Source organism: Vombatus ursinus, unplaced genomic scaffold, assembly GCF_900497805.2.
Source record: "Vombatus ursinus unplaced genomic scaffold, bare-nosed wombat genome assembly UNPS02014812.1, whole genome shotgun sequence".
Lineage (NCBI taxonomy): Eukaryota > Metazoa > Chordata > Mammalia > Diprotodontia > Vombatidae > Vombatus > Vombatus ursinus.
Genome location: NW_020954590.1, coordinates 88711407 through 88783495, shown reverse-complemented (window position 1 = coordinate 88783495; position 72089 = coordinate 88711407). Strand labels below are relative to the sequence as shown.

At 37.6% G+C, this 72089-nt stretch overlaps 1 protein-coding gene and 1 long non-coding RNA gene across 3 annotated transcripts; one reads left to right on the top strand and one right to left on the bottom strand.

Annotated features, from left to right (window-relative positions):
* Positions 1–15303: 15303 nt before the first annotated feature.
* On the bottom strand, positions 15304–31763 carry LOC114054321. Its single transcript, XR_003570452.1, has 4 exons — positions 31602–31763; positions 20902–21051; positions 16064–16112; positions 15304–15327 (listed from the first exon to the last, which is right to left on the bottom strand). It is a non-coding gene; the product is annotated as an uncharacterized LOC114054321 (long non-coding RNA).
* Positions 31764–31996: 233 nt separating this feature from the next.
* LOC114054077 (deubiquitinating protein VCIP135) lies at positions 31997–63889 on the top strand. Of its 2 annotated transcripts, XM_027877174.1 has the most exons (3): positions 31997–35026; positions 40502–40588; positions 58675–63889. In XM_027877174.1, exons 1-3 carry the CDS (start codon positions 32320–32322, stop codon positions 59544–59546), a joined length of 3666 nt encoding a protein of 1221 aa, XP_027732975.1. In that variant the 5' UTR covers positions 31997–32319; the 3' UTR covers positions 59547–63889. The 2 variants fall into 2 exon arrangements, with proteins under 2 accessions (XP_027732975.1, XP_027732976.1); XM_027877175.1 differs by lacking the exon at positions 40502–40588.
* The last annotated feature ends 8200 nt before the right edge of the window (positions 63890–72089 follow it).

Here is a 72089-nt window from a genome sequence, read left to right as displayed (position 1 = left end):
AAGGAAAGGTTTCAGGCTAGGACTTTGACACAAGGTAAAAACTGTAGCTGTTGATTTCCAGGACACTGTGTGCTATCTTTCCTTGCTCACTGAACACATATTAATAACAAGTTTGCTTTTTCATTTTGGCACTTGGCTTAGGCTGTAAGAACACACTTAAGGCTCTTCGAAGTCACTCCATAAAATGAAGTGGAGTATTAAACTTTGAAACCTTTTGTTAACTTTTTACTGAACAAATAAAACTACTTCTTGGATATATTGACATTCTGCATGATTTTACTCTAGATTGTTTTTCTTGGCAACAGATCTTTGTTGTCATTCAGTCATTTCCATCATGTCCGACTTTTCATGACCCCATTTGGGATTTTCTTGGCAAAGATACTGGAGTGCTTTACCATTTCCTTCTCCAGCTCATTTTCCAGATGAGCAAACTGAGGCAAACAGGGTTAAGTGACTTGCCCAGGGTCACACAACTAGTAAGTGTCAGGCTGGATTGGAACTCAGGAAGATGAGTCTTCCTGACTCCAGGCCTGGCACTCTATCTACTATGCCACCTAGGTGCCCACAGAAAAGATCTAAAGAAATAACCATAGAGTGTTTCTTTGGTTTTTTTTTTTGCTTGTTGGTGAGGCAGTTGGGGTTAAGTGACTTGTCCAGTGTCACATAGCTAGTAAGTATCACTTGTCTGAGGCCGGATTTGAACTCATGACTCTAAGGCTCCCCGAACTCTATCCGCTGTGCCACCTAGCTGCCCCCAGTCATAGTTTTTGATCTGCATTTCATTTAATCATTAATTCACTGAACTCACAATTACTTAAGTATATTCTAGGTTCGAGCCACTGAAAAAGGCCTGTGGTATAGACAAAGAAAAGTTCCTGCTCTTCTGGAATTTGTCACATGAACAAGCCATTAAAATTCTCTCTCTTTTAAATATGTCTCAGAGACTAGAATTCTCTATCTCTTCCCAGAACAAAGATGCATATACCAGAAAGAGCTGGTACAGCACTCGCCTTTTTTCTAGATGACCCAGGAAATGTCCCCAGATAATGTGAATAATCGAGTTGGGGGAAGAGAGGAAGTTGTAGACAGAAGGATAATTGAGGAAAACAGGTTAATCTCCTAAACTCTGAGGTAGATCAGGAAGGACTGATGTGAGCAGGGAGTATAATGATTAGATTTTAAAAGAGGGGGTAGGCAAACAGTAATGAATCACCATTAGCCTCCATGGGGTTGAAGACAGAAATCTTTTTGCAAGATGCAAGAAAAAGGAGTTAACTTTAGTACTCCAGAGGTTTCTTGTGTGAGATTCCATGCTCTGGGGATCGTGTATAAAATTAAGAATATTGGAAATAGGACTCTTTTGAGCAGAGAAAAAAAAAAACCAAGCACTCAAAGCAGGCTCCACATATGAGGCAGTGTTAGAGAGCCGGTCCCCTGGAAAAGAAGACTTCCATCATCTGTAGGAATTGAAAAGAACCTCCAAACTGCAATGGGCACCCTGAATGGAGAGCCAGGGATCAGGAAGCAGAAGGTGATGACTGCCATCTGGTGGTTGAGAACATAATTGCTAAACTTCTGGTAGGGTTGTGGGACCTGGAAGTCCACCTGGAATTCGGAGCCCAATAGAATAATTGAGTGGGATACAGAAAGGACTGTGATAAGAGGCACTGGAGGCAGGAGGGCCCCTAAGAAGCCCAAGAAGGTTGAATTGAAGCTGTGGAGGACAGAAGCCACAGTGAAAAATGTGGAGAATGAAAACTGCTGAGAATAAACAAAGCAGCCAAAGGATTTGAGGAGGGGAGCAATGACGGATGGGTGGCTAAAGAACGCTGACCATTTCCAGATGGAATCCTGTGTGGGGCAGTACTGTTAGTCATCCTGACTGTGAGGACCTGGGGGGTGTGTGAATAAGGTTCACTCATTTTTTACGGGCTTGGACGATCGTCCTATCTATTTCTATGAGTTTATAAATGATACTTAGCTTTGTTCCCCTGTGTGTTTGTGAGGGGAATTAAAGACCACCCAAATGGATATGTAGTTCTCAGATCCCAGAATCACAGAACCTCAGAGTTGTAAAGGATCTAACAGATCATTTAGTTCAACTATTACCTGAATGAGTAATAAAACATACTTTATTAATGTTTATTCTCTGTCTTAAGACCTCTAGTAAGGATTCTATTACCTGTTGAGGGAGTCTACTTAATTTTTGAATGCCTCTAATTCTAAGGAAATATTGCCTTGCATCAAACCTGAATTTGCAGCTTCCACCTATTACTCCTGGGCAGCTAGGTGATCCAGTGCATAGAGCACTGGGTCTGGAGAAAGGAAGCCTTATCTTCCCGAGTTCAAATCAGGCCTCAGACACTTATGAGTTTTGTGACCCTGGGCAAGTCACCTAACCCCATTTGCCTCAGTTCCTCATCTGTAAAATGAGCTGGAGAAGGAAATAGCAGACCACTTCAGTATTTTTGCTAAAAAAAAAAAAAAAAAAAAAAGTATTTTTTAAAAATTAAAAAAAGACAAAACAACAAATGGGGTCATGAAGAATTGCACACAAATACCTATTCCTCTTAGTTCTTCCTTCTAGCAGAACCAGGGAATCCCTCATCTATGTGACAATGCTTCGGACACTTCAAGACAGCTATTATTTCTCCCCAAGTCAGCTTCACCAGGATAAACATCCCCAACTGCTTTAATGGATCTTCTAATAGCATGGTCCTCGAGGGCCTTTACTATCTTCATTGTCATCTTCAAGACATCTTATCAATATCTTTACTAAAATGTAGCACCCAGAGCCAAGTGTAGTACCCCAGAGGTGGTCTGACCAGGGCAAAGACTACTCCAAGCTTTGTTGAGAGTTATGGTTCAAGTGCTGATGTTCATAGTAGTTACAATATATAATGCATGGAGAAAAGTCATCACTCTTCAAGAGGAAATGAAGAAATTAGAGTTTAGGTTCATGCTGAAACTTTGGAGTTGTTATATGCCAACTGGTAGTCCAAGGACCCAACACAAGTGGTTCCTATAGCTATGGACCTTCTTCTCCCTAACCCCAGCTGGGCTGCTACTGACAGTCATTCAATCAATCAACAAACATGTATTAAGTTCTTACTAGGTGCCAGGTACTATACTAAGCTCTGGGAATACAAGTATAAGAAATAAGAAAGACAGTTCCTGCTCCCAAGGATTTTACATTCTAATGCAGATGGGAAGAAAGGAGAGGAAGGTACCCAGTACCACTGCATGACAGAGGAGTCTTGATTTCAGTCTTTAGAGAAAGGAAGAGATTGCTAAGCTGGGCACCTGCCTTAAATGGAGGTTCTAGGAGAAGACACCAGGGCAGAGAAAAGATGAGTAAGAGGTATGAGATTGGACAGAGTAAATGAGAAATTTTTCTTGTTGTTTGTCCTTTGTTCTTGAAGAGGACCAATGACATAAGGAAGGTGGTGTCTTGACTTGCAAGTGACTTGGATTTAAGTGAGGCAGGGCTGTATAAAGTCATCCACCGCTCTTTCTTCTCCAGGGTCATCTGAGTCCAGTAGTAAGACATAGATCAGGATGACTGGAGATGACCACAGATGCAGTGGGAGATGTTGACCTTTTTAAGCTAAAGTCTTTCTGGGGTTCAGTTTGTCTGAGACAACACCTATTTAGTGATTTAAGGCTAGGTAAGAAATGAGGCAAAAGATGACCTGGTTTGCCTACTTAAAAAAAGAAAAACCAAGCCAGGAGAGGAAGACCTTCACTGTTCCTAGCTGGAACAGAAACAATTGCTCCCTCTGAGCCATCAAAACTCAAGCAATGACCAAGTGAAGCTTGGGGATGGGACAAGGTCTAGTCAAGTAGCTCCATTTGAATCCCAAGGGGCTTTATCAGAAGTATACAGCTGGAGAGAGATGCATCACACAACACAGAGGCTCAGACTTCATTCCTTGGAGAACAATCTAGTGGAGTGGCAGTGGTAGATCAATGGAGTTTCCAAACCAAGACTCTTATACTTAGCAGAGTAACACCTGGGACATACCAAGTTCCTGGACCAAGCAAATGCATGCTTGGACCTAGCAAGACCTAGAGTCAGGGAGCAGAGAAAGAATCATGATGTGGGAGAGCCAACCTAGACTGTGATCTTGATCTTTGTCGGCACTGTGAGTTATTTGGGTTTTGCAGACAGGGGAGAAGGGTCAACTCTCTTGTTATCTTAAGTATCACCATTAAGCATGGGTCCTTGTGTACCAGGGCAGGAAGGAGAGTTGTTTTGGCTATTCATGGGTTTAAGTATGAGTCCTTTATGATTTTTGTTTAGGATAGTCTTTACTATAGTCACAGTTTTGTTAACTTGAGGGTGGTTTCTTTGTTTTTGAAAGCTGAAGATCCTTTTCCCTTTGGTTAGAAGCAAATTCTGATGTTCCCAAGGGAAACACTAGGTGGGGGCAAGAGTTTAAGAGAAACGTATTAAGAAGTCCCCAGTTTTGAGTCTAGTCCACCAAAGCCCATAATCATGGGTTATAAGGCTGGCCCATATTTGGGACCATGGGTTATATCCTCAACTGTCAAATGGAAATAATAACACCTATAGCATTTGCCTCACAGAGTTACTGTGATGATTAGATAATTTAAAAGCACTTTATTAACTTTAAAGTACTTTATAAATGCCAGTAACTATTTAGTTTGGCTTGGCTAGGCAAACACCAAGTCAAGTCAATAAATATTTATAGAGAGTTTATTATATGTCAGGCACAAGTGCTGGGAATATAAATACTAGCAGAGGAAAAAAAAAACATTCCCTATCCTCAAGGAGTTTATATTCTAATGAGGAAAGACAACTCATAAAATGGAGCTGAAAAGCAGTAAGGGGAAAGGGGGAGAGGGAAAAAGATGGAGGTACCTAGTGTAGGGGCCTCATGGGAGAATCAGGAGAGCATCCTGGAGAGGAATGTACAACACTAGCATACAGAAGTCAAACCAACCAATTTGTGTCAATATTCATTATATAGCATGTGAACGTGTGGGAGTGAAGAGACAAGAGCTCCAAGGAACTTTCAGAGACTCTTCTGTGACTTGGTGACTCATGTTTTTCCTTCAGGTTTCCCTCTGTATTGGTCCTGAGTGTCTTGGCTTCCAGAATTCTGTGATAAGCAATGAGAAGTTTATGTGAAATGTCTATATGTGTTGGCTATGTGTGGGTCCAAAGTTGGGTCCTTTGTTGCTTTGGGACCCTGGTGCAAGGGAAATTGTTCCAGACTTGTTTTCAAATCCCTGCTCTGCCACTTACTACATGTGTGACTTTGGGCAAGTCATGCAACGTCTTTGAAACTCAGTTTACAGCTCTAAATCTATCATCCTATATATCAAAAAGTGGAATAATGATATGTGTAACACTTGCATAAAACTTTATTCATTGGTGGAGACTAATTTACTACTTGGGTTGTTGAGAGCTTGAGGGAGAAGAGACATCTTTGTATCTTGACTTCAAGTTTCAGGAGAGAAGACTCAGAGTTCCAGGTTCTCTTCAAGAAGAGGTCCCTGAAGGGAGAGAAAGATTCTAAAAAGAAAGTGACATGTAGAGGAGCTGGCACCTTGATCATGTCCCTAGCCCCAACCTGCTACATTAGAAACTTCAGAGAACTTTCCTTTGGGTAAGATCTGAAACTCTCTTTCAATTGAGCTAAGACATCTCCCTCTCAGGAGGAAAACTCATTCACTATATATATTATCTGATATATACTCATTTGTATACCTTCTCTGATTTCTGTCTGCTACTGGCTTGGATAATAAATGGGTTTATTTGCTAGATGTGTTCATTGTGGAATGGGCATTTTTGGGGAAAGTCAATCCTTGATATGTAGCTTGGAAAACTCCCTTCTCATTAAAGGACTTGCACCTTAAAAGTAACTCCCTTGAAATTAATGAAGAAAAATGTGATGGAAGGTTGCCTAGCTATATCAGATTTCAAACTGTATTATCACAATGTAACCATCAAAACAATCTGGGGGCAGCGAGGTGGTGCAGTGGATAGAGCACTGGTCCTGGAATCAGGAAGACCTAAATTCAAATCCAGCCTCACACACTTGACACTTAATAGCTGTGTGACTCTGGGCAAGTCACTTAACCTCAATTGCCTCGCAAAAAAAGAAAAAGAAAAAAAAAACAACCAACCAAATAAACAAACAAAAAATAATCTGGCACTGGCTAAGAAATAGAGTGGTGGATCAGTGGAATAGATTAGGTATATAATACACAGTAGTAAATGACCATAGTAATCTAGTGTTTGATAAGCCCCAAACTCCCAACTTTTGGGACAAGAACTCACTACTTGACAAAAACTGCTGGAAAAATTGGAAAACAGTTTGGCAGAAACTAGGTATAGAGCAACATCTTACATCATATTTCAAGATAAAGTCAAAATGGCTACATCGTTTAAACATAAAGGATGATACCATAAACAAATTAGGAGAGCAAAGAATAATTTACCTATCAGATCTATGGAGAAGGTAAAAATTTATGACCAAACAAGAGATAGAGAGCATTACGAGATATAAAATGGATAATTTTGATTATATTAAAATGTTTTTGCAGAAACAAAACCAATGCAGCCACGATTAGAAGGAAAGCAGAAAACTGGGGTAAAAATTATAGTAAGTATCTTATAAAGGTCTCATTTCTCAAATATATAGACAATGGAGTCAAATTTATAAGAATATAAGTCATTCCCCAATTGATAAATGGTCAAAGGATATGAACAGGCAGTTTTCAGATGAAGAAATCAAAACTATCTATAGTCATATGAAAAATGCTGTAAATCACTATTGATTAGAGAAATGCAAATTGAAACAACTCTGAGGCACCACCTATCAGACTGACTAATATGACCGAAAAGGAAAATGATAAATGTTGGAGGGGATATGGGAAAATTGGGACACTAATGAACTGTTGGTGGAATTGTGAACTGGAGAGAGATGTGAGTAATTTGGAACCATGGGCTGTAAAATGTGCATACCCTTCGATCTAGCAATACCCCTACTAGGTCTGTATCCCAAAGAGATTTTTTTAAAAGGGAAAAGAATCTAATTGTACAAAAATATTTATAGCAGCTGTTTTTGTGGTGGCAAAGAATTGGAAATTAAGGGGATGTCCATTAATTGGGGAATGGCTGAACTAGTGGTATATGATTGTAATGGAATACTATTGTGCTATAAAAAATGATGAGTAGGATGACTTCAGAAAAACTGAAGAAGACTTACATGAACTGACGCAAAGTGAAGTAAGCAGAACCAGGAGAATATTGTATATAGTAACAGCAATATTGCATGATGATCAACTGTGAATGACTTAGCTATTTTCAGCAATACAGTGATCCAAGACAATTCCAAAGGAGTCATGATGAAAAATGCTATCCACCTCCAGAGAAAGAACTGATGGTGTCTGAATGCAGACTGAAGCATACTATTTTTCACTTGTGTGTGTGTGTGTGTGTGTGTGTGTGTGTGCGCGTGTTGTCTGTTTCTTCTTTCACAACATGACTGATATGGAAATATGTTTTGCATGATTGCACATGCATAACTAACATCAAATTGCTTCCCATCTGAGGTAGGGGGAAGGAGAAAGGGAGAGAATTTGGAGCTCAAAATTTTAATAAATGAAGGTTAAAATTGTTTTTAAATGTAATGGGGGAAAATAAAATATTATTAAAAATGTCTCCCTAAGGCTAACAATATTTAGGGAAGTAGATAGATAGAATCCTAACTTGGTATCCTTTCTCTGAGGAGAGCAGAGTGACTCCCCTCTGGCCCCAACCTCCTACTTCCCCTCCTGGCAGGAACCAGTCTCTCTAGGAGAAAGAAAAGTGGAGAAGACTCTATAGGTGTCTCTAATCATACCTCCCTGAGAGCCACATCTAGACAAATCCACATGGATAGAACCTACATGGGCAAAACATAGAACATCCTCCCTACCTGCACCCACCCACACCCACATATGTATCACAGATTCAGCTTATATGAACCTCAGAGACTGAGCTCAACATCTTTATCCCTAGAAAAGGAGTGACCAGTCACAGGCACTGGGACATGATTTATTACATCAAATCACAAATAGAAAACGGGACAGCCATAGTTAAGTTCCTCCTTGAACTTGAAACACTTCAATTGTGAACTTCCTGTATAGATAAACAGATGGTTTCATACCATTTTGCCCCCATCCACTTAACCTAGTTGCTTTGGGCCAATAGTTCCACTTGGTATCTTCTTTCTTTTTTAATGAATATTTCAAAAGCATTGTTTTGTGATTATTTTAATTATAGCCATAGCGCCTTTCTCACTCTGTCACCATTCCCCCAGCTGTACATGAGGGTGATGGGCAATGAGGCTGGGGATACGCATAGAAATAAAGCAGTAGAGTGGTACCACACTCAGAGTGAAAGGGATATTGCAGGCTCACTACACATATCTGTAAAGGATTTATTTTACTTGCTTTCTCAGTGAGTGGGGAGAGGGGAGGGAATTTGAAACTGAAAATAAAACTGAATTTTTAAAAATGAAGGATACAGACATTGATACTTGCCTGGGCTGAGTGGTGATTCTACTCATTCTGCTCCAGGGTAGATTAACTTTGGCCAGGAAAAGTAGTAGGTCCCAGCAGTTACTAGACAAACTCCTTCTGAATTCTTTTTCATACCAGATCTCACATTCAAACTCCCATGAACTGACCTTGATTCCATTGTTTCTGTACCAGAACCTGCTGGCCAATTCTTTGGGGAATGTGAATCAAATAGTCTTTGACAACTGTGTTATCATAGTCCTTTTGCCTGCTCAAGGGAGACTTGAGTGTACATTGCCTAGAACTTCTGGGTTCAGGTCAAACTTATGTTCATGCAGGGGGAGGCAGGACAGCATCTGAGGTGGTTTGGAGGAGTAATGTTCGTTTTAAGATTTATGTTTTATTACACATTGTCTCCTTGATGTAAGTGTGGTTTATTTGCTTATCCATTTTATGTTAAGGGTAAAAAATGTTGTATACAATATTCCAGTATATGAGTCTATTACCCTAGGGGGAGCAATTCCATTATGCCAATGTAAAGTGACTGGCAATTACTGAAGACAGAGCATAGTCAAAAGGAGATGGGGTTAGTTAGTGTATGGGAGCTCAGTATTCAGTTCTCTTAACTCAGAATGCCTCTCGTTACTCTCCACTTGGAGGCTGGGGAACATGCTTCCAAGAGAGTCATGATGTTGCGTGATGAAAGTGCCACTTGTAGACATTCCGTACCTGATCCCAACCTGCTAACCAAGTGATTAAGATGAGCCCTTTCAACTGGCTGTGTAGACAGAAGTGGAGGTGCCTTCAGAAGGAGCTGACCAGAGCCTCAGTCATTTTCTGCTCAGCCAGTGAGAGTCATTGCTCCAAGGGGAGTGGCCTTCTCCCTTCTCATCCTCAATTATCCTGAGAAAATGGACCTTGGTCTTTTGCCTTGCTGTTTGTTCTTTCTTTTTAGGTGAAGAAGGCTCAGAACTTGTTTCAGAAGATCAAGGGAGAGCAAACCTCTAGGATCTGGGAGCCACTGAGACTGAGATTCTGGGAGGATTCCAGTTCAATGCTGGGTTTTGCCACATGTCCAGCATAGATGCCCTGAGAATCAAAGAGTGACCCTAGGGAATGAGCTTCAGCACCCAGCCCTTCAAGAGTGGAGACTCATCTAGCAGTTATGCCAAATGTGGTCATGAACTTGGTAGGATCAAGCTATGTAGAAATTATTAAACCTGAGTCCATTCTCCCCAGAGACTGAAGTAGCATAGAGGAGATTGTAACCCCCAAGGTATTAGGGAGCGGAATGTTATTGCATACTTTTGTTATTGTATACCTTTGAAATAAACATCTTTGTAAAGCTAGTTGAGGTTAAGTGGATAAATGGAACGGGAACACTATTCACTGCAGCTAACAGTAAAGGGAAACAGAATCAAGGGGCATTTGAGCTGATCACATTAGACACTCCTCCCTGCCCCAGTCCTCAGAGTGCTCCCTAGAATGATGAAACTCCAAAGTTGGAATAAAGCCATTTTTGCTCTGAGAATGAGGTTAGAGAGATACTTACACTCATTAGTTGTTAGACCCACAAATCCACACACTCCTAGACAAGGAGTGATGCTGCCCTATAGAGAGAGGCAAAGCTGAGGGATAGAAGATATATGACTCCCTAGTAACTATAGAGAGCATGGCACTTACTCATCAGAGGAAGGCAGGTACTCTGAAGGAAGTGTCTAATGGGGCCATCTAGTGTTTAAATAGATATCTTTGATATCTATTTAAATAAAGCTGAAACTTTATTTCAGTTTTGTTATGGGTTAAATAGGCTTTACAAACAAATTTTGTTGAGAACAACTCTATTTTCATCATTCTACCTGCTCAAAAATCTTCAGTGGCTTCCTATTGCCTATAATATAAGATGTTTATGTCGGTATTCAAGATCATCTAGGGTGGCAGTGTTGAAAGGAACTTCAGAAATCACCTAGTTTCACCCATTAACCAAAACACAAATCCCATTCATTGACTAGTTCTCATCAAGCCTCCACTTGAAGAGACCTCCAATGCTGGAGGAATGCCCTATTTCCTAGGGCAACCCATTCTATGTATGTCTTCCAGTCCGTTCATTCAATTCAGTTCTCTCTAATTATTTATAGTAATGATTTAATGAGATGGAGGTTTGTTAGTGACAGAGTGGCAGTTTCTCTCTAACTTATTAGATGGTTCCTGAGAGCTGGTGTTAGTTGGAATTTCATTAACCTGTGGCGAACCTGGTAATGCGCCTGACGGTAGGCTGACCTTCAGGGAATATATATATAGAGTCCATCACCAAGAGCATACTCAAAGGGAGGGACAGAGCCACAATAGCAGAGTAAAGGGAGCATTTTTCTGAGTTCTATTAACATTCTTCTCTAAACAACTTTTTAGGGGCAGCTAGGTGGTGCAGTGGATAGAGCACCAGCCCTGAAGTCAGGAGGACCTGAGTTCAAATCCGGCCTCAGATCAAATACTTGACATGCACTAGCTGTGTGACCCTGGGCAAGTCACTTAACCCCAATTGCCTAAAAAAAAAGAAAACAAACCCCCCCCCCCAATTTTTTAATAAGTATCAAAATGAATTCTAAGTGGCACAACCAGCAAAAAGTCAAAGTGAATCGTTTTTTCAACCCAGGACAACTTAAGAGGTCAGAAAGAGAGATATGTGGACACTGGGGTGGGGGCTGGTCAGGAGCACAGTGAGCTGGAAACAATACCAGCTATGGGTCTTAGAGGTAGAGACAAAAGCAGCAGCTCTACTGGGCAGCACCTAGTCATAGTAAGGGATTGAATATCTGGTCACAAAGATAACACAAAGGACCCCTGTGCTGGCACTGAGCCCAGAACTGGATGCCATTTTGCAACTCTATTGCCCATAACCTAGCTCTGGGTCATAGCCCAGGGTGGTGAGGAGCACTTGGAGTCACAAGAAAGTAGGGGTTCTACTTGAGTATGGGTTGCAATATCAGAGCAGGGAGGAGTTGAGAGGGAGCAGGGGCCCTACCTTTGGTATTTTGGGTAAGTACCAAAGCATAGACTAGGAGAGCAGTGACCATACCTCTCCTTGAATACATCACCTTGAAAGCACCAAAAACTAACAGGCCCCCAGAACTAACTGTGAAAACAACAGAGCAAAAAGTCTTAAGCTTGGGACAATCATCAACCCTTAGAGGTAAGCAGAGTCTAACCCTAATATAAAGTCCGAAGTCAAGAAATAGGCTGGGAAAATAGGCAAACAACAACAACAACAACAACAACAAAGAATCTGACCATAAAAAGCTACTATGGTGACATGGAAGCTCAAGACACAAACTCAGAAGAAGATAATGACTTAAAAACATCTACGAGCAAAGCCTCAAAGAAAAATGTAGACTGAACACAAGCCCAACAAAAATTCCTAAAAGAGCTAAAGAAAGAAGTATAAAAAGGGCAAAAAAAAAAAAAAAGATTTTAAAAATCAAGTAAGAATAGTGGTGGGAAAATTGGGAAAATAAATAAGAGCAATACAAGAAAATTATGAAAAGAGAATTAAGAGCTTGGTAAAGAAAAACAAAGAAAAGAACTTCTCAAAAATCATAATTGGCCAAATGGTAAAAGAGGTACACAATTTTGTTGAAGAAAATAACTCCTTAAAAATTAGAATTGGTCAAGTGGAAGCTAATGACTTCATGAAACAATAAAACAAAGTCAAAAAGATGAAAAAAATAGAAGAAAATGTGAAATATCTCATAGGAAAAATAACTGACCTGAAAATAGATCAAGGAGAGATAATTTAAGAATTATCAAACTACCTGAAAGCCATGATCAAAAAAAGAACCAAAACAGTATATTTCAAGAAATTATCAAAGAAAACTGCCCTGATATTCTAGAACCAGAAGTAAAAATAGAAATGAAAGTATCCACTACTCATCTCCTGAAAGAAATCCCAAAATGAAAACTGACAGTTATATTATAGCCAAATTGCAGAGCTCCCAGGTTAAGAAGAAAATATTGAAAGCAGCTATAAACAAATATCATGGAGCCATGATAAGGATTACGCAAGATTTAGCAACTACTACTCAAAGGAAAGGGGGACTTGGAATATAACATTTTGGAAGGCAAAGGAGATAAAATTACAACCAAGAATAACCTACCCAGCAAAACTGAGTGTAATCCTACAGGGGGAAAGTGGACATTTAAGGAAACAGAGGTCTTCCAAGCATTCCTGATTTAAAAGACCAGAGCTATAAAAAAAAATTTGATATTCAAACACAATACCCAAAAGAGGAATAAAAAGGTAAACATGAGGGAGAAATCATAAAGACTTTAATAAAATTAAACTGTTTACATTCTTGAATGGGAAGATGATACATGTGAACCCTAAGAACTTTATCACAATTAAGGCAGTTAGAAGGAGTGTACTTAGACAGAGAGAGTGGGGGTGCCTATTATGTTGAGATGATCTCAAAAGAAAAATAGAAAGGTGAGAAAGAGAGATGCGTCGGGAGATGAGAATTGGGAAAGGAAGAATTATCTCACATAGGTTGGTTGGTTGGCTGTTGTCCTTTGTTCTGGAAGATGACCAAAATGACATCATTATGTTAGGGTCAAGGTACAGTGTGTCTGATTGTGGCTGATCAGACCAATACGAATTCAGAAGGCTCTACCACAGGTCAGGCACTAATAGTCCATATGAATATTTGGAGTGGAGATGTCTTTAAATTTGTGCATCTCATATCTTTTGAGCTACTGCAATTCTGCTTTGTTTAGAGAGCTCAACGCCTTCTTTGATGTAGGCACACCATGCTGGATTGTCCTGTGCCAGTGTCTCTCATGTCTCACAATTGATAACAAAATTCTTCCAAGAGACCTTGAGAGTATCCTTATAGTGCTTCCTCTGACCTCCATGTGAGCGCCTGTCTTGTGTGCATTCTCCATAAAAATATTCCTTTAGGGAAATGTACTTTTGGTATTTGAATAATGTGGCCAGCCCATCTGAGTTGCACTCTCTGTAGTACAGTTTGAATGCTTGGCAGTTCAGCTCAAGAAAAGACTTCAGTGTCCAGTACCTTATCTTGACAGGTGAGCTTCAGATTTTTCCTAAGACAATTCAAGTGGAAGTAATTAAGTTTCCTGGAATGGTACTAGTATACTGTCCAGATTTCACAGGCATACAACAATAAGGTCAGTACAATGGCTCGGTAGATCTTCAGTTTGGTAGACAGTCTAACACCTTTTCTCTCCCACACTTCCTTTCAGTAAATTATTTAACTTGAAAAGGCTACAAGCAAAGACTAAAGTGGAGGGAAAATTGATGTATGACTTTTCGTTTACAGCTGATTGTGCACTCAATGCAGACTCTGAGACTGAGATGCCACAAAGTATGGATCAATTTGCCACTGCCTGTGCCAATTTTGGCCTAACAATTAACACCAAGAAAATAGGGGTTCTCCAATAGCCAGTGTCACACCATCCTTATGTGGAAACATCAGTTACAGCAAATGGAGAAATTCTGACTCCTGTAGATAAAGTTCACTTACTTTGGCGGTATGTTTTCCAAGGACATACACATAGATGATGAGATTGATGCACACATTGCCAGAACTTGCTCAATATGTCACATAAAAGAGGTACACAAAGAAACATTTTTATAATGGAGGGGAAATAGTGGGGGTGGGTAATGTCTGAACCTCATTTTCCCTTGTACTGGTGCAAAGAGAAAAGAAAAAAATACATATACACATACACAGTTGAGTATAGAAATTCATCTTACCCAAAGTAGGAGGGGAAGGGGATAAAAGAAAGGGGAACTGATAAGAGGGAAGGCAGATTAAGGGAAACAGTGGCCAGCAGCAAAACAGTCTTTTGAGGAGGGGTCAGGGTAAAAACAAAGGGAAGGAAGAAAATAGGATGGAGAGAAATACATAGTTAGCAATCATAACTGTGAATACAAATGGGGTGAATTTACCCACAAAATGGAAGTAGATAGCAGGATGGATTAGAAATCAGGTAGAAATATGTTGCTTACAAGAGACACACTTGAAACAGAAAGCCACATGTAGAGTTAAAATAAATGTCTGGAGAAGAATCTATTATGCTTCAGTTTAAGTAAAAAAGGCAGGGGTAGCAATCATGATCTCAAAGAAAAAGCAAAAATAGGCCAAGTTAAAAAAGAAAATTAGGGAAACTACATTTTGCCAAAAGGTACCATAGACTATGAAGTAATATTAAACATACATGAACTAAATGGCATTTCTTGAAGGAAATGTTAAATTAATTATAGAAGGAAACAGATAGTACAACTATACTAGTGGAGGACTTCAATTTACCCCTCTCAGATCTAGATAAATCTAACCATGAAAAAAAATAACAAAGAAGTTAAGGAGTTAAATAGAATTTTAGAAAAGTTAGATATGATAGACCTCTGAAGTTTACTGAATAAGAAAAGAAAGGAATATACCTTCTTCTCAAATATATATGGCACCTTCACAAAAATTAACCATATATTAGGTCATAAAAACCTCACAACCAAATGTAGAAAAGCAGAAATATAAAATGAACTCTTTTCAGACCATAATTCAACAAAAATTACATTCAATGAAGCGGTATGGAAGCATAGATTAAAAAATTAACTGGAAGCTGAATAATCTAATGATAAAGAATGAGCAGGTCAAAAAACAAATCACGGAAATAATCAATAATTTCATTAAAGATAATGACAAAAATGAAACAACATACCAAAATTTGTGGGATGCAGCCAAAGCAGTACTTAGGGGAAGTTTGTATCTCTAAATACTTAAATCAATAAAAGAAAGAAAGCAGATCAATGAATTAGCCATGTAACTAAAAAAACTAATTAAAACAATTAACAACTTTAGCAGACTTGCAGGATATAAAATAAACCCATATAAATCATCAGCATTTCTATATAGCATCAACAAAACCCAGCAGTAAGAGATAGAAAGATATAATGCACTTAAAATAATTGTAGACAGTATAAAATACTTGGGAATCTATCTGCCAAGACATGCAATGGAATTATATGAACACAATTACAAAACATTTTTCACAGAAATACAAATCTGAGCAATTGGAAAAATATAATTGCTAATGGGTAGGCTAAGACAATATAACAAAAATTACAATATTCTCTAAATTAATATACCTATTAGTGCCATAGCAAATAAAATACCATGGGTAATTTTGATCACCTGAAGTTAAAAAATTTTGGCACAAACAAAACTAATGAAGCCAAAATTAGAAAGAAAGCAGGAAACGGGGAAATAAATTTTACAGCCAGTTTCTTTTATAAAAGTCTCATTTGACAAATATATAGGAAACAGGTCTTTTTTTTTAATGAATGGCTAAGTTTCTGTCATCCTGTATTTATACAGCTGATTTTTTAAATCTAAGTGTAGAACTTTATATTTATTCCTATTAAATTTCATCTTTTTCATCCACTAAAATGTGGAGGAAAGTATACCCACATGAAAACATCGATCTTTCAAAGTACTGAAGAAGTAAATTTTACCTTTTCAGAAGTCTCGATTGAAATTACTTAGGGTTCTTGAGTACAGGTACTTAAGGCATTATGTGAAAAAGAAGAGCCAAAATTAATAACACACCCTTCAAAGAAAGGCAAAACACTCAGTGATTTGGTCAAATTGCTTTATTTATTTCAATCAAAATATGCACTATAATCCTGTTATTTTACATAATTTGTTTAATCACCTGATTCCTTTTTTTTTTTTGGTGAGGCAACTGGGGTTAAGTGACTTGCCCAGGGTCACACAGGTAGTAAGTGTCATGTGTCTGAGGGCAGTTTTGAACTCAGGTCCTCCTGACTCCAAGGCTGGACCTCTATTCACTGCACCACCTAGCTGCTCCTTCACTTGATTCCTTAACAGAAAAATGAAAGCCTTACTCTGATTCCCACATCACACAATGGAAATGATCCAAGTTCCTTGAGATATACAATAGGGAATGCCTAGCTCAACATCTTAAACTACTCAGAATAATATTACCATCCTTAGGACAGTATCTCATGATATAGCTTCTTCTCAAGTCTCTGATCGTTACCATTTGAGGCTTTGCTTTTGCTCTGACTCAATCTCTACTAAAGCACTGACCATTCTGTCATGATCAAAATGGCATCTTGAGCTTGGTATGGTCTACTTTCAAGGGGAACTTCACCAATAAACTCTTTGCTGATGTGATAGCGGCCAAATTCATATAAATCTATGAATATACTGAAGTCACACTTTAGTGTTTAAGTTTCAGTATATCTTAGCCTTAGTCACTTTTCCATCCCCCAAACAATCCTCTTCCCCCCTCCCCCCAGCCATCCCTCACCCCATAAGCTCTTGGAGAGAAATTGACCATGTTGGTTTTTATCTTTGTATCTGATGTGAGCAAACTTAGACCTCTGACAATAGGCATACAATCTAGAGGCCTAGCACATAGTAGATATTAAAATAATAAATAACATTAATAAAGCAGTTTAAAGGTTTTCATTGTGTGAGATAACATTGAAAATATTATCATTCCCATATTCAGAAATGAGAAAACTGAAGCCAAGAGGAATTAAGTAACCATCTCAAGGTCACAAAGGTGGAAATGTCCCAACTCCAAGTCCTGTACTTTCCCCTCTTATACCTAAACAAGGGCCAATTATATAAGATCATAAACCTAGATGTAGAAGGAACCTCAGAAGTCATCCGTCCAACCTTCCATTTTATAGATAGGAAATAGAGTCCTATGAGACAAAATTACTTTCCCAAAGTTACACAGATAGGAAGGAGAAGAGCCCAATTGGAGTCTAGGTCCTCTCAGTACTCTTTCCCCATACGAGCAATCATTGGTATCTATTCTTATGGCTGCGCTTACAAAACAGAATTAACCATACACTTTAAAAAATATGAATGTCTTATTTATAATTATGTCAAACACTGACTGAGTTGTTTGGAAACATTAGCATTTCAGATCTCTTCTAGCTATATTTAACGTATTTTCCACCTTATTTTTGAATGAGGAAAGGTTAGATGATAAATTTCCCTTTTTCTGCAGGGATAACATTAACCAATTATTCAGAGCCTGTCACTTTTGTTCCCCTGCCCCATCCTGAACCTATCATTTCATTGGTGGAGGGAATTCCCAATGAGAAACATGCCTCTACCAACTGGTAGTCTTGGAGGGTTGACTTAGGCATTATATGGTAAAATGACATGTAAAGGGTCATATTTGTCAAAATTTTTTATACTAGGGTCTTCCCTGAATCTGAAGCTGGCTCTCTATCTACTATGTCAGGTTGCCTATCCAGTCTGTTTATAACATTAGGGCCTTTTCTTACAGATAAATCCTTTGAGTCACTAATTCTTGAGTAGTTGTGGTCTGCTGACACCTAGTGCCAATGCACCAACATAGCACTGATGAAAAGCGCAGTGACTGTTAACGTAGCCTACAAAATACTGGCTTGCAGAACTTGGTTTCAAAAGGATTATTTTTCATTACTTTTAGATACTCATACACTAACTGAAGGGATGTGGAAAAGTAAGTTTTTCCTTATCATTCTAGGATTAACATATGAAACCTATATGAGCCAAGAAATGATGGTAATTTTTACATATTGCTGGTTTATTTAAATGTATTACTTATGTATTCATTAATAAATTATGAAAATACCTGGTGTTTGCTCATGAATATATTGAGCTTTGGTGCTGAAATGAACGGTATGTTGTTGATTAAAATAAGCTGTGGGAAATATACCCAGAGAAAAAAACATGTTACATGTCATATAAAATTAAACTCCAAGAGTTGGGGTTTTAAGACTTTCCAATAATTGCTAATATGGTGGATAAAACATTGAATTTGAAACCTGGAGACCTCGATTCCCATCCTGGCTCTTCCTACCCATGAGGCCTTGGAAAAGTCACTTAACCTGTTAGATATGGTGAAAGACCTTTGATTTCACTGGTAGAGGGAAGCCCCAAGCAAAGAAACTCCCTCTACAAGTGCAGGTTGGCAAATTCTCTGTAATTTATAGTCTTAGAGCAGTGAGAGGTTAAATGATTGCCAAGGGTCACATAGTCAGCAGGTATCAGAAGCGAGGCTTGAACCTAGGCCTCCCTGGCTTTGAGGATTGCTCATTCACCATGCCTGCCTCCCTCTCATTTCCTTTTTTTTCCCTTTCTAATCATGTCTAAGTATGTGTCACCATGTCATAATGGCAACACCAACAACAAACATCGAGAGGCAGCATGGTGCAATAGAAAAATGCTAGGAGAAATTTAAATTTGTATCCTGGCTCTGACTACTTAATTTACTAAGTTGTGTAATTCTGGCAAATCATTTAACCTGAGTCTTGGTTTTCTCATTTATAAAATGTGGGGAATGCTACTTAAAATTCCCCTCCCACGTACTACATATTCTAAAGTAACATGAGTTATTATTTATGAAGTGTGTGGTAGGGCTCCTTATAGTATGTTGTTTAAGAACCAAAGTCAACATATACAAAGATAAAAATTGTCATAGTCTGTGCCCTCTGAAAACTTGTTTTCTACTGGAGTGCTAGGGCTAAGACATTGAAACTTAAAACATTGGACAACACATGCATACCCTATATAACACTGCCCTGACCAACATGTCTTCACAATAGTTATTAATATATTGTTTGTTGTTATTATTAATAAATTAGAACCAAACCTTACCATAAAGTCACGAAACATAGTTATAACATTGAGGCCATTCCTACTCCTCACTGCAACACTCTTTCATCTAATGTCATATTGTTTCAAGCCTAATCAATGTAATTAGTTGGGGTTACCCTATGTTTCTTTCAACAGTACAATCATTCATTCATCAGAGATTAAATTATGCTTGCAGAAGAACCCAATTAGTGGTTAGTCCCATCTGCATCTTAAACTCAACATGTTCAGAACAGAAATTGCTCTCCCCACCCCACCCCCACCTGCCTCTCCTTCAGACTTCCTGTTTCTTTTGGAGGGATCACTAACCTTACAGTCGCTGAGGTTCACTTTGAAAAGTGTCTTTGATCTTTTCTCTCCTTATTCACTCACCCAATGCCAAGAATGATCAATTCTACTTCCACTCCATTGATCCCATTTGTTCCCTTCTCTCGATTCAGATAGCCACCATCCTAATTTAGACACTCTTACCTCTCACCCAGATTGTTACTTCTTCTTGTTCTGCAGTTGTTGCCTGACTCTTCATGACCCTGTGGACCACAGCATGCCAATGCTGTCCATAGGGTTTTCTTGGCAAAGATACTGGAGTGGTTTGCCATTTCCTTCTCCAGTGGGTTTACAACAGCCTACTACTAGATTTCTAGCTTCTCCTCTTTCCACTCTATCCTCTACACGGCTGTCAAAACCATTTTCCTAAAACACAGCTCTTACTATGTCACCTCCTCACGCTACTCCCCCTACCCCACAGAATGTTCAGTGACTTTCAATTGCCTATAGGATATAACACCACCTCCTCATCTTGATGTTATACTCATTACAATTGAACTCTAACCTTTCCAGACTTATTTCCCATTCATCCCTTTCCCACATTCAAAATACCTTCAAATTGGCCTACTTGGACCACACTCCCCATGCAGCATATCATATCCACTTCTGTGCCTTTGTGTGACAATATACAGTACTTCCTCCTCATCTCTGCCATGGAGAACCTCTAGCTTCCTTCATTACCCAGCACATGTATCCCTTCTTATGAGAAATCTTTCCTGAGATTCCTATGTTAAAGCTCTTTCCTTTCAAAAATGTTCTTGTATTTACTTATCGGTTATTTATTTGTACTGCTTAGAACAGGAGCTCTTAACCTGTGGTCCATGAACTTTGTATGTGTGTATCTGTCACACACACACCATGCTTCTTTTCTATGCATCTTATTTTATGCATTTAAAAATGTTATTCTGAGAAGGGGTACTTTCATTTCACCAGATTAAGGAGTGCATGACATAAAATTGGTAACAATTCCCTGACCTAGAAGGATGTAAGCTCCTTGAAGGAAAGGACATTTTAACTTCTGTCTTTGTATTCCAAGTACCTAACACAGTGATATCCTTATAAATGCATGATTGGGTAGCATTTTTGATATACCACCTGTGATGAGTAAATCCTTCTTGGAGTACAAGCTCTGATGTCTGGAGTAGAGAAAGACAGGTGAGCCCACCTCAGTGCATTCCCTTATATCTACCCCTTCCCCTTGTCCTAGGCTTTGGGCCTCACTCAAATATTAAATACATACACATGCATATGCATACACATATATGAAATCTAGGAGAGTGATTGCTCAGATTAAGATTATAAATATCTCTTTTCCTTTTCATTTCTCTTGTTTAATCACCTTGAGCTGACTTAGAAGGCAGTTGCAGATGGCACCACCTGTTTTGGGGAGAGTTCATTGCTCAGTTGCATCCCACTAAAGGCAGGTGCTTGCCTCCATAATGGGTTCTGGACATTTTTCCAGACTCTGTTGGTTGCCAATTTCCATCACCTACAGAACAATATATAAAGAAATGTCAGTGGTCACTATTATATATTTGCTATAACACTAAAATAAACAATGGCAAAGAAATGGACAGAAATTGCAGTGGGGAAAGGGGAACACTTGTGGATACCTGCTGACTGGATTCAACCAGTTGCCACTTAAACCAGACTTTTTTCTGTGTTAATTCCTTCCACTTGCAGAGAAGTAAAGCACAATTCCAAAGGAGTGATACAATTAAAAGCAACTGCCTTCTCCTGAATGGTGGGAGCAAGACTCTGTCTTTGGTCAGCAAGGATCATCCCACCCAGCCTGATCCACTAGGCTCAGTAGTCTCTGGTCATTCTTTTCTAGCAGCAGCTGAATTGTTAACCTGGGTGGTGGCCCAATGCTTTAGCAATTGCCTCTTCTTTCAGTCTTTGAAGAAAAGATCAGAGAAGCATGAATTTCATGCTGAGTAACTCTACAAATTCCTAATGAATACAAGATGGAGATGACTCAACTTTTTACCCCCTTAGTGTACACTGTCTCCACTTTCTTTCCATGGACTTTCTCTCAGAACTCTATGTACAGTCCTAGAAGCCTACACAAATTTCACTGACCCAGTGGCCTTGAATCCTGAGAAAATGTCTCAGTCTCTCTGGTTACTCTGGTTACTGGCCCTGATGCAGGGCCAGATTCTGATACAGGTTTAAAACTGATTGATTGACAGAATAGTATCTTGTACATAGCACGCACTTAATATTTGCTCAATTTAATTGAATCCATAGAGGCCATGTCCTATCTAAACTTTGTCCTTTGGATATCAGGCACTCAGGAAACGTTTGTTGAATGGAAATGAAATAAGATAATGGCAATGACAAAAATGGCAATTGCCCAAGTTTCAATGTTACTGAAGCTTGATTTTTTTTAATTAAATTTTTTTCAATTAAAAAGTGGTTTTTTTCCCTTTCTGCCTCCACACTACCTTCCCCCCACACATACACTGAAAAAAAAAAAAGGAAAAGAAAACCCTTCTAACAAATAGGCATAGCTAAGCAAAACAAATTCCCACACTGGTTATGTCCAAAAAATCTGTTTCATTCTGTATCACTTCTATAAGAAAGTAGGTAATATATCTTCATCCTGGCTCCTGTGGAATCATGGTTGTACTGATTATAGTTCTTAAGCCCTCTAAAGTTGTCCATTTTTACAATGTTCATGTTATTGTACGGATAGTTCTTCAGGCTCTTTTCCCTCTACCCTGAATCAATTCATACAAACTTTCTCAGTTTTCTCTCAAATTCTGTCTTTCATCCTTACAGCATAATAGTATTTCATTACATTCACATATCATAATTTGTGTAACAATTCCCTAATAAAACACCCCTTTGGTCTCCAATTTTTAGCTACTATGAAAAGAATTGTTATTATTTTTGTACATATGGCTGTTTTTCCCTCTTTCTTCAGTCTCTGTGGGTTATAGGGCCAGTAGTGGTATAGCTAGGTCAAAGGATATGCACAGTTTAGTAACTTTTTTGGAATAGTCCCCAACTGTTGTCCAAAATGACTGCACTAATTCACTAGGAAGAGAATAAGTATTTACATAGTGCCTACTATGTGTCAGGAACTGTGCTAAGCACATTAAAATATCTCATTTGAGACTTACAACCCTTCAAGGTCAGTGCTGTTATTATCCCTATTTTACAGTTGAAGAAACTGAGGCAAACAGAGATTAAGGGACTTGCCCAGGATCACATAGCTAAGAAGTGTCTGAGGCTGGATTTGAACTTGGGTCTTTCTGACTCCAGGTCCAGCACACCACCAACTGCCACAGCTTTATCAACAATGTATCAAAGTGACTGTTTTTCCTCAGCACTAAAACAATTATCATTTCCCCCTTGATTCTGTCAATATAATGGATGTTAGGCAGAACCTCAGAGTTGCTTTAAACTGCATTTCTCTAATTACTAGTGATCTGGAGCATTTCCCCATATAGCTATAGATAGCTTGGATTTTTTTCCCTTTAAAACTGACTGTTCATATCCTTTTTAACATTTCTCAGTTGCAAAATGGCTCTTACTCTTATAAATTTGAACCGTTTCCTTATATGCCTCGCAAATGTGACCTTTACCAGAGAAACTTGCTGTAAAGATTTTTTTTTCTTTTCTATTAACTGTTTCCTTTTTACTCTTAGCTACCTTGGTTTTGTTTGTGCAAAACTTTTAAAATTCTATGTAATCAAAATTGTCCATTTCATCTTCAGTGATCCTTTCTATCCCTTGTTTGATTGTGAACTCTTCCCCTATCCATAAATCCAAAAGGTAATTTCTTTTTTTTCACTCTAATTTGTTTATTATGTCACCTTTTATATCCAAGTCATGTATTCATTTGGAGCATTTAGTGTAAGGTGTTGTTCTAAACATAACTTCTGCCAGACTGTTATTCACTTTTCTTAGTAATTTTTGTCAAATAATGAGTTTTACCCCAGTAACTAGGTCTTTGGATTTATTGAAGACTAGATTACTAGTTTTGTTTGCTGAAACTTGAGTTTTGTATAGTGAGAGGTAGTCCTCCCAGGACAACTTCCTTCTGCTTAGAATTTTCCTAGGTGATCCCCAAATCAGGGACCACTGATTAGAATGTAAATTGGAAGGGATCTCAAAGGTCACTACTCCAACTAATACCTAAACAGGAACCATTTCTATGACATCCCTGACAAGGGGATGAACACAGAAATGCCTGTTTCTTCTTGGAAACTTCCAGTGAGGGGGAACTCACTACCTCCTGAGATGGTCCATTTCACTTGTGCATAATTCTAACTGTTAAAAAGTTTTTCACTTGAAGCACAGTCAAGATGGTAGAGTGATAGGAAGCAATGTAATGAGCTCCTCTGCACAAATTCTTCCTAACAGTTCTAGAAAATGGACAAGACCAAATCCTGACAGGGAAATGCAGAAAAAAGTCATGTGAGACCTTGTCCAGCCCAGCTCAGCATAGGGAGATAGGCAGGGAGATTTGTGGGCACTGGAGATGGGCTCAGGCAAGAAGCATGCTGCATTGTGATATACACAAAGCACTCTAGCATCCAGTGAGAGACTACACCAGGGCAAGAGGTGATCTCAGATCCATATCCCAGGCCCACACTAGGGACCTATGATTAGGAAAACTGCCACCTAGAAGCTTTGTCTCTCACTACTCAGTCCCAGGTCACAGTTCTTGGACAGAGTAAAAGGGAATATGCACATGGCAGTGATGTTCCAGGGTAGGGAGGCCCTGGACAGTGTTTGGAGAAAGGAAAAAGTTCAGAAGCTAGCTGTAGAGCAGCAGTGGTGTGGCTCAGACCTCAGGTGTAAAGAAAAGTTTCACTTCTAACTTCTAGCCCAGTTTGCAGAAGAATAACCAAAGAGGACATCCCAGACTAAAGAAGAACCTGTAATTCTACTGCTCTGAGCCAACAGAGCTTTTAGTTGGCTGATAAGGGCAAGTCCAGCAGCAGTCTACTCTTGCCCAGACCCAAACCCAGGTCAGAAACTTGCAGAGCTCAGACCATGGGGGCAGCATCAACTTTGCTCTAAATCAGGTCACTATAGGAACACTGAAAGCTTGTAGATCCCCAGACTGTCACTGAGATCCTGGAATAATACAACATTCAATACTCCAAGAAAGCTGCAACAGCACCACTCTAGACCTTCCCCCTAGAAGAACCTAGCCCTGAACGTTAAATTCAAAATCAGGAAGAAGGCTGGAAGAATGAGCAAACAAAAAAGTGAGCCATTATGGTAGCAGAGACACTCAAGACATAAATACAGGAGAGAAGTGATGAAACAAGAGTTTAAAAATGTTTTTATAAATGGAGTGAAGAGGAAAAATGGAAAAGAAATGGAAACTATGGAAGAAAAAATTGGAAAGGGAAGATAAGCAATGAAATTAGCTGGCCAATTCAACTCAACTCTAAAAACTAAGTCAACATTTATTAAGTACCTATTCTGGTCAAGTGCTATGTTAGCTGCAAACTGAAAACAGTTCCTGTTCAATGGGTTGAAGTTCTCCTCAGAAGATACATTTTAAAAGATAAGTATAATCTTGGTGGGGGGTATTCTGAGAACAATGATACTGTGGGGTTCAGGAAAAGATTCACAGAGAAGCCCAAGCTGAGTCGAAGGAATAAAAGGATTCTGAGAAGCAGAGATAACGAATACCAAGTATAGGAGATAATATATGCAAAGGTTTGGAGTCAGGAAATGGAGTATTGAGAGAACATCTAGTATTCTGGTTTGGATGAAACAGAACTTCTGAAGATTAGTATGAAATAAGGCTGTAAAGTCGGCAGAGATAGATTGTGAAGGATTTTAAACTGGAAGGGACTAGAATTTGTATTTTATCCTAGAATCATTCTGTGGGGAACCCCGGCAGGTTTCTGAACATGGGAATATCATGGTCAGATCTCCAAAGTCATCCAATTGGAGTTGCATAGTAAACATTAAGTGATATAGAACTGGAGGTCAGAAGAAAGAAATTAGAGATACGTGTGTGGGTGTGTGTGTGTATATACCTGCATATTATACGTGTGTGTGTGTGTGTGTGTGTGTGTATACACACACATATGGAGAAAGAGAGGGAGTGAGAGCTGGGAATCTCACATGCATAAAAATGATGGTTGTCTTCAAAAGAAATAGGGAACTGTGAAGGAGATAGGGAAGAATGTGATGAGTTTTGTTTGGACACGGATTTGAGATGATAGGACATAAAAAGCAGATTTAGGAAGAGAGAAAGGAGGTTATAATAAGAGAAATTTCAGAGTTCAAAATCATGGAGGTGGCACAGGTATGGGTGAACAAAAGAGTCAACATATGGTCATCTCTGTGGGTAGTTGTTGTGAAGATACACACCATGGGAATTAAGGAGGCTGATTAATTGAATGTCAGGAGCATTTGAGGAAACATCAACATGTACACAGAAGTCTCCAAGTATGAGGGCAAGGGTTGGGATGGAAAGACTGTGAACTAGATATTCAATACCTTAGAAAATGAAGGAAAGTGACCTGAAGGCTGGTAAGAAGATTGATTAGAACCAGACTTTTAGACAAATGGAGTGAACCCCAAAGGACAGATTGTTGAATGATGGTGATGGAGAATCTGGAAGAGGTGATAGGGAGCAAGGAACATGCATCCTTCATCTGCCTGTCTAATACATCTAGGGATACCAGAGGAGTAATTAGTACTGACGAGGATGACCAAGAGAGAGCTAGATTTATGAGAACACAAAAAGATAGAAAGAATTTAAGAAGAGATCTAGAATAGAGCCAAGTTTTATACTAATAGAACTGAAGTTCCAGAGGGCAGTGGAGTAAAGTGACTGGAGCATGGTAGGATTTAGCTGGACGGGGATGAGATACTGGGAGAAGTAGGTATGAATCTGCTAAACATCAAACCAAGTACCTGTTCTTCCAGCATCCTGTGATTATAGAGGGCAGCATTAGCCTGGCTCTTCCCTCTATGAATACCAGGTCAAAAGATAGAGTTGTTCAGCAGGTTTGCATGCAATGAGTGTTTAGCCTTGCAGGACTACCAAACTTTATGCTTTACTAACATAGCCTTCAATAACTGATAGCTACCTTCACGTTGTCATGTGACAGTGGAGTAGAACTTTAGTGAATGACTTAGCATAGCTTGCCCAGGTATTACAGATATATAATGAACCAGGCCCAGAATTGAACAGGATGAGTTCATTTGGGAACCTATGTGACACTTTTAATGGTACCTGGCTGCCCATTTCTGATAAAGCCCAACTCTTTAATACCAGTGTTCTCCTGGTGATCCACCGTGGCTGCCAATCACAGGATCTCAGAAAAATCAGAATTGCAAGTAAACCTAAGGATAATGGAAAGATGTGGGGATGTTGTAAAATGTGGGCTGTAGCACATGTCTGATGAAGATTTGCATGAGAAAAGTAGAATGAAAGATGTTGTTTGGGTGAGTTGCAATGTCATTAAAGATAAATATATATGAAGGAAGGCCTGTTATGTAGGGAGAAGGGACAATAGATAGCCTGCATGTTCCATTGGCATACACAAAATATGAAAAGAACCCAAAGAAGTCTTCCAATGTATTGGGTGGATCTTTCTGCAAGACTTTGGCTTAATTTCCTGTCCCTAGTCTACTTTACTTCTCTCTCATATCTTTTCTTCTGTTCCTCAGTCTTTTTCCCTTAATTGGCCATGAATTGAAAATGAAGCATATTCATTATTCATTGGATATACCATATAAAATTTTGTGTTCCTCATTCTTAATTATAAAAGCTTATGAATGGAAAGTTTTACATTTTTTCTGAAAAACACAAAAACCAATTAAATAAAATTGTTAAGTTCCCTTTTTAACTCACTGGGTCTTGGATTGACTCCCCCCCCCCCCCCCCCAAATCAATGGCTCACAAAAGAAAATAGGGGCCTATCATGCATTGAGAAATTCAATTCAATTGTTAGACATGATCCCTAGTTAAAGAATGCAGGATACCAGGGTTCAAGTGCTTACTGTATTATATAAAGTTGGGTCACTATGAGCAAATCACTTAGTCTTTTTAAGTTTCAACCTCCTTATATGTGAAATAGATAAATAAACTAGGGATACTACTACTTGATCTCACAGGTTGTTGTAGCATGGTTTGTTCATGGTTCTTGAAGAGGACCATGATATCAGGAAGATGATAACATGACTTGCAAATGAATTGGATTTGAGTGAGGGAGGGCTGTGCAAAGTCACCAGCTTCATTTTCTCTTCAAGAGCCATCTGGGTCCAGTGGCCAGATATTGATCAGGATAACTGAAGATGGACCAGGGTGCAATGGGAGATATTGGCCTTTTACAGCTAAGGTCTTTCTGAGGTCTTGCTTTTCGTGAGGCAATGCCCTTTCAGTGGCCTGTTTAAGAAGTAAGTTAAAGGATAGCTCCTTTAATTTAAAAAAAAAAAAAATCAAATTGGAAGGCCAAGACCCTCAGGGTTGCTGGCCAAAAGAGAAACAATTACTATTTACATTCACTCTGAGCCAGGAGGGTCCAAAAAGTAACCATTAAGTGGTGGTGCTTGGGCAGGTACCTATTGTCCAGTCAATGAGAGCCTGAGGAAATTGGGTTTAAGGCCTGGTGTTTCAGAAAGAAATCTAGCCAGCACACCCCAAGATAACTAACTAGGTAGGATTCAGCCATCAAAATTTACCTTCCTTTGGGCAGAACACCCTCAGGTAAGGGCATGATACCCCATGTATGGAGGGGAGAGGAGAGATGTGAAAAAAGTGCTTTGAAAACTATGAAGTGCTATATCAATGTGAACTTTTTATTTAAAAAAAAATTGTTGCATATCTGTATGGAAGATATATTGCTAGGGGAAGGACACCTATTGGCCTCAAGATACTGGATTGTTAGTCCCGTACTTTACAGCAGCCCAGATCACTGGTCCTTCCTTCTGGGGCAACTGGCCCAAACCAGCCCACTTAGATCACCTAATCAGCCGACTTGATAGTCCTTTTGCTATTGCACCTGGTCCACCCCAGACTACTTACCATTCCTTAATCCTATCCATATGCTTTCACTGTCCCGTTTGTAGATAAGCATCAGTCTCATCTCCATAAGTTGCAGATTACTTAAGATTCTCACCCACACTACAGGCAGTGTAATAAGCCTAGTCACTTGACTGGAAGAAGGTTTAAGTGTATGAATTCATTCCAGGCCGACACTGCCCTGACATTTCGAGATTCCCAGCAACCCCAAACTATATCACCAGAACTGACATTTACTCGGATATATCCCTCTCCCCCACCTCCTTGCCTCATCACTAGTAGGGAGAGAACATTTCCTCTGATTTTGAGATTCAAAAATGAATCTTGTTGGAATCCTTTCTCCCTCTCTTCTTCCTTTCACCAAATAGCTGCATAGCTCAGGGGTCAAGGTGACTGGGCACTGCTCTGGCCTGGTAACCATGGCAAAGCACTCTGGCCTCAGCCTGGCAGCTAGACTGGCTGACTGGATCAACCTTTAGACCAGGGAAGCAAACCAAGACCAGCTCTCCCAAAACTTCATTTAATATGTGGGAGGGGAGAGGAGAAAAGAAAGAGGGTTGCTTACCCTTAGGGCCCAATCTGTTCTTAATTAGCCTGTTTTGTATGGCATCTCTTCATTTCAGAACATACTATACAATTCATTTTCACTATGATCTCTCTCTTTTTTTTTTTTTCAGAATACACTTCCTCCAAGAAGCATTTTTGGATTTGATTCCAGATTAGACCTTACCTGGCTCATTACTTCTATTATTTCTAGGTTTATCTTCCTGATTATAACATATGTATGCTAGAAATTAAGAAAATGTGTTGTTGTGCTGGATTACCAAGAGATTGCTGGAAACACAGAACTGTTTTAGCTTAGTTTTCCTGTTTACAGAACAGGGATGATGGCTTCTAAGAGCCTGGCTAACTCTGAGGTTCTTGGATGCTGTGAGTAAGATATGACATTATCTACCCTACTAGGATGCTGTGAAGGTTTTTGATAATTCATGTAATGGAACTTAGGAAGAAGTACTAAATAAAAGTCTGATATTCTTAGTGCTTCAGGGACTTAGGCAAGCAGTAAAGCTGATTAAATAGTGGGAAAGGGGGCTGCAATAATAAGTATTCTTTCAAGAGCAATGTGATGATTTATTTTTGTCTAGAGAGGACCCGGAACTTTTAAATGTTATTTTAAAAAATTAGATAAAATATGATTATCTAAAAATTACATTTTTCAAACTTATATGTTGTATGCATATTGTATATTAACATGTACATAAAGACTATTGCATATGATACATTGTATATGTGCATATATATGAGGTAGCGTATTATATACATATATATGTAAACCTGAAAAAGTCGGTTTTAGACAATCATATTTTCTTACCTTTATAATATTCAGAAATTCCAAGTCCTCTCTAAACAAAAGTAAATAATCAAATTGCTCTTGAAAGAATATTTATTATTACAACACCCTTTCCCATTTTTAATCAGCTTTACTACTTGTCTAAGGTTTGATTAAATACTATATGCAAAGTGCTTTTAGAGTCTTAAAATGCTATGTTAGCATTTGATTACATATGAGCAATCATATTACTGTACATACTATTGTGATGCTTTTTAAAAAATACATATGAACGCCACAACTGCTTAGAAACAGGATTGATCTAAATTGAACCATTTAACAAGCATTTAGTAAATGCCTACTATATGCCAGGCATTGTGAGAGAGACATCCTTACTCTGCAGAAAACACAGAGTTGAATTAATTCTCAGCAATTAGTTTTGGAAGAATTTATTTAACTTGGCAAGGTTTGGCTATGGAGCCATTACATTATCACTTCAATTGCTTGCATTTGAAAATGAATTCTATGACAGTAAGTGAAATAGTATAACTGTATTAAAAAAAAAAGATAACTTGGGCTTTAAAAAAAGAGAAGAAGAATTAAGAGACAACAGGGATCGTTTTGCTTTTGTGATCTACAAGCCACTTTTCTTTTTTGGCTAAATTAGTTGACAACTATTGGAAGTGAATCAACACCAAGATCCTGGTGGGGGGAACAACCTAACTGCCTTCCAGAGCACTCATTTCATAACATTCATGTGACTAGCGTCAAAGCAGCTAATAGGACGGGCAGCTTCCTTGGCAGCCTCTGAAGCTCACATGACCTCAAGCTCAGTACTTTCTGTCTACATTTTGTGCGAAGTCTTACAGAAATGTTCAGGCGGTTTATCTAAGTCTCCAGAAAGCAACATCAGCATTTCCATGAAGATAAACTTTGTTCCAGAAAAGTGAAGAGTGCTGATGACAGCACAGTTTGTATGCCATATAGATATGTGTGTACATACACACACACCCCCAACCACACGGGGGGGGGGGGAGAGAGAGAGAGAGAGAGAGATTGTGATTTATCAAGGTCCATTAGGAGGTGCGTGGAGGGGAACGTGGTAGGATTAAGTGTGGCAGTCCAGGTTAATGGCAGGTCATAAAAATAACTCTTGAAAGGTAAACAAACACTGCACCTGGAGAGAGAGAGGCACGACCGGCTGATTGTAGTCAGTCGGATTCTCTTCCCAGGAGCAGGTGGTGGCCCGGGCTGCCCCCCTTCCCCTGGCAGCCCACGCCTTCCCTAGTCCCAGATGACTCAGCTCTCTTGACCTTTACGTTGTGAGCAGCAAAGATGAATCGGAAAAGAGAAACTGAACTCATTTCCCGGAGTGACAGTTCCTAGCTAGAAAGGCTGCCTCCAGAGTCCCCGCCTTGACTGGGAGGAGGGGCGAGGAGGGAAGAGCACAGAGGCTGAAAAGACCAGGGAGGAATCCCCTGAGGCCATGGGGAATCCGAAACCTTTCCTTTCTTCCCCATCCCCCGCAAACACCCATTGGTCCTCACCTCCTGCCAACCTCCCCACCCAGTACTTCCCTGCATGCTCATTTCCCAAAAGCTCTCTCTACTTCCATCAACCCATCCACCCACTTAAAGGTGCTATGAACACAAGCGACTTGCTTTCTGTTGCCCGGCATGCAACACCGGGTCCTCACCGGCACCCTTCCTTCTCCCAATCTTGCGAAGCGGCAGGGAAGTGCAACAGGTACCACCGTAGGGCAACCTAGGAAATGTGGTCCCTCGCTGGCTCAAGGTTGCGCCTTCAGGCGGGCCAAGGAGCGGCGCGAGACTACAACTCCCGGTAGGCAAAGCGAACCATCTTGTTTTTCCTCTGTATTACCATAGTTTTTTACTTTCCCCTTCCTCTTCTTCCTTCGCTGGGGCCCTGAGCCGCACTGCCTCACGGCACTCGTAGTCCCGACCCGGCCCAAGCCTTCATTATCCCGAGGCCAGACGCACAAGCTGGTAGACTCTAATTCCCAGGGGGCAGAGCGAAGGCCGCGCCTGCGCGTTCTCCTCGGGAGGGCGTGTGTGTATGTCTGTGTGTGAGAGAGAGATAGGGAGAGAGAGAGTGTGTGTGTGTGAGAGAGAGCGAGAGAGAGAGAGAGAGAAAGAAAGTGTGCGGGGTAGGGTGGAGGCCGTTACGTTCGGGGCAACTGCTACCACAGTGAAGAAGCTATTAGAGAAGCGGCGTCCAGTGCTTCCGCCTTCACTTCGGTGTCGGTGGGGGGGGGGCTGATAAGGAGAGGAAAGAGAATCGCCAGTCAGGCGAGCCTGGGCCTGGGCTGGACTGATCGGGGCCGGTGCGGGTCAGGGCTATGAGCCTTTGAGGGGTCGCCCGGGGCGCGGAGCGAGACCCGAGAGCAGAGAGCTATGTCTCAGCCGCCGCCGCCACCGCCTCCCCCCCCTCCCCCTCCTCCCCCCGAGGCGCCGGCGGCGGCCGCTGCGGCGGCGGCGGCGGCTCAGGGGGGGCTCGCGAAGCGGAAGGACCGACGCATCCTGTCCGGGAACTGCCCGGACCCCAAGTGTCAGGCGCGTTTGTTCTTCCCGGCCTCCGGCTCGGCCAGCATCGAGTGCACGGAGTGCGGGCAGCGGCACGAGCAGCACCAGCTGCTGGGGGTGGAGGAGGTGACCGACCCGGACGTGGTCCTGCACAACCTGCTCCGGAACGCGCTGCTCGGGGTGACGGGGGCCCCCAAGAAGAACACGGAGCTGGTGAAGGTGCTGGGCCTCTCCAACTACCACTGCAAACTGCTGTCGCCCATCCTGGCCCGATATGGGATGGACAAGCAGACGGGCAGGGCCAAGCTGCTCCGAGACATGAATCAGGGCGAGCTGTTTGACTGCGCCCTGTTGGGCGACCGCGCCTTTCTCATTGAGCCCGAGCATGTCAACACTGTGGGTTACGGCAAGGACCGATCTGGAAGTCTGCTCTACTTGCATGATACTCTTGAGGACATTAAGAGGGCCAACCGGAGTCAGGAGTGCTTGATTCCAGTGCATGTAGATGGAGATGGGCACTGCTTGGTGCATGCTGTGTCCCGGGCCCTAGTGGGCCGGGAGCTATTCTGGCATGCCTTGAGAGAGAATCTTAAACAGCACTTTCAGCAACATCTGGCTCGATATCAAGCCCTCTTTCACGACTTCATTGATGCTGCTGAGTGGGAGGACATTATCAACGAATGTGACCCCCTTTTTGTGCCACCTGAGGGTGTTCCCTTGGGGTTGAGGAACATCCACATTTTTGGCCTTGCCAATGTGTTACACCGGCCTATTATTCTCCTGGATTCCCTCAGTGGCATGAGAAGCTCTGGGGACTATTCTGCCACTTTTCTTCCGGGGCTCATCCCTGCGGAGAAGTGCACAGGTAGAGATGGCCATTTGAACAAACCAATCTGCATTGCCTGGAGTAGCTCTGGCAGAAACCACTATATTCCTTTGGTTGGCATAAAAGGGGCTGCTTTACCTAAACTGCCCATGAAGCTACTTCCTAAAGCGTGGGGAGTGCCTCAGGACCTCATTAAAAAGTATATTAAACTTGAGGAGGATGGTGGGTGTGTGATTGGAGGAGATAGGAGTTTGCAGGACAAATACTTACTGAGGCTTGTGGCTGCTATGGAGGAAGTCTTCATGGACAAACATGGTATTCATCCTAGTTTAGTTGCAGATGTTCATCAATATTTCTATAGGAGAACTGGGGTAATAGGAGTTCAACCTGAAGAAGTAACAGCAGCTGCAAAAAAAGCAGTGATGGATAATCGCCTTCACAAGTGTTTGATCTGTGGTGCCCTTTCTGAACTTCATGTGCCCCCTGAGTGGTTGGCTCCAGGAGGGAAATTGTACAACCTGGCCAAAAGTACCCATGGACAGCTGAGGCCTGACAAAAATTATAGCTTCCCTTTGAACAATCTGGTGTGCTCATATGATTCAGTCAAGGATGTTCTGGTACCGGACTACAATCTGAGTAATCTAACAGCTTGCAATTGGTGCCATGGCACATCAGTGCGAAGAGTTAGAGGTGATGGTTCTGTTGTATATTTGGATGGGGACCGAACTAATACCAGATCCACCGGAGGTAAATGTGGCTGCGGATTCAAACATTATTGGGAAGGTAAAGAATATGACAATCTGCCTGAAGCTTTTCCTATTACTTTGGAATGGAGTGGAAGAGTGGTCAGAGAAACAGTATATTGGTTCCAGTATGAAAGTGATGTGTCTTTGAATAGCAATGTTTATGACGTTGCAATGAAACTTGTTACCAAACATTTCCCTGGTGAATTTGGGAGTGAAATCCTGGTTCAGAAAGTTGTCCACACTATATTGCATCAGACAGCCAAAAAGAATCCTGATGACTACACTCCTGTAAATATTGATGGTGCTCATGCCCAGAGAGTTGAGGATGTACAACATGGGCAAGATTTGGAGTCTCAACTTCCAACTAAAATTATTCTTACTGGGCAGAAAACGAAAACTTTGCACAAGGAGGAATTAAATATGAGTAAAACTGAAAGAACTATTCAACAGAACATTACGGAACAAGCTTCTATGATGCAGAAACGGAAAACTGAGAAGTTAAAACAAGAACAAAAAGCCCAACCTAGAACTGTTTCCCCAAGCATCATTCGTGATGGGCCATCATCTGCTCCTGCTACTCCTACCAAGGCCCCTTATTCACCAGTATCTACTAAGGAGAAGAAGATCCGTATAACAACAAATGATGGGCGACAGTCAATGCTTACACTCAAACCCTCAACAACTTACTTTGAACTTCAGGAAAGCATAGCTAGAGAATTTGATATTCCTCCATATTTACAATGTATTCGATACGGTTTTCCTCCTAAAGAGCTAATGCCCCCCAAAGCTGGAATGGAAAAGGAACCTGTGCCCTTGCAACACGGTGACAGAATAACAATAGAAATCCTAAAAGGTAGAGAGGAAGGTGCTCAGCCCAGTGCAGCACACTCAGCACACACTGTGAAACATGAAGATATTGCTGTTACTAGCAAAATATCTTCTAAGGAATTTCAGGAGCAGACTGACAAGGAAATGTACTCCTTGTGCCTTCTGGCAACATTAATGGGTAAGATCAATTTACTTTATGTAGCATATAGCTTCTCTGTAAAATGAAGAAGTTGTTTTTCTTTCTGTTCTTGAGAACTCTGAGTCTGTGAAAATCAAACCATGTATGCTAGAAGAAAATGGCTTGCTTTAGGTTTTTAACATGTCTGGGTAAATATGCCAGATTGCAAAGACGTGCTTTTGCTGTCCTTGGATTCCTTAAAACAACATAATTTATACTTGCAGCTTTTTTTAAATACCATGTCTGGCCTTTCATTTTCTTCGAAGGCTTAGGTGGCAGTTGAGGCTACCCACCTTTCCTCCTTTGATTTTTGTTTAAATTTATTGTTTTCCTGTGTTTAGGTCAGGTGATTCAGGACTTCCTGTCTGATGAATTGCAGTTTCTGGTGTTGATATTTCCACCCCACCCCCACCTAATTCAATGCTGGTGTTGTCTTAACTCCTTTTGCTGTTCTTACCTCCTGCCTTACTCCAGTTCACATCTTTTTTTTAGTAGCTTTAAGTGCCTTCATTGGCCTCAGTGAATCAGTCTTTGATTGTAATGGAGTGCCACAGAAAGAAAGAGGTAGGTAGTGATGGGATTGTTTTTGAAACATATTAGAGAGAATGGGTGTGACTTTTCCCTTCCAAAGATGCAGCTGAAATTCATGAAAAAACCTCTTGCTACCAGTAAAATGTAATTTAAAGTTTTAGACAATAATTTTGTATTCTAGCCAGTTTGAATAGGAAGGTTTATGATGTTGCAATGAAATGTTGCCAAACAAATTTAGACTTTTTTGTATTTTTATTAAAATTAGTAATTTGATCAATATACATGGTGATAAGATGAAGAAAACAGATGTAGATACCAATAGTTCCTGATTTTTTTTTTCTTGAGAGATTTCTGATTTCCACAAGGATAGTATCATAAGTGGTTCCATTCATCAAAATGCTACTAAATGGCAGTGTTTCTTTACTTTCTTAGGTAAAGACTCCGATTTCTTTCTGAACTACTAATTTTGGGGTTCTAGTAGTTATGGGAACTAATCTTTTTAATGTATTGGTTTAGTGGACAGAGTATTAATTCAGAAATTTCATTTACAGGGCATACTCCTCTATAAACCAACTTATGATCTTATAAAATTACCTAGGCAATCACTTTGTCTTAGTTTGTCCCTTCTCTGCAAATTTGTGCTGGTATTACAGAAAGAGTTCTATTTTAATGAATTTGTAGGGAAGTGTAAATTTTTGAGTTAGAGCTAAACCTCTTTAAATCAGTTATTTTGTTTACATAAAACAAATGTTAGTTAAATGTGGTGTTATTGTTTATAAACATCCTCTTCTGTGAATGCTTTATTTTCATAAACATAGACACTTAAGTTTGTAGATTTGTAACTGAAAGGGATTTTAAACATTATCTACTCCAAACTTTCTAATTTTACATATGAGGAAACTGAGGCCCAGACAGGGTAAGTGATTTGCTCAAAATTGTAGTTACAAATGGCAGAGGCAGAATTTAAACTCAGGTCCAGTATTCTTTCTGCTGAACTTTGCTTAAGAGGCCATTTACTATAACGTGTGTTTAAACACAGTGTAAGATATTAATAAAATATGACATTTTTTGAAGTGTGGTGTTTATAATTTTGAGTTCTTTTTTCTTTTTCTTTTATTTTCTTTTTTTTTTTTTTTTTGCTTTAGTGAGGCAATTGGGGTTAAGTGACTTGTCCAGAGTCACACAGCTAGTGAGTGTTATGTGTCTGAGGGCAAATTTGAACTCAGGTCCTCCTGACTCCAGGACCAGTGCTCTATCCACTGCACCACCTAGCTGCCCCTGTAATTTTGAGTTCTGATCCTAATTTTGTCATTAGCTGTAGCTTTGAACTTGTCACTTAACCTCCCTGTGTCTCAAATTTTCTCACCTGTAAAATGAAGCATTTGGACTAGGTGATATCTAAGGTCCCTTCCAGTTCTAACATTCTCTGTTTATCATGAATATCTGTTTGACAAAGGATGGAGAACACTTGATGGCTGGACTGAAGAGGCTATAAAATGATGGAGCTCAGGTTGGAGACAGAGTGTGAAGGATGTTTTGTTTCTTAAAGGACCACATCTGAGTAAAGCTGGTGATAATTAAGAAAATACCTTATGGTGCTTCCCGAACTTTACTACTTCATTTTATTTCCATCCTGAGTTGAAGGATTCTTGTGGCTTTACAGTTTTTATCAGTTAGAGACTAACACACTTTACCGTGCAGCAAATATCAGCAATGTATAATTTTGAAAAACATAAAAAAAAAGAATAGTGGATGATGTACACACATTAAAACAGATGACTTTTAGAATCTTCCACTAAAAAATGTTGACAACTAATAGTCAGAGACTCGTGGCATTATTTTATAGGGCATTTTGGTTCAGAATATCGATATATCAGATTCATTATATCTACATCAGAAAAGCATCCATATCTCAGGTGCATCTACCCTATGACTAATATTGGTCATTGGCCACAGTGTAGAGCTAGCCTTTCTATAGAGCTGGGTGTTTTAGTACTAATTAAGAAAAATAATAAAAAAATCCTTCATGATTCTACCTAAATAATCTCTTATGGGATAGTTTACCTCTTCATCTAGATAGCTGAATGTAAATGAACTGAGTGCCTTTCTGCAAGTTATCTACCAGTCTTTAAATGACACATGGGTTAATTGTGCATCCTTTGATACTGTTGACTCTATGGTATTAAAATGTCTTCTAAATCCAAATTTAACTTAGTGTACTGTCTGTATTATTGGGTCAGTTTCAGTGATCTTGTTGTATTATTAATTCAGTTTTCTTCCCATCACATTTTTTTCCCCCTTAAAGTGACATACTGATTTAGGTGAGAGAATAACTTATTTTAGAGTTATGTAAGTAGTGGTATGACACCTTTTGTGTTTATCCGTTTTCATACCAGTGGTTATTCATTTTTAGGAATGGAGTGATATTTTTGTTGTTTGATTTTGAAACCTCTTCCTAATTCCACGCCAGCCCGTAAAGAGCAGTATGGATTTTAAGTGATTTTGTTAATATACTTTTTAAAATCTTAAAACTCCTTGAAATTGGATATACTCAGGCAAGTTACAAAGCCACTGTTGAGAATACTGTAGATGTAGTTGGACCTGAATATGATCACTATATCTCTGAATTTTTCTTTAAAATGTTGGATGAACCGCAGTTTTATAAAATTGAAATGACATTTTAGTACCTCACTGTACTTCACCTTCTTTCCCTAGGCCTTCATGGACTATTATGTACTGTGTACTTCTAACAGGGAAGCATTCATAGTTTTGTATAAAACATCATTAACAGTGTTTGTATCTACCTTAAGATGCATTTGCACAGTGCTGTATTTGGTTATGTTTTACATGAAAACATATTTTCTGAAGTCATAAGCTTTAACATTGATTGCATAAAGTGGATGCTCTTGAGAAGTTGGGTATACTAATAAGAGAGGCAAGCAGATGATTCTTGAGAGCTGTTTTAGCTAAATAATCTCTGTTAAAGAATGGAAATGAGAGAATAGTTGGTGATAGCCCTTTCATTTAATTCATCTTTGAAATCTTTTGTAGTGGAAACAGATTTTCCTCATTTGCAGTAGAAATTTGTATTTTGTCAATACGATTTTTAATGGTTGCAGATTCTTTAGTCATAGCCATGTTAATTTTTTGGTGCGTTTTAGAGTGTGTTGAATTATGAATTTTCATTATTAAATTGTACAAAATATTTAAAACTTTTAGTTTGTGTTAATTTTAGGTTTCAAATGTTAGTTTATAGTCAGATCTCAATTATGATATTCACTCTATGAATTAGCAGCCAGTTTTAAATCTTTGACCATTTTACCATTAATATTCAGGATACAGACCTCTTCTGAGGAAGGGTTAGAACTTGACATGTCACTGCTGTGGGTTGTGCTGTTTCTTGAATTTTAAAAAAATGTGGCATCATAGGATGGTAGATTTAGAACTGAAAGGGACCTTAGACATCATCTAATACAACTCTCTTATTTTATAGATGAGGAAAATGAAGCCCAGGAAGGTATAGTGCCTTAACACACTTAGACAGTAGTAAGAAGCAATTCTGTGATTAGAAGCTGTCATTTGACTTCAAATCCAGTATTCTTTCAGCTATGCCATTCTGCCTTATCATTAAAATGACAAGGTGGTTGTTAGGAATTGATTGAAAAATCCAGTTGCTAATTTTCCAACCATAGATGCGAGAAGTTAAAGTTGAGATAGGTAAACTAAGTAAGAATGGACAGGGAAAGAGGGTTTATAATTCCAACTGGGGTACTGTTGGGGCTGGGGTCAAGAGCCATTGAGAGCATGGGAATATTGGAAATGGGAGCTGCTTGCAAAGTGTGGGTCCCTTGAGTTTGGTAATGGGTTTTAGCCAAGTGCCACCATCCCTGTTTTCCTGACCTCAGTTCTCACTTTTTCATCAGTATCACTTATATTTGGCAAACTTATAAGTGGAGTTAGAGAATTTGTCCTGAATGTGAGATTTTCTATAGGAAGAGGAAAAAAAATTTGGTGAGTTGGGAAAGAGATAGTGTTGAACATAAAAGGCCTATTGAAGGCCTTCAGTGAAGGTTGGAGTGGTCATTCAGTCATTAAATGTTTGTTAAGTGCCTCTGTGTGTCAGGCTCTGCAAAGTGTTGAAGATATACAAAGGCAGAAGACAGTCCCTGACCTTGAGGAGCTCCCAATCTAATAGGGGAGACTATGTGAAAATAAACTATGTAATCAATCAATAAAATTTATTAAGCATTGACTATGTGCCAGTCACTGTGCTAAGTGTTGTTTGAGTAAATAATCAAATGAGGGAAGTCACTAGAATTAAGACGGATCAGGAAAGGCTTCCTGTAGAAGGTAGGATTTTAGCTGGGTCTTGAAGAAAACCTGGAGGTGGAGATGAGGAAAGAGAACAGTCTATGCATGGAGTGGAAATGGGGAAAGAATAGTCAGAAAAGGAACAGAAATAGAATCATGAATGCTTTATGTAGCACCAGGCAAATTTTGCTGGGGGAGGTTATAAAAGAAATAATTGTCTTTATTTTTTGGCCCATTTATTTCAATCAGTAGTTGATAGTAGTAGCTCACATTTCTATGGTGCTTTATATTCATAGTCTATTAGTTTTCACAATTTTTAGTGGGCGAATCACTGATCTCTGAACCTCAGTTTCCTCATGGGTAAAATGGGGATAATAATTTTTGCATTATATATCTCAGGACTATTGTAAGGATAATCCTTTGTTATGAATATTAGAGTTGTAAGGGACCTTAGAGATCATCTAGTCTTAAACCCATCATTTTCCTTAGCTGTGAATGGATAAAATGGTTTCATCACAAAGCCCCCTTCTAAAACCATTGTTTTTTGTTCTAGATGAGATAATAAAATGAATTCTAGCAGATATTGTGAGCCATAGTACCAATATTGACTCTGGATCTGTTTTTGTTCTACAGGAGAAGATATCTGGTCTCATGCGAAGGGACTTCCTCACTTGTTCCAACAGGGTGGGGTGTTCTACAACATAATGAAGAAAACCATGGGTACAATTTATTTCTAACTTTATTCTTGGATAATATATCTACTCAAGTCATTTTAACACTAGGGAAGTTTGGATTTAAGTGGGTGTGCCTTTAAAAAAATCTGGATGGTAGCTATCATCAGTATATAGTAGCCGAATCAGTTAATATGTTATTACACTGACATCTGTTGGAGAAATATTTTTCTTGCCACATCATCACTAAAAGTGTTCAAATAATTTGATCTTTCTCACTTTCTCCTTATCTGAAAATTGCCAAGTACTAGAAGTAAAAAAGTTGAGTAGTTTTTTATAGCTCTTATCAGAAAAAGTCCATGGGTTATATAATAGCTGTACCCCACGATTAGCAAGTTATGGTTATAGAGTAAAAAGCAGATTGACTGGTTTCAGAACCAGAAAATATGTGGGTTTTTTTTTTAATTGAGTAGCATAATAAACAATTGTATTTGAGATTTTCTGGCCCAACTCTGTTAACCACTAATTGACTTTTCCCTCCCCTTATACCATATATTGTTGGTCTTATATTCAGTATTGTATTTGTATACATATATGCACAGGTGTATATGTGATATATGTTATTTGTTATATATACATATACAGACATGCTTGGAGTCATAGGCCACACATCTTTTTCTCCTTTGCTCACTAACATATAAATCCTTTTCCTATGTTCTAGGGATATTGTCCAGGCTTCTGTTTCCTTTGGAGCCCTGGTCTTATGAATTAACATTTACTTTTTGGCTTATCTGGGTCCCACTAAACTTTACATTATAGTTTCGTTCTACTTAAAGTAATATTTTCCTTGCTTTTGTTAGTATTTTCTTGATTATGTTCCTGGTTGAAATATGTACTTAATGTTTATCCTTATGAGAGTTCTTAGCTATATGGGGAAGAAAAGTAAATTATTGATTTTGTTGCATTAAATCCAGCCATTTGTAATTGAATCTTTCTGTTGGATTGTCTTCTAATCTGTTTCTTGTCGAATTGCCATTGAAACAATGGCAACCATGCATATTGTAGATAGGTCAAGTTTAATTGCATATAGGACAGTTTCACCTGGCAAATATTATTTTGTTCCAGTGTTCTAAGTGATCATTGTATGCTATATTTTTCACTCACATAACTCCTATTCCCCTTCCTTCCCCCCAGGAAAACCCCAAAACCTACTACTAGACACACAGTCAGCATATAGTATAGCTAGGTTGTTCAAATCCGTAGTAACAAGTATCCTGAGATCTTTGTGCTTTGTGTCATAGTTGGTACAGAAGAAATTTAGTGTTACTTTTGGAATTTGAGGAAATATTCAAACCAAATGACTTTTAAAAAACCCTCTAGATTTTATGTTACATTAAACAGAAGTTATATTTTCTGTTATATATTAAGCAGAGGTTAGGGCAGCTATGTATAGAAGTGGATAGAGTGCCAGGTCACAAAGACTTATCTTCCTGTGTTCAAATCTGGCCTCAGCACTTACTGGCTGAGTGAATCTGGGCAAGTTGCTTAACCCTGTTTGCCTCAGTTTCTTCATCTGTAAAATGAGTTGGAGAAGAAGGTGGCAAACCATTCCAATGTTTTTGCCAAGAAAACCCCAAATTAGGGTCGCAAAGAGTAGGATAACACTGAAATATAACCGAACAGCAACAACAAAAGAGACTAACTATAAAAGTGTAGTTCCACAATTTTTAAGCTGAGATATATTAATCAAATTCATAAGGATATGTAAGTTATAACATCAGATAACCTAAATGACCATGAATGAAGGAGGTTATGTGGGAATGATAAGATTTTTAATGTGCAGTAACTTAAGTCTAGTTTTTATAATATGGGGAGGTTAAATATTTTAGTTAAGTGAGTAATTTTAATAAAACTTTGTTAAGGTGATATCTATACTCAGAGTGGTATGAAGTTTGAAGCAGCTGCTGATTGGCTGCCCCATTGTTTGATAGAATGATTGAAGAAACTACCTGGGCTTATTTGCTCTCCATTTTTCTTGGTTCCTGAAGCTTTGAATGGGAGAGACTTAAAGTTACGTTTAGTTTTGATGGAAAACATTATCAGTTCTTGAAAATCACACTACCCTACTGGAAAAAAAAAAGTTGTTTTTCTTACCTGGTAGAAATTAGTTTTAATTCTATTGCCTCTGAAAAACCTATAAAGTGAAATGTGTTTTCTGGTCAAAGTGTCTTCTAGATAGAACAGCAACTCTCCTCCTCTCTTTCTTTTATTTCCCCCTCCTTCATTTTCAGAAAGAAGGGGGCCAAATATGTTTTAGATTATTCTTCCAGTGGTAAAAGATTTGACTCTAAAAGACAAAAAGATTTATAAATTAAAAGTATTCATAAAGCTAAAATAGCTTTATATGCTTTGGAAACATTAAAAGCCCCTCTTCTTTTTAAAAATCTGTGAGATTATACAGGATGAAGAATTATGTTAAATTATGCTTATTTTTTGCTATTAAAATCGTGAATTCAGACTTAGAATTGCAAAGAAACATTAAATTTTGTGTTGTGCAGAGAATAAAACAGGTTGGCACTAAGTATATTAAAATACAGGTTTGAATTTTTCAGGATTCAGAATTTGATAATTAGGAAGGGTTTACAAATTTTACTTTTTTTTTTTTTACAAATTTTACTTTTTTATCATCTTGACAAAGGATATTGACAAATATTGTAAAGAAAATTGCAAGGGAAAATTTAACTTTCCTTGTTTTTAAGTACTTCAGCTCTCTTTTATATATTAATATCATTCATATTTTTTATATTTAACATAGATTTTTATCCATATCTTTTGTTTTTATATTTCCTGTTTTCCCCTTAGATTCTTCTCCTCTTTGCCACCCAGAGGACCATCCCTTATAACAAATAATTTTTTCTTAAAAAGGAGAAAAAATATCAGCAAAAGTGATCGATTTATCAAAAAATTGTGACATCATATACAAGGTTATAAACTCTGTGTAGCCTCTTCAAAGTAGTAGGGGAGGTGTGTTCTTATAATTCTTCTTCAGAGCTTTATAATTTCACAACATTTTGTTTTAATTGTTTTGTAGTTCTTTCCATTTACATTGTTGTAATCGTTGTGTATATTGTTTTCCTGGCTCTACTTAGTTTCTGTTTGCAGTTCATGTCTTTCCAATCTTCTCTTTATTCATCATATTTATTGTTTCTTAGAACTTAGTAATATTCCATTATATTCCACGATTTGTCTAGCCCTTCCAAATGATGGCCATTTATCTACAGTTTTTTGCAACCACAAAAAAAGTGCTAGTAAAAATTTTTGACGTATTGATATTATTCTTATCTGTAGAGGCATTCTTATCTGTCTAGAAAGTTTGCCTTCAAGCCTGTAGGTCTTGGGTTAAAGTCCTTCATCTGACACCTACTGACTGTGTGAATCTGGGCAAATCATTTAGTTACCTAGTACTGTACGCAACTCCCTAAGACCACAAGTTACAGAAAAGGTACTGAGGCAGTAGATGTAGTAGCAGGTGATTATAATCCCTGCTCCCAGGGAGGCTGAGGCCAATGGATTGCTCATTTCTAAGTTGGAGTGGGCTAAAGCCATTGGGTGTCTGCATGAAGTCTGGTACCAGTATGGTGAGCCTCCAGGGAGAGATCATCACCTGTAATTTCAGTATTTGAAATATGCATCCTAAAAATACAGAGTTAGAGTTGTCTGTTATTTTAATTAAGCAGAGCAAACCTAAAAGGAAAAATAAAGTATTTTCATAAAACCATATAGACTGGAAGTTTTAGAAGGCCACAAAAATGTTTCAAAAATATATCATCTGACCTTAGATATAGAATCCTAAGACACCACCCAATCCATTTTACGCTATCATGTTATAATTAAGGAGATTTTGGCCTGGGAAGGCTAAAGTAATTTGCTTTAAGGTCATACAGGTAATAAGCAACAGAGGCAGAATTTGAACCCAAGGCCTCTGACTGTAGAGCCAGTGCTTCCCTCTCCTACATCAGCTGAATTAGAAATAAAATTAACCAACAAGTATTTATTATGTCAACTACATCTGACCTAGGCCCTAGGGATACAAAAACAAAAATGAAAGTTTGTATCTTTAAGGAAGTTATTTTCTATTGAGAGAAAACAGTATAATGGTTGATTGGTGACTGCTTATACAAACTAGCCCACTATATCTACTGATTGGCCCCAGACAAACAGATCATTCTTCAACTTCACATCCCATCAAGCCTGTCAAGCTACTTTTACCTTCTTCTTGCTGCCTTGTGTCCCATCCCTCCTTTCTTTCCACTCCCTAAAAACTCTTCTTTTCCCAGCCCCTCTGTATATGTTGCTTTCTATTGTTAGAATGTAAGCTCTTTGAGGGTAGAGGATTTCTGGTTTTTTAAAATTTGTATCCTCATTGTTTTGCACAGTGCCTGGCCATCTGTAAATACTTAATACACATTTTTTCATTCATTCAGAGGTGAGGAGAGGGAAATGCATTATAGGCATGGGGACAACAAAATCAAGTTGCAAAATCATGGAAATTGGAGATAATGTGTCAAGTGAGAGACTGGAAGAACGACAGTTTGCTGGACCATTGAATTCATGAAAGAGTATAATCTGTAGTGCTGGAGAGGTAGGTTGGAGCCAGGCTGTGAAGGCTTTAAATGCCAAGCAGATGAATTTGCATATGATGTCAGAGGTAATAAGGGGCCACAGGAGGTTATTGAGCAAGGAAGTGACATGTTCAGATTGTGCTTGAGGGCTATCACTTTGGCAGATGTGTGGAGATTTGGAAATTGGAGGTGGCCAATTAAGCCAGATGAGATGAGAAGTGATGAGGCCTCCATAAACTAATAAGTATAGGCCATTTTTCATTGTTACTTTCCATGGTTTTTATTTTTCACTGCAGGCCTCAGAAGGTTCAATTATTCTGTATGATAGTAAACAAAGGTATAATAGCTTGTGCGCTTGTTAGTAAACTGCGTTTTCAAAATATTTAGAATTTGGATCACAAATTCAGACTGGTTTTTTCTTTAATTATAGTGATTTTGTGAAGTTTTGTGTACATATGTGAAAAGAGAATGTTAACTTTTTTTTATTGTGAGCATAGAAGGCCTGGGTTCAAGTCCTGCTTCTTATATAAACTACGTGACTATGGGCAAGGCATCTCAGTTCCCTGGGCAACTAAGACTCCAAGTTATGGATGAGTCATTGACATACATTGAGGAGTTACCACATTGGGTATGAAATCACAGGTCCAGACCCACCTCTCTCCCCCTCCCCCCAAATGGGGGAAGGTTATGTACAGTTACTTAGGTTGTGTTAACTTGTATATGTAGTGTTATAAATTATTTAAAAAATGGAAAGAAAAGAGTTTTTTAAAATATATCTTTTAAAAAGATAAAAGATATTTATCAGATACAAAGGCTTGATATAATTGAGTTAACTTGGATGTAAAAACTGATAGAGGTGCTTTATTTTATGTAATAGTCAGACCTCTGAAACATGTCTGACAGCATATCCAGCATTCCATAGCCATAGTTCCACATGTCTCCAAGGAAAGGTGATGTGATACATTTCCTTATTTCTTCTTCCTTTAAGACACTTTTCATATTATAGAAACTTTAATATACATCAGAGCAGCTCTCATTGTTAACTTTATTTGTAGTAATTATAACTTAAACTTTTGTGATGCTTTGTGTTTTGTCCACATTCTCATTTCAGTCTCATTCATTTTGGGACAAATCAGGTCAGTGGTACAAGTGTGACTATCCCCACCTCCAGTCAGCACAGATCCTTTCCTTTCTTAATATATCCCACTTGTGACCTGTGTGATGTTAGGCAAGTTATTTTACCTCTATGTGCCTGTGTGTCCTCAACTGTAAAATAGAAGTTGGACTAGATGATCTCTTAAGTTCCTTCCAGCTTTAAATCTGTGATGTTTTTTCCTTGCATTTTTGACCTTAAATTATACTTATGCCTATCACATATTTTCATATATTTTAACTTAGTTATTCTGTGTAAGTCTTACTTCCTCATTATGATTGCGAAGTTTTTAAGGGTAAGGATTATATATTGGTCAATTTGCATTTTATTAAGTGCCTACTATGTGCCAGATACTGTGCTAAACACTGAGAATACAAGGACAAAATTGAAATAGTCCCTACCCTCAAAAAGCTTATGTTTTAATGAGGGAGGCAACACATACATATTTAGGGCTTTCCAAGGCACCTACAAAGCAAACAGGCGGTGACCTTGAAAGGGAAGGCATTAGTAGCCAGGGAGACCAGGAGAGGCTTCAGGCAGAAGGTGATGTTGAGTTGAGTCCTAAAAGAAACCGAGGGGGCAACTAGGTGGTACAGTGCATAGAGCACTGACCCTGGAGTTAGGAGGACCTGAGTTCAAATATGACCTCGGACACTTACTAGCTGTGTGATTCTGGGCAAGTCACTTAACCCAGATTGTCTGCAAGAGAAAAAGAAAGGAAGGAAGGAAGGATGGACAGAGGTGAAGAGGAATATTGTATGTTCTATTCAGGCATAAGGAGTGCAGACAGACAAACGATAAATATTGTGAGTGAAGAATGGCAAGTAGATCAGTGAGACTGGACCATAGAGAGCATGGAGGGGAGCACTGTGTAAGAGACTGCAAAGTTTGGAAGGAGTCAGGTTGAGAAGAGCTTTAAATGATGGACAGGAGTAGAATTATATTTGTCCTAGAGGCAGTAGGGAGCTCTGGAGTTTGAGTAGAAGGGTGACATGGTCAGACCCATGCTCCTGCACTTAAGTAAAACTCTGGCAATATCCAACAACAGCAACAACATATGTATGTATATAGATATGTGTGTGTGTGTGTGTGTATAATGTGTATGTGTATATATATGTATATATAGTATATATTATATAGATATATAATTATATATTATACAGATATATATGTGTGTGTGTGTACGTATGTATACACCCCCAATGATAATCATAAGATTGAACTAAACTACTGCCATTGTTAAGTGCTGGGTCAGTAAGATGATGAAGTTTATAAAGAATATTCAACATAACCATAGGATTTTGAACTACCTTTCTGAATCATAAAAAAATTAAATTATATTTATTATTTAGCATTAAGGTAATTTTATGCTAATTATTTGAATTTGGGTAATGCACATGTGATATTTATTTGATAATTCTCTGCACTATGATGTTTAATCAAAATGACCCCTTTCCTGTCTATGTCAGGTAATAGGCATTCACTATATTAAGTATTGTAATAGCTGGGAGTTACAAGGATGTTAGAAACTATGAAACCAAGAATGATTTTTATTCTTTAATAGCCACAGTTGGTTTGTATAGAGAAAAAGTTATCTTACTGTTATCTAGCAGAAAGTTATGAAGGTAACTGTAAATACAGAAACTCAGCAGTTACATTCTGTCTCCTGCATTAAGGAAGTCCAGATTAATTTAGAATACTAAGAAATAGATTTGTCATTCAGGGAGGACAATAAGTTTAGCTTGTTGTTCTGTAAACTATTTTTCCTGGTTGATACTAAGGAAAAAAATCATTCCATATTAGGGTATATTGAATCTTCCAAAGTATTTGTAGTCTTTGAATTTTACTCTTGAGTAAATTCCTTTCTCATATTTGATAGCTAATCTGTAAAGCATCATATAAATGTCAAGTGCTAGTATATAGATGTGATGGTCTTGAAGGTAGGAAAGGAGATGAGGTAGGACTACTAGTCACAGTTTACTCTTAGAAAAAACCCCGTGTTATGAGAACTTGGCAATTTGGCTTTAAAGCTAAAAGGTTACAAGTGAATTAGCACTTAATCCTTTTTGATGATCATAGTAAGTGGATGAGAAAAGAAGAGAAACTGTATTATATTATTAGGTTAGTTAGGTGTGTGAAGCCATTATAATCTGTTGTTTTAATTCAACAAGCATTTATGAAACACCTATATAATAGTACTATGCTGTGTGCTAGGGAATGCAAAGACAAAACATGAAACATTCCCTGTCCTCAAATAATTTACATTCTGTGGAATTCTAATTTCTCTTGGGATATAGGGTAAAGATGAAAACTTAAACATTGATATGTCAAAATATCCCCTCTCCAAATGTTAGAGAATTGAAAGAACTCCCAAGGGAAGGATGAACCTGATGCACTTGTACTCAAATGCAAACATGGGAATATAGTAAAGGAAATCACAGAACCTGAATCCAAGGCACATGGAGATCAGGAATGGAGTATAGGAACTGGAGAGAACCTTAATATGATTTATCAAGAAATCCAAGTGTCTTGCTGTGAGAGAGGCCTAACCCAAAACTGAAAGGGGCTTTGAGAGAAAACAAAGGCAGACAGCAGTAGGGAAAAAAAAGAATATCCAGGTTGTGCTAATCAAATTAGATGGACTAGAAAACACTAAGGTCCCTAAGACAAAGGGCAAACAAGAAGATCGAGTCTCCAGGCTGTAATATTAGAAGAATGTTAGAGAATAGCTATGGCCCAGTGACAGGAAAAAGAAAAAAAGATTCCCAGGAAGAGAGCCAAAAAGATGACAACTGAGTAGATGAAGAAATGTCCTTGGAAAGTCATCTCTTTTTTAACCAGAGGAAAATATTAGTGTAACTTGGGGCTTGATCTGTTTCCCTTCTGAATATCAGAGCAGTAAGTCATCTAGTCTGATCTAGTCTCATTAGTGAATTCTACAAATGATGTAATTATGGCTCATGGATCTTAAGTAACTTACTCAAGGTCACAGAATAATAAAGTAGTAGATTGGGCTGTAATCCAAATATTTTAAATTCATGTCCAGTCATTTTTCTAATATACCTTACACTAACCACCCTTAACGATGGGAAGGAAGAAAGTAGGGCAAACACATCAAGGCGTAGAAGAATGGCCTTTGTCCCCACAATTGGAATAGGGTATGTCTGGTACTCTTAAGTTCTTTAAACTGGCTCTAAGATAGCCTTACAAAAACTACATTCAAATGTTTTTGCATCCTGAAGTTTTCTCACACTACTATGGTTTGGTTATTTATCTGAACAGATTGTGTCTTAATATGTTGATAGGCAGGATGAGGGGGGAAAAGAGTAAAGCAAGAGAAGTGGGGAGGGCTGGAACCCAAAGTCTGTAATAGACTCTTATTTATTACCCTTGGGTAGGTAAGAATGAACTACATAGACAAAACATGGTTGTCATGCTCCATTCTGGCACAACTGGTGATGGATACTTTAAATATTTACATAGAATAGAATAGGTGACTGTGGACTAAGACTAAATTATTTTAAAATAGAACATTTACCTTTTCCCCTTAATGAACACTACTGTGAACTCTCCCTTTATAGAATCTTAGTTGTACAGAAAACTGGATTAGCTGGCAGAGGACATGGGTTCTAGTGTTCAGCTCTTGGGTTTTTTTTTTGTTTGTTTTTTTTTTTTTTTTGTATAAGCTATATAACCTTGAACAAATTATTTCATCTCTCTCAGCCTGAGTTTCCTTATTTATAAAATGAGGGCTTGAACTAGAAAATTCCTGTGTTAAAAAAAAAAAACCTAAGATAGTATAGTGGAAGCCTCAGTTAACTGAGATGTAGTTTACTTAAGAAGTATTTTTGAGTGTATGTTGTGTATATAGGTTGGTTGATGAATGAGATACAGAAGTATAAAACATTCACTGCCTCTGAGGATCTTAAGAGTCTAGTTGATGAAACCAGACATATACCAGTTTTTTAAAAAAAATTTTAAATAAATAAAATAAATAAAAAATTTCCAAGAGTAAACTGAACCAAAAAAAGATTTGTTTACTATAAACATTTCATTTTTGTTGGTTTTTCAGGTGTGATATACATATAAATCATAAGCAGCACTACCACATTTACCAGCTTGGCATCTCTTCATGGTGGTAGAGTCAGTCCCAATATCCCCCAAATGCTCAATGCAGTATACTGTACTGAATATAGTCTGCCTTCTCTTTCCTTTGTCTTCCCCTCTCTTTCCCCAGTAATAACATTTCTCGGACCTGGCATCCACGAACAAAACCTCTTTTCAGGGGAAAAAATGACCAGGGATTGTTTCTCGAGATAGATAGATAGGAAACACACAGTTTTTATAGACCACAGATCAGAGGATCATACATTTAGAGCTGGAAGGGTCCTTAGAGACTATTGAGTTAAACTCTTCTCCAACCCTAACCCCCTCCCCCTAAGTTTACTGAGGGATGTGAAAAGACAGACCCTCTACTTATCTATTAGTCAAAATGTTATTGGTTCACTTTTCTAGAAAGCACAGTACTTAAATGATTTTTTATTGATTGCCTGGAGTATTGAGTGTGTGGAGGGGATATAATAAATGGTGGCACATTGAGACTTTCCCTATAGTAGTTTTGATATATCTCAGGTCAGCGTGAGATGTTAAATGGAAATTTTGGGGGAGTTTTGCAGAAGCCACAGATGACACAGAAGAAGTTTAGAAACTCAGAAATGCATAAAATATACGTATAGTATTATGTAATATCACCATATTTTAACTTTTAATACCATAATAATTCAGACTTCTCTGGCCAAAAAATTTTACATGGATTTTCCAGATCACTGGGGTGGGATGGGAAGGAGGTGCCAGTGCTGTGCTTCACTCCTCATCCACTTGATGTGGAAGGGATAATTGTAGTGAAGTCAGAAAAAAGGAGCAGATTTGGAGAGAATATAATAAGCTCAGGCTGGGGCATGTTGAGTACATGGTGCCAGGAGGACATCTAGTAAAGATATCTTTAAGCATTTAGGAATGTCCGTGTGGGACCCAAGTCAGTGGTAGTTGAAGCCATGAAAGGCAATGAGATTCCTAAGGGAGAGTCTAGAGAGGAAAGCATCAGGGCCCAACCCTTGGGTAATGCTTCAAGTAAGGAGTCATCTAGTAGATGGGAAGTCAGTAAAGCAGATGAAGAAAGCTCGGAGAGCTAGGAAGGTGGAACTTTTGAATTTAAAGAGCGAAAAGTGGTGGGAGGGGTTGATAGTATCAATATTGTCGTGAGGTCTAGGAGAATGAAGAGGCCTTTCTGGTTGAAAGTAGGCCACCATATTTGGCAAATAGTAGATGACTTTTGAGACAGCAGTGTTAGTAGAGTCATTGGGAGATAGGCACCAGATTGCAAAGGGGTTTAGGACAGAGTAGGAAGTACAGCTAGATGGTAAAGTGGAGAGAGTGCCAGGCCTGGAGTAAGGAAGACTCTTCTTTGTGAATTCAAGTCCGGCCTCAGACACTTACTAGCTGTGTGATCATGGGCGAGTTACCTAACCTCAGTTCCTCCTCTGTAAAATGGGCTGGAGAAGGAAATGGTAAAGCACTCCAGGTCCTTGCCAAGAAAACCCCAAGTGGGGTCACAAAGAGTCAGATCCAACTGAAAAAACGTCTGAACATGGAGGTAATGAGTGGAGGCCTAGGGTCAAGACCACTTTTTTCAGAAGTTTGGCACAGAAAAGAAAAGAGTGGTTGATAGCTGAAAGAAGTTGAAGGATTGAGGAAATTTTTTTTTAGGATTAGAGAAACTTGCGCATGTTTATTATAGGTAGATGACATGGTGACTGTAGTAAGCAAGAGAGGAAAATGATGTTTGTAGCAACCTCTTGGGTCTAGGAGTTGAAAAGGAATGGTCTTGAGGGGACAAATAAAGGGATTAGCTTGAGCAAGGGAAGAAGATACCTTTCCTTTTGTGACTGTAGGGAAGAAAAAGAGGTTGAGTGATGCTCCTGAGAAGTTTAGCAGAACTGAAGTGAAGGGAGCTTCTGTCTTGTGGATGAAATCTTAATGAAGTGGGAGGCTGAGTAATGTACTGCACATGTTAGGGGTGTGAGTCTAGTTAAGGGTTTCAGTTCAGTGTTTAACAGTCCGTCTTAAAGGGGAAGCAGTCTCAGATACTTTTTATCTGTAAGGAAGTTTATAGTTTTCAAAGCATTTATATATAAGATTTCAGAATAATTGGGATGGATTCCTTGGTTCTTAGTACTATAAAATGGTTATTATAAAGCAATTATATCAATTTTTCACCACCACCCTGGTTCACTTCATATGTCTTTTTTATGTTTCTCTGAAATCATTCATTGTTTCTTTCAGTGCAGTAATATTCTGTTACAATGCAGGAGTTCTTAACCTGGCGTCTGTAGATTCCCAAAGAGTCCATGGAAAGATTTCAGGGGGGATTTGTGAACATGAATGGGAGAAAAAATTCCATCTGTATTTCAGTGTAAATAGTTTCCTTTAAAATCCTATGTGTTTTAAAACATTGTTCTGAAAAAAGATCCATAAGCTTCACTAGACTGCCGAAGGGCTTCAAGACACAAAAAAGGTTAAGAACCCTTCTTGTATTACAGTCATGTTCTGCAGTGTTTAGCCATTCCCCAGTTGATGGTCATCTACTTTGTTTCCAGTTCTTTGCTATCGCCAAAGTTCTACTATGAATATTTTGGTGTACAGAATCCACTGCTTCCCGTGGAAGCCCACCCCACTTTTGGACAACTCTAACAGTCAGGAGGTTTCCCCTATATATATCTGAATGAGAAACAGTGTGGCGGAGGAGGTTGGGCTTATAGCCAGGAAGCTTTGGGTGCAAGTTCTGCCTCTGACACATAGTGACCGTGTGACCCTGAGGACATCTCTCAGTACCCCAGGCAATTTTCTGAGACTGTTGCACAACAGTTGTTGATCTGCCTTGGTAGAAGGGCTTTTCTCACTGGGAGTTCACAGGCCCAGACCCCTTCCCCCTTCTCTTCAGGAACCTAATTGAAATGTGCCTTTTTGCAACTTTTACCCGTTGCTCTTTTAAAAAAAAACAAAAAATATATATATATATCTATATATATACATACACACACACATACATACATACATATATATATATATATGTTTTTCCCCCAATTACATGTAAAAACAATTAACTTTCTTTTTTCAAATTTTGAGTTCCAGATTGTCTCCCTCCCTCTTTCCTCTTCCCATCTCATTGAGAAGGCAAGCAATTTGACATGTTATACATGGGCAGTCATGTAAAACATATTTCCATGTAAGTCATGCTGTGAAAGAAGATACAGACAACATAACCCAAGAAAAATAAAGTAAAGAAAAGTTATGTTTCAATCTGCATTCAGACTCCATCAGTTTTTTCTCTGGAGATGGATAACATTTTTTGAAAGATATTTGCTTATTTGGATATGTGTAGTATATGTGTGTTCAAAGAGAAATATGATGTTTATTTAGGCCTAGTTATTTGAATTCAGTTGAGGCCAACTAGATACTATTTCCATCTTTTTACTTCTAGTTAACTCTTTTTGTTCGAGTCTACCCCCTGATTGTTGGTTTGTTTGTTTGTTTGTTTTTTTGGTAGAAAAAGTAGAAGTAAAAAAAGAGTCTGTTGCCATCTGTTATCATCAGTTTCCTCTGAATAGCAGTCCCTTCCTTTCATTGATATTACTCTTGCCTCCAACATAGCTTTTCTTTTTAAGCCTTTTTTGTTATTCTTAGCATTCATGACTAGCTTCAGCTTCTTCTGAGGTTTAGACCTCCAGACACACTATTATCATTTTCAGTTATTGCCTTTGCTTCCATTTTCTCGTCCTTTAAAAATCTAAATTGATCAGTGAATTCCTTGGATATTCAAATTGGTTTCTTTATACTGCTCTTACTTAATTGAAATTGTTATTAGAATAACATTCTTTGGAGCATCCAGTACTTTTCAGGCCAGCTTTCTTTTAGGAATTTTAGGTTCTGGGATCCTATTCATCTGAATTCTTTGAAGTTGACTGTACTGAAATCTTAGGTATGTTTCAGATTGTGCCTGGTGTCCCCCTCCTTATCTGACATGAACTTTCTAGGATGGATTAGCCTTTCCCTCCTAAAGTTCCTATCATTTCTACTTTGGCAGTCACTTTCTCCTTATCAATCAGAATCCATTCCAGAATAGAAGTTCCTATTATACACTTTCTCGATCTTTTGAAGAATGAAATGATCATAAGGCAAGTCAAAAATTAATCAGATGCTCTACTATTAGAAAAGGGAGTGTTCCAAGAGATGTTTGGATAAGTGAAATACCCTATCTTTACTCTTTCATGCCTCCATGCCATGATGTGATCAGTTTCCTGGACTCATCCATTTTCTTCTTTTGTTTAGATGATCCCAGCATAATAACACTTATTACTCCTTCCATTGATCCTCATCCTATGCTTTCCCTCTCTTGTTTGTGGATTTTCCCATGAATGTGTTATCTTGATATTTTATGCAATTATTCTACCACTTCCTTCTGCGTACAGCATACTGTAACATAGTCATATTCTAGTCATATACCATCAAATTTGTAAGATCAAATTTACCTTGTGTTAACATAGTTTACTTTGTTTATTATTAGTCTAGATATCTAATACTATGAGATTTATTCCTGTCCCTCTTTTTGGATAATCTTATGTTGTATCTGCTTTTCTCTGTTATCTGGCTTAATGGATTTCTATGAATTATCTCTTCCTTCCCCTCCTCATCATTTTCAATTTGAATTCTTTTTGGTCAGTTTCTCATGTCTGCAGGCAGTTTAAAAAATATGTATTGAAAAATAGATTTTCACTCTCCTAAAAGGAGGAATAAGAAGGAAAAAGTTGAATAAAACAGATCAATTCTTAGAAAAAAAATCTCATGTTATATTCACTGTTTTACACCAGTGGACCAGAACCTCTACAAAGGTTAGACGGAGGATGTATCTTCTCATATCTCTTTGTTGGGGATAAGCTTGTTCTTTATAATTTCATAATATTCAGTGTTGTTTTGTGGTTCTTTCCATCTATATTGCTGTAATTGTGTAATATTGGGTTTTTTTGGCTCTGCTTATTTCATTTTGTATGAGTTCATAGTATTTCCATTCTTTTCTGTATTCACCATTACATTCGTTTGCCACAGTTTGTTGTTTAATTGATGAACATCTACATTACTTCCAGTTTTTTGCTACCACTAAAAAGTACTGCTGTTCACATATGGAGCCTTTGTCTCATATGTCTTATGGTGAAATCTTTGGGTCAAAGGGTATGAACGTTTTAGTCTATTTACATATTTCCACATTGATTTCCAGAATGAATAGATTTCCAGCTCCATCAGCAATGCATTGGTGTTTCTGTCTAAAGAGGCAGCTAGGTGGCAAAGTGGGCCTGGAATCAGGAAGACCTGAGTTCAGATGTGACCTCAGATGCTAGCTGTGTGTTCTATGCTATTTTGTCTCTTTGCCTTTTGCCTTTGGTAACACTGTCCTTTATAATTAAACTGCTCTTCCTTTCTCTTTCTGTTTTCTTTGAATTCTTGCCCATTTTTTAAAGTCCAATTTAGATGTCACTTTTTGCATGAAACCTTTGCTCATTCTTCTATTGGTAACATCTTTTCTCTCAAGCTTATCTAAACTTGCAGTTTCCTCCAGGATCTACTGAAGGACCCTGTACTTACTAAGTGCTTAGTGTACTAAGTATGTAGTAACTCTGCCAGAGAAGAAAACAAGGTTAGTTTGTCATGGCATTTTTAATGAAGGCATATTGGCCTCTAGGATTACCTCTTTTCTAAGTGATCACAAACCAATGAACCATTCTATAACAATTTTAGAATCTTGCCAGGGATTGACTTCATGTTCATTGGCCAGTAGTTTGATAGGCTCATAGATGGAGCTGGAAGGGGAGGCTATCAGTTCTAACTCTCATTTTACAGATGAGGAAATGGGGTTAAAGGACATGCTCAAGGTCACTTTAGTATTACGGGTGTGGGATTGAACCCAGGGTCTTTTGACACCAGACCTAGTTCTCAACAAATATTACAACACATTTTTTGTTTTTGCTGTTGTGGTTCATGAAAGATTACTAACTTGTAAGTGATTTCATTACCCTGATTTGTACTTTCACTGGACCACAAAATTTTATACTCATTAATGGTAATTAGACACTTTTATTATATCCTTATGTTTTTTTTAAAATTCTAATTCCCTATTAACCACTTTTAAAATAATTTCTAGTCTGAAGATCATTCTCCTTTGTAGAAAAAGAAGCAGCAAAATAGGAATTCACCAATTCTTCCCTCTTTCTTTTCTTACTATAACAAGTGTAAGTTCTCTCTTTCATATTCATCTTGACCTGGTATAGCCAAAGAAATCCTTTTTTGTTGTCATCTTGAGCACTTACTGCAAGCCTTGACTCTTTCTGGCTTCCTGGAATAATGTAGCCTTTCCTATATTCTTAAAGGATGTTGCCAATTTTTCATATTCATCTTTTTGCCTTTTACCATGCTTTATGCTGTCCTTCAAAAGTCTAAGTACCTTTGATGACAATCAAAGAGAGAATAATCATATTGTTCTCTTTAGACATCTTTTCTTTGTGATCAGAATTCTGGAGAATTGCTTCATCAGTCAACAAACCTCTATTATGTGCTTATTATATGCCACACACTGTAAGTGCTAAATGCTGGGGATACAAAGAACATTAAATATACAAAGAAACATTAAATACACAAAAAAATCCCTAAGGAGTTTATGTGTTAATTTAGAAACGGCATGTAAATAAATAAGTACACATATATGATGTAACCTTAAAATAGAAGGTTCAAGTGGCTTGGGGGCTCCTGTAGAAGATGCCATTTGAGCTGAGTCTTGGAAGAAGCCAGGGATGTCAAGAGGCAGAAGTTAAAAGAGAGAACATTCTAGGTGGGGAGGCTGGTACAAAGTCATATAGATGGGAAGTGTAGTTTTGCAAGGAACAGCAAGGTAGAGCTTTGTTCTTGGAAGTCTCCCATCCCTTTTGAGTCATCTTACCTTTTTAGAGTCTTGGGCCTTATTCTATTAATGAACTTTGACTTTTAATTTTTTTTTTAAATTTAAAGCGATTAAAAAATTTTTAGATTTTATTTATTATTTTCAGTTAACAAAAATTTCTATCCCTAATTGGGAGGAAAATCCTTATAACAAATATACATTAAAAAGTCAAGCAGATTTTAATTAGGCTATGTCCATTGTTCCTTTTGTTATCTCTTAGGAACTCTGTATCCTTTCTCCAAGTACTGTTATGAGCTTGCATCATCCATTTCTTCTATCTTGCCTTGTGGCAGGGGGCCCCCACTATATATTCCCACCACTGTATTGCCTTATTTTTTTTTTCTGTCTTGATCTTCACTCAGATGTTTTCTGTCTTCATCTCCCTCTCCAATGCCATGCTCCCGTGAGGTTTGTGGATTTCCACAAATTAAATGTTTTCATGATGTGCAGTGTTACTCTCTTTCCCAAACTAGTCTCTTTGAATGGGAATAAGAACCCTTTTCATTGTTATATTTCAGGTATAACTCATCTTACCAAAACTGTGATGTGCTTCTGAGTTTCTATTTTCTTTCTTATTTTACGAACTTAAACGTCCTCTTTATTATAATACAATCCACATGTTGGCATATTGGCACCAGGCATATTGGATCTGAGTATTGTTTTTGCCTTGCTTTCCTATTGTGTTGCCTGTGGACTACAGAGCACCTCCTGCTTTTTTCCTAATTTATGCCTTTTTAATTAAAAGTCTTTATAATCAGACAACTATCTCTAGGCAAATACATTGTTTCTGGCTCTTTTTGGGCATAAGTCTCTGGTCAAGAATCTATCATTCTGATAGGCCAGAAGACCACATCTCTTATCCATTATGGTCTTATTAGGCAACTCTCCATTAAATATATTAGATGTGTTTGTAAAAATCGTAGAATTTGAATTTTGGAAAACTGAATCACATTTCCCTTGAATTACACAATATACTTTCTGAGATGTTTTATCTTCATTTTAATTTGTTCTTTAGCTAATGTTTTCTCCCAACAATAATTTTTCTTTTGCAGTTTTCTCCTTTTCTATCAAGTAAGTAGGTAAAGACTTATAAACAAATGCTTTAAGTTCATTTTCTGTATGGTGGGATATCCTTGTTACTTTTAATTCTTTGGTTTCTCAACTGCTAGGTGTGGAAAAGCTGCATAAAGCTGCTGACCACTCACTGAGTTAATGTAGTTAAGCTTCACTATATTTCAGAGGTAACAATGCTTTTTCAGTAATCTTTTAAATGGAATTGAAGAAGTTAAATTTCTTACTCTTTTCCTTCTTCACAGGTATGACTGATGGCAAGCATTGCACTTTCCCACATCTTCCTGGTAAAACTTTTGTCTACAATGCTTCAGAAGATAGATTGGAATTGTGTGTGGATGCTGCAGGGCACTTTCCCATTGGTCCTAATGTTGAAGATTTAGTGAAAGAGGCTCTAAGTCAGGTTCGAGCAGAGACTACTTCAAGAAGTCGAGAATCAAGTCCCTCACATGGTCTCTTGAAATTAGGTAGTGGTGGAGTAGTGAAAAAGAAATCAGAACAGTTGCATAATGTAACTGCCTTCCAGGGAAAAGGGCATTCTCTTGGAACTGCTTCCAGTAGCCCCCACCTCGATCAGAGAGCTAGAGAAGGTCCAGTTGTCAGAAAACATAGTACAGGGACAGATTTTGCTGCTAGTTCTGCAAAACCAGATCCTTCTGTATTCACAGCGCCTTCTAGTAACAGTGAGCTTATTCGGATAGCTCCTGGAGTAGTAACAATGAGAGACAGCAGGCAGCTGGATCCTAACTTGATTGAAGCCCAGCGAAAAAAGTTGCAGGAAATGGTTTCATCTATCCAGGCTTCAATGGACAGGCACTTGAGGGATCAGAACACAGAGCAGTCACCAACTGATTTTCCTCAAAGGAAAGTAGAAGTTGTAAGTTCATCTGCAAAATCTGGGAGTTTTCAGGCTGGCTTACCTGAATCTTTTCCCATAACTGGTGGTACTGAGCATTTGAATGTGGAAACAACTGGTGGAAACGTGACAAGTGAAGTGGGAACAACATTTGCCACTAGGTCAAAAGCACAAAAAGGAAATTCTGTGGAGGAACCTGAAGAGATGGATAGTCAAGATGCTGACATGACTAATGCAACTGAGCCAATGGATCATTCTTGATTAGTGAGGGGCTAATAAGGGCAGAATGTTTATTGTGAATATGTAATGTTGTTGGCTGGACCACATACATGATTAGTCATTTAAAAGAAAAAATCTTGTATGTATACTTCAAAGATTATATCTTGTTATTCAGTGCATGATAGCAAGTGTGTGATTGGCAATAGCTTTTAATATACTCCTGCCCAGGCTGGCTCTGAATTACCTGTAAATTAGTTATTAGAAGATGCACTGAGAATGAGTTTCTGTTGTAGATGTGTGGGTAATTGGAAGTTCTTTGTAATTTTAATTCCATGAGAGTCTTAATTCTTCAAACATGTGAAAGTTCTCTTGCTAAAAGTATGTTTAAGATTATTGAAAAAGCTAGAACTAGGCAAAAATTAAATTTGTTGAAGTTAATGTTATTCCAAATAACCATCCCAGACATTTATTATAGTGTAAAAATACATCTATGTAAATCTGAGAACAACCAGAACTGAACTGTATATTAAAATTCATAATACAGTATATTAGACACTTTATATGAACCTGACATTTCCTTAGATTTAAACACATTCATAGAGCTAGGTATTCTTGATTAAAATAACTTGGAAATAGAGTGTAATGATATACAATTTTTGCCAGTTGAGCAAGGTTAAAACAAAAAAAAGCTAGTCTAGAATGATAAAGTGAATTTGATTCCGTTATGTTACTGTCTGAATCAACACAGCCTGTAGAATGCTGTTAGTAAGCAGTAGCATGTTAATACTGTCTCCTGAATCCTAAGCAAGGCAAATGCCATCTAATTTTTTAAACTCACAGAAAGGTTGGTTAGGGAGTGTTGTGGTAGGAAATACAATAGATAATGGTAGATATAGTTACATGATCTCCAATTTTCAAAGTTTGTCAGTGACAGAGAACTTATCAGCTGAGAATTATTCTTTATTAATGAGTTGCTTTGTTCTAAAATTTTGATCAATGGTATATATGCTAAGTGTCTTTGTTGAAATTTCTTGGAAACAGATAATGTTTCCTTTTTTTCTTTTTTTTTTGGTGCCCATAGGATCATCATTTGTTGGCTTCACTTGAATTTGTGGTGCAAATTTTGCTGCATCATACCCTGAGCAACTTGGCATTCACTTAGTGTATTCATGAAATTGTTAGTGCCAGCTTCCTTGAGAAGCAGCTGTCGTGCTTATTCCATAAGACAAAGAATGTTTATCCTCACATTGGTATTGCACTATTTTACCTCTTATCCTGCAGATCTGTATTCTGTAATGTGCATTTTATTTTACATTCTTCCTCTGTTCACAGAAATTAAGTTGTATTTGCATGGATGGAAAGACAAAATGTATGTTAATAGTCTCCTCTCTAGAGTATTGAAGGCCTGGCTTTTTCTGTTTGCACATGTAAAACAGGTCCATGAAAATTATATTTTAATTTGGAAAATATTCGCATGTTATCTTATCAGATATTTTAAAACCTCTTTTTGTCATAAGGAATTTAGGCACTTTAATTGATGCTTCTCAGTTAAAAAAAAAGGTTCTCTTCGTGAAAGTAAATCAATTGAAGTCACTTAATTTTGGAGAATCTGAACACTTTAAACTGAGTGAGGCATGTTTGGGTTAATTTTATCAAGTTTTTTTTTTTAATTTGGAAACTTTCAGGTTTTTTTGGTTTCTAAATTTTACTTAGAAGAATTTGTCTTTCTGCAGATCAGAGAGGTTGAAGGAGATTTATAACTAACTATTTTATAGTGTGTACTATTTTTGCATAAGGTGTGAAATATAACCACCAAATAACATTTTACATTTGGCTGTAAGAATTCTTATGTATAAATCTACAGACTACAGTATCTAACCACAATAATTATTTTGGCTTTCTTGGTCACTAAAATGTACATTTCCTCTTCTTTTACCACAGGGAAACTGTCTAACAAGGTAATTCCTTGCTTCCAGGTAAATCACAGAACCACCTTTTCTTTAACACAGAAATATTTTCTTCACTAGTGACTTTGTGTGTTGAGTTGATGACTTCCAAATCCTATTTGAGTATAAAGCAAAACAAACACAAAGTTACACCTCTCGTATTAAGTTTTCATGCTTATCTAATGTGAATCAGAATGTACATGCCAAAGCAGTAATTTGGTCATAACGTCAGACATTTTATTAATTTCTGTTGCTACAGCATGGCTGCTTACATTACACTGATGTATGGACATTACATTAGTAGTTTGGGCTCTCTTGTGTTTAAAGAATAAAATGCTTGGCTCTGAAGTGATCAGATTCCTAGAAATGATTTTATCTCAGTTGAGGTCTCCGATGGTGTAGGTGCTGCCTGTTAAGAGATAAGAAAAATGACAGATCTTCACTAAGTCTCACAGCAGAAGTTCATTATAGTTATTTTGTCTCATTCTGTTTAGTTATAGCCATCCTTTTTCTTTTACGTGTACAATAATCAAATAGGTTACTGTAGAATTAAATGTTGTTATTTTAGTCCTGCCCTTTGTGACAGCATGGGAATCACTGTAAATGATCACCAAACTTTTACTCTGTGAACTGGAAAGTCTTGCAGTGGTCATTGTATTTTTATTTCCTCTTAGAAGTTATGCCATAACTTTAGGTTAACTTTTCAAACTAAGCTTTATTTTACAGTCTTTTGTCTGGTTGAACATTTTAAATTAATTTCTGCATATTTTTCCCTTCAATTCTCTTTCTTATAGGTAAACTTATCATGTTTGTTGTTAATGGTCCAAGTTCAGATATATCTAAAAACAACCAGAATATTGGTAATGAGTGTGGAGAAACCAGTTGAAAATTTAAAACTAATATATAACAACAGTACTGCACAATAACATGTAGGAAAATATCTATTATTAACTGTGAATTATGAACCATGAAGAGATGATATATTCAGGAATAAGTTTAAAAGCCTAAAATTTATTGTTTTCCCCATCACTGTCCTCATAATATTCCCTGGGAAGCTGCTGTGTAGCCAAGAAGTTTAGCAGCTGCTGTTGACTATGGAAGATATGAAGATAACTTCTTGCTTTGTAACAGTATTGGGGTTGGTTGGTTGGTTGGTTGTTTTTTTTTTTTCTTTCCCCAATCAAGCTTACTGCTTATCATTGAGACATGACTGAAAAACAGCTGTGGTTCTTAGACTTTCTGGAAATTTCTACAGTATCCAATTTAATGGGAAGTGAGCAGTAGTTTTGTGCAGGGGTCTTTACCTCAGGGAGTATCATTTGCTAAAGTTCCACATACCAGTCAGTATTGACGTTTGTTGATGATCACTGATGTAGCATTTGTTAGCTACAAAATGGAAAAATTTATAACAGTATTATTTTACATGGTTAAGTACTAATATAAGCTGCTAGCTAACATTTTCCTACAAATTAACACTTAGGAATGTCTGAATATTTAGGCACAGCATTAATATGCCACTTCTCTTATTAATCACACAAGAACTTGACATTATATTAACTTGAACTTTTTATGCAATCATAAAATCTTTATTTTTAAAATCATTATATCATTTTGTTTTTAAAGCCATTCAAGAGTACTTTGATTTGGCTTATTATTAAAATACTGCAGAGAAGAATTTGAGATTTTTAAAAATTCTCTTAAGACTCAATTTACATTTGGGCTATTTTTCCTGTCATACAACTGTACCATGGGCCAAATTCTAACCATTTTACAATTGAATTTTAGATGGCCTTTTAGAGTTAGTAACAAAATAGGTATTCTGAATAAGATTGGTAGATCCTGGTTTACAAGAGGATTATTAGATTAGTTTTACAGAATTATCCTGTCCTAATGCCCATCATTACTAATTTTGTAAGAAATGTATTATTTTGAGGACCAGAAGACCCAGAACTGTTGCTATATATAAAAAAAACATAATATTTAAATGTATGCTTAGTAAAACAAAATAACAAAGGGTACTAACAACATGAGATTTGCCAGGTAACTTAGCAAGTTCTGCCATTTTTGACAATACATAGAAATGCTAAATGTTTTAATTCATGTTAGTATTATTAAATCGTGGGAGTTTTAGCTTTGTTCCAAAACACCAGGAATCATACGAAATGTGAATTACTGAAGAAAATGCCATTACTTGTATAGTTGACATTAAAAATTTTTAATTATGGAATCTATATGCTTTTATATTACAATAGTAACATGATTATTGTCATGTAAAAGAAAAGGAAAACTAGTTGAACTTTAAAGTTGATGTTATTTTTCCTTGTCAATATCAACTATTTAGTATTTTACATTTTAAGATCTTGCATCCTTTCTAAAATGCAGAATCCCATTTCTGAGCCTTTATGCCTGTGGTAGAGCAATAAAAGACTGAAAAAGTTATTAGTATTTTCAGGTTTATTTGACTTTGAGGATTATTGCCAAGAACTAATGAGTGCACTTTTTGGAGGAAAATGTTATTTAAAATATATAAATAAGAAGTAATAGTGTATATATTTAGAAGACAGCAATTGCTTTAAATGTTGACTAAAAGAAATTAGCATAGAAGTTACACCATCCCTACAGCACTGATTGTTATCTAGCACGTTTTGATTTGTTTTGTTTGTGATTGCTGTATTAATTACATTTGGGTTTTTTAAATCTGTAATGTAATGATAGTGTATTATAACAGTATATAGTGTATCATATTACACTTCACTGTACAGTATTTGGAGTTTTCTTTGGTTGCTATATTAAAATTATAAGTTAAAACATGCTGCTTTTTTCCCCAACTTCTCCATATCTCACAAATTTTGGTAATCATTTTTAATAAGTTTCCTTGGAATTATGCCTTAATATGTTGTAGATGAAAAATATTTGAATAATCTGAAATAACTGTTACTGCATCAAAGGTGGTAAGTTAGGTATTATAAAGAGACAGAAGTATTTAAAACATTTTCTCCTTCTAAATGTAGATTTAGTTACTGAATTTTAAAAACCCGATTTTTAAATCAGGAGCAAAAAAGTTTTAGTAATGTTAACCATAAAGTATTGGTAATACTGGCTCTGAAATACCATCCAAAACCAAAGACAATATGTTATAAAGCATGGAATTCTTAACCATTTTTATGTCATGAACTCCTTTGGTATTGTGATGAAGCCTTTAGATCTCATCTCAGAATAATGTTTTTACATGTATAAAATGAATAATATTACAAAGGAAACCAATTAAATTGGAATAGTTATCAAAATATTTTTAAAAAGTTGATAGACCCCAGGGTAATAATCCCTGCTTTTGTGTTATTGTGATTTTGTGTTAATTTTTATAAAATTGGATTAGACATGAGAATTTTTTTTAAAAAAGGAATGCCATGGAGTTACTAGGCTACATATTTTCCCCAGCTAATCAGCTAAACTGAATCCTGCATTTGTCTATTTAAACAATAACTACAGTTCCAAAGTACATTATAGTAATAACCTTTGATAAGTTAATCTGCAGCCTCAGGTTTGTTTTGTATGCCCATCAGAATAAACAGTGTAATAGTATTGAGTTAAGCATGTTTGATAAAGTAGCAGTCATACGGAAATAACTTATTTAAATATCTTGATATTTCATTAAGTCTAAAATTTTATTTAGTCATTTATGATTGATAATTATTAGAATAAAGCTGATATTTGATCCATCTTCAAATCTTTATATAATTGTTTTATGGCTGTAATCCTTTACCTTTTTCTACTGACTAGATAAGCCCATGACTAGTTAAGCTCACCTAATGAGAACACAGTGGTAAATGTCAGAAGCATGGGTTAGATCATCAAGTGGCTCTGTTAGCTTTTGTTTGTTTTATGGCCCTTGTAACCTAGGCCAGCTGCCCTACCAATGGTCATTTGGTGTCCTATTCAAAATCAGTCTGTGCCAGTTAATCAGGCTTTAAAAACCTGCTACTTGTCTCAAAGGGAGAAAAGACCAACAAGACGGTGTAGTTGAAACGTATCATTGGCTCAGAAGGCACATATATAAGGATAGTATTATTCTTTGTTACTGGATATTTCAGATCTAGTTAAGCATCACCTCAGGAACCCCATTCAGTAAAAACAAAAAAACCCTAGTGGCATCTGGGGGAATTGTTTTCAAGTTAGTTGTATACAGTTTACAGATCAGCAGTATGAGGATGCTTAAACTCTGTGTTAAGGTTTTTTTCCCCATTAGGTCCAGGGCCTCACCTACATGAGTCTTTTATATAATCATTAGCCTGAGGTCAAATACATGTGTGAAAATCTCAGGATTTATGTCAGGTTCACATGTTGATCAGTTCTGCTTCTAGGGAAAGAAAAATACTATAGGATGAGGCTATAAAGTAATGAGACTTATTTGTGGGCTCTCTCATTTATGGTCACTTTGTTAGGTGAACAGGAAGCTTGGTAACATCATTGAGACTGGAACAGTTCCAAGGAACATGATATGAAGTTTCTCTTTGGTGATTTTTATGGCTAGTTTGTATAATATAAATGATAACATGTTGCAGTTATGGGAAAGGAATGAAATAGGTGGTATAAATCCTGTATAGTTTAATTTTATCTGTTTTCACATACTGACTCTTCTTGAATAATTTACAGATTGATTGAGTAATAGTATATATTAATTAGTTTGTCCCAATTTGCATCGGATAATGAGGCTTGAAATATAAAAAAGAAAAACTGATGCTAATTGTTGTATATTCATAGGCCAGTGAGTGCACGAATCATGCCCATTAATTCTCCTTAGAGATTTTTGTGTAGGTTCAGGTTTACAAAACAAGCCCCTTTATGTGGTACTATAGTAAAGGGGTGGAATCTTATATAGCTCTTTCCTTTGTACTTGTTTTGCAGTTAAATAGAAAGCTGCAGCAGGTCATTTTTCTGTTAGCACTTGCCAGTAGATATAGATTTACTATTAGACACATAGATTTAGACGCAACTGTGAACTCTCTAGATTGGTAATGTTGTAGTTCAAGATTCTGTAACTTGTCAACTCCTTGTCCTGAGGACATTTCCCTAGGAGTATTCTTGAAAATCACTTAAATACTTTCAGTTACACAGTTCCATATATTTTAAATTTACTTTAATCTGCATAAATTTGGTGGCATTTCCTTATTGCTGATCTAGGGAAAATTACTTTTTATAGCTCTTGTCCAGCTTCTCTACACTTCCCAGCAGCTTGTAGCCTTCTCTTCTTGGCCCATTCTTTTCTCTTCCTAGAATGGCCAGCTTCATTTTCTCTCTTCTTTTCCCATCCCTCTAGGAGAGGTTGTAAGACATCTCAGAAAGGTGTAGAATATAAATTTGAGAGTCACTGTTTAAGTTCTCCTGCATTAATATTCCAGAATTTGGAGATTTTAAAAACTACTTTTTTTCCTAGATTAAATAGGTCTATTGATTTTTATCCCAGTACAACTTAATTCTGTTTTCTGCATATTATCCATTCATGTTTACAAATATTGTTCAGAAGTGGTGATAGAAAAATCTTATTTGACTGATGTGCTGTGCTATACACCGCCTCTATAACAAGTGTAAGAAAAGGAAAAATATTGACAATTTTCATAATTACCCATCATAGAGTTTGGCCATATTTAATATTACTTGCTTTGTAAATGTATTCACTTGTGCTTATGACTTTAGTTAAGACACATAACCCTTATGTTAAAGATCTAGGAGGTAATATGAGCTAAGATTTTTAGTCTCTCTTACTGGAGTACAATCCACTAAACTTTTTAGGAAGAAACCCTTGAGAGTTTTAATTCACCAAACATGTCTTTTGAATGATTTTGGTGTTGTGAAGAGTAGTTTCACACAGTTATATTTTTTAAAATGTACAAAAAACCAACTCTGATAGACCAACTTAGCCATTTTAACTCTGAAGTTACTCTTAAATGAAAATATTCTGTCTTCAAATTTCTTTCAACAAATTTGTCCATTTGCTACTCCATAGCCCTCATCATTCCCTGATGTGTTTTGTACTTATCTGTGTACATGTCATATGCCTAGAAGGAGGTAACATTTTTCATCTTTATATCCTTAACAGCTAGCATAGTGCTTTACAGATAGCAGCTACCTAATACTGTTTATTGGATGAATGAATCACTTTCTTCTTGGGCTTTTGATACTTGTATTTTTTTCATACCAAAAGCATACACTATTTCCTTGTGATAAACCTTACATAAAAAGGAAGGTTTGGTTGGACTAGCACAAGGATAACTGGCCTTTGGTTTTGGTCACTTAAGAGTTTTAAAATTTTCATACTCAAAATTGATTTTTCATTTTCATTTTCAAAATCAAACTATAAATATTTCAGTTTTAATCCAGCAGACACTTGTTAAATATCTATTATGCACAAAGCACTGTGGTAGGTGCTGGAGATTAAAAGATTCCTAAATAAACGGGGAGAGGGAAAAAGAAACATATAAAAAATATATATAATATAAGGTAGAATAAAGGCGAAGAAGAGATCCAAAATGGTACAAGAAAACTGAGGTAGGATAGGTCACTCTGAATGGGAGTGAAAAATTCTTGGAGGTGGTGCTTGAAGAATTTCACCAGATGGCAGTATGGAGAGAAGGTTGCAGGTATTGGCAATAATTTGGGTAAATGCACAGAAGGCAAGACAACAGCTGGTAATCCAGTTTGGCTAGAAGGTAGATTGTATGAAATACATCTAGAAAGGTGGGTTGGAAGCATATTCTAGAAGACATTAAATAGCAGTCTTAAGGAATTTGCATTTTAATTGTGCAGGCCATAGGGGATCAGGAACCATTCAAAAGTTTTCAGCAGGGAGTAAACTGATGAGATATGTTTCCAAAACAATTTTTTTAAGAGGGTTTTTCAGGGTAGCTAGGTGGTGCAGTGGATAGCACACTGGGCTTGGAGTCTGGAGGACCTGAGTTCTAATTTAGCCTCAGACAAGACACTTGACACTTACTAGCTGTGTGACTCTGGGCAAGTCACTCAACCCCAATTGCCTTACCAAAAACAAACAACAAAAAAGGAGGGTTTTTCACCTCCAAATAGATTGATAATCAGTGTCCTAGCCCACTGGGCAAAACCTAGGTAGGTTTACATGTTAAGCTTCAGGCTTTAGATGTTATACCTATCTTTAAGAGTATGGTGACTTCAATCTTTCACTTTATAGATGTAGCTCCAAATTTTCTCTAGTGATTAAAATCTGGAATCTCTTATTCATTCTTTAACTAGTGGACAAGACTGAGTAAATCTGAGAATTGGTTGGTGGATTATGGTTAATGGAGAAAAGGAAACAAGTTGGGATAAAGACATAGCAAAAATTGACTAATTCTGCCCTCATGTTTTTACATTAACTTGCAAAAACATGTTTTAAGTAGTATGTCCTGAGGACTGCACAACATGCAAAGCTTAAATAAAACTGAGACTCTTGTCATCTTGCCATCTTCCTCAGAAATTAAAATCTTTCCCTAACACCGAACTTGCCCATTGCAACCAGGAGCATTACAATAGAATTAATTTATTTTGGGCTTATAAATGACTGGAAATGGGAAGGAATAGCAGAGAAGGTGGTAGAGGAATATATTCCAACTATTTGTTTAGGAGGCATTGCTCAGAAAATTGAGTGGTAATAGCAAGATGTTTCTTTCATCTTCCCTATACCCAATCCCATTTCCTCTCCTGCCAAGAGAACTCTTACTATCCACAGTCATTCTGCCTTTCAACAGTTACTAGTGCTTATTCCTCACCTCTCCTCATTTGGAATCATGGCTAGACATTTGTAAGACAAGGGACAGAGACACATGGTTAACATCTAATTTGTGCCCTATCCCAAAAGTACTGTAAAGAAACAAAAAATTATTGAAAGACTGTTTCATGCCTTCGTGCATATTTAGTGTTTGTATTCTAGAGAAACTGAATGTCATAGGGATGGGGGAGAAAGTAAAGGTCAAGGCATTTGATTATAGTGAAAAAAAAATCAAGAAGAGGAGGAACAGTAAATTACAGAAAACTTTTTTTTTTTTTTTTTTTGTAGAACCAGAGGTGTCTTGAGTCCTTAGTGATCTTCTAGAGAAGAGGGAACTGAAGCTGAGTGTGTTTAAGTGATTGTACAAGATCTGAAAGCAACTTCCTTTCAGAGCTTGACCCAAATCCTGATTTCCAGTCCAGGGCGCTTTCTACTATACCACACTGTCTCTTAAATAATAGAAAGCTCTCTAATTTGCTTTTGATGCCTGCTAATAACTGGTTTTTGATTACTCAGACTCATGGAATTTAGATCTGGAAAGGACTTTGAAGTTCATGTAGTTCAATCTCTTCATGGAACAAACAGATGAGTAAAATAAGGCCCCAAATGAGGAGAGTGAATGCCTCAAATCACACTGGTCTGACTCTTGGTCTGGTACTCTTTTTCACTATATCACTATTGTGACCATATATGGGAACTAAATATATGTAACTATAAAAATAGCTGTTAAAAACTGGTAATAATGATAACAGTATAGGAGTCAGGAGATAAGAAAAATTGTGCAGTTCGGATTTTAAGAAACTGCATAGCTCTATCTCTGCTTCTCAGTTGTCCTAGTCCAACACAAATATTTAATTGAACATTTATTAAGGTCCTGCTATAGGCAAGGCACTGCACCTTCTTTGCACAGTAACTCTCCTTAGTAGCTTTATTTCCCAATTCCATCTGGCCTAGAAGACTAGTATAGCAGTGGCTTTCTTGGTTAGTAGGTGAAGTGAATAATACATTAAGTGCAGATGCATCTGAGCAGGTTAAATAAGAGAAAAATGTATGTATTCAAGTTATGTTTAATGAAAATTATATATGTGTATGTATATATATACATATATATGTATGTATGTATGTCTGGTTGGTCAATTTGACCATGTCTGTAGTATAGAGTATGATCATACTGAATTTATTTTGTTACAACTAGATTAGACATTTAAACCAGAATATATTAAAATGTATATTTTATAAAATTATATACTGAACTAAATCTAGATTCTTAATTGTTTACCCTGACTTATACTAGGTGTATGTGTTTGTTTTTTTGCTACATTTAGGTGAAACCAAATACTTGTAAACATAACTTGATTCCATTTTAAAGAGGATTTCTGGTATGTCACATAACAGTTTGAACTATCACAGACAAAAATAATTTGAATTAATTGTGTAAGAAGTAGACATTGATGACTAAAAAAAATCATATTTAAGGAATTGATTGTAGGGGTTGATCTTCAAAGAGGTTGGTGTGGGCTCAAGGCCAGAGTGCCCCATACACAGAACCACTACAGTAGTCATCCTGGGGGCCATGCTACTCCCCTTATCTAAGTTAAATATCCCTCATTAACATTTTTGATATCTCTGTAATTCCACTTGTGCAACTATGAATTCTAATTCTGTAGTTGTGAATGTGATAGGACCTGAGCAGAGTTTTCTGTTGCTACTCCTACTCATAATACCACAGAAGCAGTGTTGAAGATGGTACTTTTGAGACTGGCAAAGGCTGGTCTCATTCCAATTGGCTAATTCCAACTCATACTTCCTACTTATTTAATTAATGTGTATGTGTGCATATGTATATATACATATGCATATATATGAAAATAATGCTTTTATGAACAGGATCATTGAGCTAGTCAGCTTTGTGCTTTCTATCAGTATTCTGTTTGTACCTCCCCTCCCCCATACAGTAACAAGACATCTGTGTATTTATAGCATGTGGGCATAATAGGCTAATGAGATACTATATATATGTGTATAAAAAAAAATACAACCATTTGAATACTTCAGAGATTGGTGACTTCACTGGTATGGTCATTCCCCACAGACAATGCAACCCCTCTATGACTTGGTAGATTTTTAAGACTTGTGGTCAGCAAATTCATCATCCAACCTGGTGACATTCTCTGAACCAGTTCTTAGGCTATAGACAAATAATCTAGCTGAGTCCATACTTGAAGTCTTTCCAGCTTGGGAGGGCCTGTCAAAGCTTGTGCTCTGCTTAAACAGCCTTTGATAATCCAGTGGCAGCTCTACACCATGATGGAGTGTCAGAGTAGGATTTTAATCCTACTTTATATACATACACATATCATATAAACACTTTTTTTTTCAAGTTTGAGAAGGGGAGGATTGGGGATTCTAAACAGTTTTAAAGAAACAGAATGAGCTTTGTTAGTTTATGTTCTAAAAATGTGGGAATGTTTTGTATGTGTTTGTGTATGTACTAGCATGCTTACACAGTGAGTTATAAGCAGTCCCCCATCTTGGGATCACCACATTTTTAGGGTCTAAAAGTTAAAGTAAATCCTGTATAGATTCTGAACTCTGTGGGGAAATATGTATGAAGATAGCTTTTTGAAGAAAAAGCATTTGTCATTAAAGTAAAAGATGCTAAGACTTAATTAAAGAGATTGATAGGCCTACACGCAGAATGAAAAGGTACTGACATCCTGAACAAAAAGATGTAGTAAACTTTAATTGCTTAAGACTGCACTAAGGCTTTTGGAATGTCCTGTATGTGATACATAGGTAGCTAGGTGTGGAAGTGGATTTAGTGCTGGGCTAGAGTCAGGAAAACTCAAATTCAAATTTCAC

Bases quoted from the DNA above. Each gene is read 5' to 3' on its own strand.
- LOC114054077 (XM_027877174.1), top strand. From the start codon at position 32,320: ATGTCTCAGCCGCCGCCGCCACCGCCTCCCCCCCCTCCCCCTCCTCCC. The intron at 35,027-40,501 runs GTAAGATCAATT...TTTGTTCTACAG, and splicing joins CCTTCTGGCAACATTAATGG to GAGAAGATATCTGGTCTCAT. The intron at 40,589-58,674 runs GTACAATTTATT...CCTTCTTCACAG, and splicing joins CATAATGAAGAAAACCATGG to GTATGACTGATGGCAAGCAT.